We start from the raw sequence: 72,089 nt of genomic DNA on the forward strand, positions 1-72,089 counted from the left end.
GAAAATACTAACCATTTAAACACCCTCGTCTCAAACTCTCGCCCTGTTGACTTAGATTATATGATTAAATTTAAATGCCTAACTCTCGTCCTCATATTTAACCTTTAAAAATACTTTTTGAAAATGATTAGAATTTAATTAACTCTAAAAATTGTTTTCGCCCTGATTTAAAGTTAGTGTCCAATTTACACTGTCCAGTTAAAAGCTCAAACCGTCGTTCTATTGATTTTAACTTCTTTATGCTTTTTACTCTCGTACAAAAACTTTGGTGTTAACTCTGTAAATTGAGACCATAAAAAGAGTGACTATATTTTTAAATAAATTTAAACCAACTAGTTTTGATTCCTTTATTCCGCTTACTTTACATACCGATATCTAAATTAATTAGTCGGACATGCTAAACAGACCTAAACAATTATCATGCTTAAACACAGCCATATCAGACAAACAATATAGATAAACAACAGTGCAGAGCATATATAAATTAAAACAATAAATTAAAGAACCTGTAAAATTAATAGAAATCTTGATTGTTCTCTAACTCCGATGCTTGAACACTCCACCACAAACCGGTTGGATTTGTTCTTCACAATCTTCGATCAGACAGTAAAATAAAGGCGAAGGAATAAAATACTATGATCTAACGTAAGGTTAGATCCAGTAAAAACTACACAATAGTTTCCGGTGTAGAAACTAGTGTGTAAGAAAATAAATTCAATGCTTTGGAAATTAACTAGAAAAGAAAAGGAAATAAAAATTGCTAAGAAAGTAGAGTGCTGGAAAATTAAAAAGCAGGGAAAAAAAATAATGCACGGTGCCGAAAACTGGAAAATTGAGAGAGACCTCCAGGGTTCCATAATTGGTCCTATTTATATCCATCCTTAAAATAACCGTTTCTTCCAAAGTCCCTTCAATAGGTTTCCTCACGTTTCAACGAGTCAAGCGGGAGAATAGGTGAACGTGCTTCTGTTACGCGTCAAAGCCAAAAATATAGGAATGGGGGTGTGACGCTCGTCACACCATGTGTTACGCTCGTAACACTTAGCAGGGGGGCGTGACGCTCGTCACACCTTGTGTGGCGATCGTCACAGCATCACAGCGCCTCTCCTTGTAGTTGTGGGCTGGGCTTTAGTGGATTTCTTTTCATCCTCTTTTTGCACCTCATTTTCTTTCTTTTTTTCACGTATGCTTCAAATAGTGTTACCTGAAATAAATAGAAGGAAAATACCAAGTAATATCGAATAATATGAAATAAATCGAATCAAATAATAATATAATTTAATTAAATCGAGTCCAAAAATGTGATATTAATTCGTATTATCAAACTCCCCCATACTTAGACTTTTGCTTGTCCTCAAGCAAGATACAATGTATAAATCGATTTATAATATTAGCCAGATGAAATTTCAAAACACACATCAATTCGTACCAGGTTGCAAGTAAATCTTGTTTAGGAATAACCTGAGTTTAGTCTTAACATCAACAACTACCGTCACAACATCAGATAACCCCACCTTATACAAAACAGTTCGAGCCATGCCATTATAGCTAGCCTAGTTCTTTTACTCTTGTTTCACCCGTTTTCATTCTAGCGAAATCACATTAAGCCCTTTATCGTTTCGCGCACATAGTGGAGTAACCGGTTAGTGATTCTGATCCCCTTTTAGCTAGAAGCTCTGGTACATAAGTTGGATAACTTCGTTATTTAGTCCATTGCAAATTGCGGGGGATCGGACCGTAGTCCGCCCTACCAAGTTCAGCACCAGATACCTGCTGAACCAACTCATAATGGATCTTTCATATTATGCTTTTGTAGGGTCCGTAACCTTTGGATTAGATGATCTGGTAAGGATCACCTAACTTAATTAGTGCATTTCCTTATATATATAATTTTTTATGTTGTTTTGGGAATCATTCACTTATATTCATCGGCTCTCCACGTAGTCTGCTATTAAGATGGTGCCGACTTCTCGTATAAACTACTTGGGGTTACTATAAGACTAAAAGTGCAAGGAGTTGGTATAATAGGTACTTATCCCGATCTAATATGTTGAGGTTTTTAGAGCGTTGAGGTGGTAATAATTTTGTCTTAATTTCACTCAAGTTTTATAAAATGAGCAACCTTTATACTTATCGAGTGTGTTAAGTGTTAATTTTTTTTTTAATGGCTCAAGAAAATTTAGGGGAATAGATAATGCAAAATTTTCACACTAGGGACTCGACTTAAAATAAATATATTATATATTTTTTTTGTTTTTTTTTTTGTAAAAGGGAAATAACAATGAAATGGAAAATAACATACTTGAAAGAGGAATGTCGGAAGAGAAATAATCATAACGGAAACAAAGTTCCCCCCCCCCCCCCCCACACTTAAGTGAAACATTGTCCCCAATGTTTTAAAGAAAAGCGAAAAGAAAGGAAAATTAAATAAATATGCTCAATTCTGCCTGCGTCCTCTTGTTCTCGGACCCGGTGAGCGTTGACGTACTTCCAAGTCATCAAACCTGTTGAGCAAGTCAGTGAACCGCTGGTCTGTTATTGCATTCCTCGCTTCCTGTTGATGTTGCATCTGACGCATCAGTTGCATCACTTTGTTATTCTGCGCATGCATAGCATCAATAGCATCCATGATGTCATCATTAGTTGCTGGCCTTCTTCTTCGACGACGTCGGGAGGATTGACCAGTTGCATTATCGGAAGGGTTAAGCGGGGCTGACTGTTGTTCAGGACCGTGATCACCTTGCTCAATTTCCTCAAACTCGTCCGGGGGCGGGTTTGCTTGTGTAGGCTCGGTAGCTTCGGGAGCATTCAGATCGTAGATGAATCGGTCGGGGTTGGTGACATCTGTGAGGGCAATGTTGGGCAAAATAACGCTTGGGACTTCTTGGTTATTCACCATAAGATAATACCTTCCGCCTACCCTATTTTTGATTAAGCGGCTGGAGCGACAATAGCTTATATCCGTAAATAGCGGTGGCAGAAATTGTAAATTTCGAAGTCGGTCCCCTAGATTCAGACCAAGTGCTATGGTGGTTATTAATCCTCCAATCACAAAAGATTGGCGGCCTCTAGCACATAGGGTGCGGATATGGTGAAATAAGAAAGAGGCGGCGTTTACCTTTGTATTCATTTCAAAGACGCAGTGGAGGAAGAATAATTCCTTCACGTTGACTTTGCTGTTGTTGGGTCGACCAAAAATGGTGTTTTGCAGGATGCGGATAAAATACCGGATGGTTGGGTTATATATGTGTGAAGCAAGTAGTACATCCCAGTTGTTTGTTTCCACACCGGATATTTTTCTAAAGAGGTCGAAGGCGTTTATGTGCCACTGTGAGTTCGGAGGGATTCTTGGGTGGACTTGGCCTTCTACAGGGAAGTGTAGCATGGCACTCAATTGGTTCTGGGATAGTGAGTACTCGGTGTTGAACATGCGGAAATTTGCGGTACCGGTTAAGTACTCGTCTTCACCGGTTGGAGTGGTGTGTGAATAAGAACTTAAAAATTCTAAGGTGAATGATGGGTAGGTAGGTTGATTGTGTGTGCAAAGAAAGGTTAAATCAGCAAGCTGAAGCATCCATTGCACACCTTGAAGTAATCCTAATTCTTGTAAACAATTTAAATCAGGATACCTGGTAGAGACGACACCTCGTTGTTGAAACCGATCGAACTGCTCCCGTTGATAATTATTATCTTCGGATCGGAAGATAATATTTCCGAATTGTTGGTTTTCCGCCATATTGATAGGTGGGTTGAAAGAAGGAAAGATGATGAAAATGTATTTGTATAGAGTGGTTTGTTGGAATAATGTGGTTTAGGGAGAAATGGAGTGTAGGTATTTATAGGAAAAGTTTTTGGAAGTTGGAAGAGGAGTGGGTGAGAGAAAAATAAATGTGGAGGAATGTGAGTGGGATGGAGTAAAGAGGTGAATGAATGGGGAAAATAAAAAGGCGGGGGGGGGGTAACGGTCGTGTCCCCAACGGTCACCAACGTTCACCTATTCTGAAGCTGTCACGCTCGTGACGGAAGGTGTTACGGGCGTCACATGCACTTGCGTGACGACCGTGATGGCTTGTGTGACGCTCGTCACACCAGTCAGCTTGCAACGGTCACTTACGTGGGTGCTTCATAATTTGTTTTTTATTATTTTATTGTTTTTATTTTGTTTTGTTTATGTTTATTATATTTTGCTATTGTTATAGTTTTGAACTGCCATGCATGTTACTCTACTACACACCATAGTGTATATATATTTTTCTCTAATAGGCTATGTAAGTAGCATACAGTAAATATCATTATTGATAATTGTAGATATTGCATAAATCAAAATAAAATAAAATTTAACCAATAATGCAATAGCTTCATAAAATAAACATAATGTAACATTTGAAGGTAAAAGAAAACATGGAAAAACAAATACTAAGATTAAAACAATGTTAAACGAAACTATAGATTCCCTAAAACTAAAACTAATTAACTAAAAACTTCTAGCCACTTGTAGGATCTCTGGCCGGAGGAGCAAAAGAATTGACACAGTGTAGCAACTCATAAAATTGATTTGTCATACTACTCATGTATCCCAGAAATTCATGTCCCATATTAGTTAACTCTTTTCTGATGGCATCTTGTTCTGACATCAAGGCTTGAATGGCGGTGTTATAATCAGTTCCGGGCATATGATGTCTAAGATCAGGTATTGCCGATTCTGCGGTCGGGATAGGATGAGGTGGAGAGGCAACATCATGGTAACCAGTAGGTGTCTGTGGATCAGACTCAGCATAAGGAATCTGGTCGTCACAAATCTCATAGTCTTGGATGGATTCAACAGATCTAACAGGGGAAGGTATTCCATTCAGGTTGTAGAGCCAATTGTTTCGGTTATGGATACTAGTCATTGGACTAGGCATGGTGAATAGGTAGAAAGCTTGGTTATTAATTATTAGTTCAAACTCTTCAGGTCCAAGGTTTCCTATAAACATAGTGTTGAAGAGGAAAGGTATATTCATAGGCTTAATGCCACAGAAAGGGTTCAAGTCAAGCATGGTTTGGCGCAATCCAATAGCATTGGAAATCATGGTTATCAATCCTCCTATTTGAATCGGTGCACGGTCAGCTTGAATAAGGCGGTCGAAACTCGCCAACATATAGGTGGCACCATTCACTGGACGGTTCTGGGAAGCACAAAATATTATGAAGAGTTCATCACGTGATACTGTGGTAATGTTTGATTTCTTCCCAAAAAGAGTGTGTGCTAGGATCTTGTGGAAATAGCGAAAAGCTGGGTTATGTATGTTTCCAGAAAGAAACTCATGTTCCTCAGGGTCGTCATTACCCGTCAAACTTCCCCAAAAATGTTCAAGCTCTCTATATTCAAACAGGTCTTCTTGGCTCATGGTGAATGTATCAAAAGAGGTAGGGAACCCTAAAAGGTTAGTAAAGTCTTGAATGTTAAATTAATACTCCATATTGAACATCCTGAACTGAATGAAACCTCGGCTTATTCCTTTTCCATGGTTTGGTAGATAGATTAGGGAGCTAAGGAATTCTAGAGTTAGCCTCCGGTAAGTAACAAATTGTCTTCGAATAGGTGTGGTTTCCCACCCTATTTGACTCAGCAGATACATGACACTCTCTCTTAGTCCAAGGGCAGTCATTGCCCAATCATCAGCATAGAAACATGGGTGCATCTCTCTCTCTACTAGTTCTTCGAATTTTTGTCTCTGAGCTTTCCCTCTGAATTTGATACCCATACGATCAATTTGTCCCATCAGGTTAGTGTTAACTAAAGAAAAGAAAAACAAGAATTTAGTCAGGATTTGGCCAGATGTCGAAAGAAGAAAAGAAGAAAAGTTTTATAAAATAAAATAAATGAAGAAGGAATACTAAATAAAATCAAAAGAAGAATCAAAGAAAAGATAGTAAAAATTTGTGGGTTGTCTCCCATGAAGCGCTTTGTTTAATGTCGCAAGCTCGACATAAAACTAGTAAATGTTAATCTATAGATTTAGGAGACAATACGTCTAATTTCAGGACTTGCGAGTCTTCATTGTTTTCATCATAGTGATAATGTTTCAGACGTTGCCCGTTTATGATAAATGTTTCCATAGATTTCCCCTTAATTTCCACAGCTCCACTAGTGAAAACATTAGTGACTTGGAAAGGGCCTGACCATCTAGAGCGTAGTTTTCCTGGGAATAACTTAAGTCTAGAGTTAAACAATAGGACTACATCGCCTTGTTTGAAAGTTTTCCTTGATATGCGCTTATCATGCCATTTTTTTGTTCTTTCCTTGTAGATTCTGGCATTTTCGTATGCGTCTTGTCTAAGTTCTTCTAATTCGTTTATATCAAGGATTCGCTTTTCACCAGCGGCCTTATAGTTTAAATTTAAATTTTTAATAGCCCAATAGGCCTTATGTTCTAACTCTACCGGGAGGTGGCAAGATTTACCATAAATAAGCCTAAATGAGGTTGTTCCTATGGGAGTTTTGTAAGCGGTTCGATATGCCCATAGAGCTTCGGGTAATTTTGATGACCAGTCTTTCCTTGAGGTGGCGACTATTTTTTCCAATATCTGTTTAATTTCTCTGTTAGACACTTCCACTTGTCCACTGGTTTGAGGATGGTAAGGTGTCGCTACTCGATGTTTTACACCATACTTAAACAATAGTTTTTCGAGTATCCTAGATATGAAATGTGATCCACCATCACTGACTACTATTCTTGGGACACCAAATCTTGGAAAGATTATATTCTTAAAGAGTCTAGTTACTACTCGTGTGTCGTTTGTTGGAGAAGTTATAACTTCAATCCATTTTGATATGTAGTCAACCGCTACGAGTATGTACTTATTACCGAAAGAAGGTGGAAAAGGTCCCATGAAATCTATTCCCCACACGTCGAAAATCTCTACTTCCAAAATGCCCTTTTGTGGCATCTCGTCACGTCTAGATATGTTTCCTGTGCGTTGACATCTATCACATTTCTTGACAGTAGCATGCACATCCTTCCATATGTTTGGCCAATAAAGACCGGCTTGTAGGATTTTAGAGCAGGTCTTGGATGTACTTGCGTGTCCACCATAAGGAGTGGAATGACAATGTTGGATTATACTTTCTATCTCTTCTTCAGGTATACACCGACGGAAAATACCATTGGGGCCTCTTTTGAAAAGTAAAGGGTCGTCCCAATAATAATGTTTCATGTCATGGAAGAATCGTTTCTTTTGCTGGTAGGATAAATCAAGTGGAACTATTCCGGCGGCTAAATAATTGACAAAGTCGGCGTACCATGGTGTAACGCATACAGCCAAGGTGGTCTCTACTTGTTCATCAACTCTATTTTCTTCCAAATTAGCTATAAGCTTATCGTACGAGAAGTCATCATTGATCGATGTTCTTTCCGGTTCCAGATTTTCAAGTCTAGAAAGGTGATCTGCTACTACGTTTTCAGTTCCTTTTTTATCTTTGATTTCCAAATCAAATTCTTGTAACAACAAGATCCACCTTAGGAGTCTAGGTTTAACGTCCTTTTTTGTTAAGAGGTACTTAATGGCAGCGTGGTCAGTGTAAACGATTATTTTTGCTCCGACCAAGTAAGAACGAAATTTATCTAGTGCAAACACTACTGCCAAAAGTTCTTTCTCGGTCGTGGCGTAATTCATCTGTGCTTCATCTAGAGTTCTACTTGCATAATATATGACGTGAAGTTTTTTATCCTTTCGTTGTCCTAAAACAGCGCCTATGGCGTAGTCACTTGCGTCACACATTATTTCGAATGGTTCATTCCAATCCGGAGTCTGCATTATGGGCGCGGAGATCAATGCTTGTTTAAGTGTTTGAAATGCTTCTAAACATTTATTGTCGAAGATGAATTCAGCGTCTTTCATTAATAATCTGGTTAGAGGCTTAGTTATTTTAGAGAAATCTTTAATAAATCGTCGATAAAAACCGGCATGTCCTAAGAAGCTTCGTACTTCTCTCACAGTTTTCGGAGGTTGAAGGTTTTCGATTACTTCTATTTTGGCTTTGTCTACTTCAATTCCTCTATTTGATATGATGTGTCCTAAAACAATTCCTTCTTGTACCATAAAGTGACATTTTTCCCAATTAAGTACTAGGTTTACTTTTACACATCGTTCTAGAACTCTTTCTAGGTTTTCAAGACATTCTTCGAAACTTTGCCCGCATACGGAAAAGTCATCCATAAAGACTTCCATGATGTTTTCGAGAAAATCGGCGAATATTGCCATCATGCACCTTTGGAAGGTTGCAGGAGCATTGCACAAGCCAAACGGCATTCGTCGATAAGCGAAGGTACCAAAAGGACATGTGAACGTTGTCTTTTCTTGGTCATCAGGATGAATTGGTATTTGAAAGAAGCCTGAGCAACCGTCCAGATAGCAGAAATGAGAATGCTTTGCTAATCGTTCTAACATCTGGTCTATGAATGGTAAAGGAAAATGATCTTTTCGGGTTGCTTTGTTTAGTTTCCTATAGTCAATGCACATTCTCCATCCCGATTCGATTCGTTTGGTTATAGTTTCTCCTTTTTCATTTTCGATAACTGTTATACCTCCTTTCTTTGGTACTACGTGTACAGGACTAACCCATTTGCTATCGGATATAGGATATATGATACCTGCCTCTAATAACTTCCTTACCTCCTTCTTCACTACCTCACTCAGGATCGGGTTTAATCTCCTCTGATGTTCCCTAGAAGTTTTACAGTCTTCTTCTAGCATGATGCGATGCATACAAATAGAAGGACTTATCCCTTTAAGATCGGTGATGTTGTATCCTAGTGCGGTTGGATATTTTCTTAAGATATGTAGGAGTTTTTCGATTTCGAGTTTTCCTAGGTCTGCATTAACTATCACTGGTCGCTCAAGTTCTAAGTCTAGGAATTCATATCTCATATTTTTGGGAAGTGTTTTCAGGTCGAGGGTTGGTTTCTTAAGGCATTGCGTAGTATCCGGTGTTATTGCTAAACATTGGTTTAGTCTGTCTTCTACACGATAGTCAGACAATTTGTCATTTTCTATTTCTGTTTCTTTTATGCATTCGTCGATGATATCCATGAAGTAACATGTGTCATCTATTGCAGGTGCTTTCAAAAATTTGGAAAGAATGAACTCAATTTTCTCTTCTCCTACTTCGAAAGTGAGTCGCCCTCGTTTTACGTCTATGATAGCACTGGCGGTTGCTAAGAATGGTCTTCCCAGTATAATGGGTGTAACTTCATCCTCTCTTATGTCCATAATTATAAAATAGGTTGGGATGTAGAATTGACCTATGCGCACGGGAACGTTTTCAAGAATTCCTACGGGATATCTAACGGAATGATCTGCTAATTGCACAGACATTTTAGTTGGTCTTAATTCTCCCATTTCAAGTCTCTTGCATATGGACAAGGGCATAACACTGATACCGGCTCCTAAATCGCATAGAGCTTTGTCTATGACAAATTTTCCTATGTGACAGGGTATAGAGAAACTACCAGGATCTTTAAGTCTAGGAGGCATATTCTGGATTATAGCGCTACATTCAGCAGTGAGTGTAACGGTTTCGCTATCTTCAAGTTTCCTTTTATTAGAAAGAATTTCTTTTAAGAACTTAGCATATGAGGGCATCTGTGTAATAGCTTCTGTGAAAGGAGTTGTGACGTTTAATTGTTTCAGTAGGTCAACAAATTTTTTAAATTGGCCCGCGTCTTTGGTTTTAATAAGCCTTTGAGGATAAGGGATAGGTGGTTTATAAGGCGGTGGAGGTACATAAGGTTCTTTCTTTTCTACGATTTCCTTATTACTCTCTTCCTTTTCCTTAGGTTTATTTTCTTCCTCAGTTGACTTTTTAGAGTTTTGGTTTTCAATTATTGAATCAGATGGTCCTTCTACCTCTGTTCCACTTCTCAATATAATTGCATGAGCGTGGCTTTTCGGGTTAGGTTGGGGCTGTCCAGGAAATGTACCAGTTGGGGCAGCAGTAGGCGCTTGTTGTTGAGCTACTTGTGAGATTTGTGTTTCCAGCATTTTGTTATGGGTAGCCAGGGCATCTACTTTACTTGCTAGTTGTTTAATCTGTTCGTTAGTGTGTACATTCTGGTTTAAGAACTCTTTATTGGTTTGCTGTTGAGAAGCTATGAAGTTCTCCATCATGATTTCCAAGTTGGATTTCCTAGGAACGTTATTGTTAGGTGTAGATGGGGTCGACTTTTGATATCTAGGAGGTATAGCTGGGGCTTGATTGGGAGCTTGACCTGGTGCGTATAAAGCATTATTACTCTTATATGAAAAATTAGGATGGTTCTTCCAGTTTGAGTTATAGGTATGCGAGTAGGGATTTCCTTGAGCATAGTTCACTTGCTCTGCTTGGATTCCTGTTAGGAGTTGACAATCTGTAGGAGTGTGACCTTGGATTCCACAGACTTCGCAATTTTGAGTTACGGCAACCACGGTGGCTGGAGGTGATACATTTAAACTTTCAATTTTCTAGGCAAGAGCATCCACTTTTGCATTAACATGATCAAGGCTACTTATCTCGTACATGCCAGTTTTCGTTTGAGGGTTTTCTACCATTGTTCGGTCGCTTCCCCACTGATAATGATTTTGGGTCATGCTTTCGATAAGTTGATAAGCATCAGCGTAAGGTTTATCCATAAGCACACCACCTGCGGCGACGTCTATTGTTAATCTTGTGTTGTATAAGAGACCATTATAGAAGGTATGAATTACTAACCAGTCCTCTAAACCATGGTGTGGATAAAGTCTCATCATGTCTTTGTATCTTTCCCATGCTTCGAAAAGAGACTCGTTATCTTTCTGTTTAAATCCATTTATCTGGGCTCTTAACATAACTGTTTTGCTTGGAGGAAAATATCGGGCAAGAAAGACTTTCTTCAACTCATTCCATGTGGTGACTGAGTTGGAAGGAAGAGACTGAAGCCATCTTCTAGCTTTATCTCTTAACGAGAAAGGAAAGAGACGAAGTCGAATTGCCTCTGAAGTGACACCATTAGCTTTAACAGTATCAGCGTATTGGACAAATACAGATAAATGAAGGTTTGGATCCTCGGTAGGATTTCCAGAGAATTGATTCGGTTGCACTGCCTGTAACAGCGAAGGTTTAAGTTCGAAGTTGTTTGCTTCGATTGCGGGTGGAGCAATACTCGAATGCGGCTCATCTTGTGATGGAGCGGCGTAATCTCGAAGAGCACGAGCTGGTTCTGCCATCTCGGGTATCGGCAAAGGAAGAAGATTTTTGAGATCAGGAATTTCGATTGGAGGAAGATTGTTTGCGGCACGATACTCCCGAATTCGTCGTAAGACTCGGAGATATCGTTCAACGTCGTTGATTCGTAAGTAGTACGGTTCGCCTTGTGAGCGAGTGTGTGGCATACAAATAAACGAAAGACAAAAGAAAAAAAATAAAAATGCCTTAGTCTCTACAGCGTAACAGAAGAGTTACGATATCGACTAAATAAAAGTCCCCAGCAACGGCGCCAAAAACTTGATCGCGACTTTATGAGTCTATTGGGGTATTAACTGCAAGTGCACAGTCTAATCGCGTAGTAATAAAAGATATCGATCCCACAGGGACTTAATGAATTGATATACCGTTTTTCTAGGGTTACTTCGTAAAGCTAAGGCAGATGATACTTTGATGATTAGGGGAAATAGTAAGACTAAAATTGGATCTAGATTAAATATCAAATAAGCGGATATCGGTATGTAGTTCGTCGTAATTAGGGAATCAAATCTTCGTTGGTTTCTTAGTTTTAAAATAAGTCCTTTCATTAGACACTATTGATTAAAAGCCTTTTCTCAAACTCTCGCTCTGTTGAATAGACTATGATTTTACCTTAACGTACGCTCTCACTATTTAGTTAAAACTAAAATCAATTTTTGAAAACAATAGAATCTATAGAAACTCTTTTTAAGAAAATACTAACCATTTAAACACCCTCGTCTCAAACTCTCGCTCTGTTGACTTAGATTATATGATTAAACTTAAATGTTTAACTTTCGTCCTCACATTTAACCTTTAAAAATACTTTTTGAAAATGATTAGAATTTAATTAACTCTAAAAATTGTTTTCGCCCTGATTTAAAGTTAGTGTCCAATTTACACTGTCCAGTTAAAAGCTCAAACCGTCGTTCTATTGATTTTAACTTCTTTATGCTTTTTACTCTCGTACAAAAACTTTGGTGTTAACTCTGTAAATTGAGACCATAAAAAGAGTGACTATATTTTTAAATAAATTTAAACCAACTAGTTTTGATTCCTTTATTCCGTTTACTTTACATACCGATATCTAAATTAATTAGCCGAACATGCTAAACAAGCCTAAACAATTATCATGCTTAAACACAGCCATATCAGACAAACAATATAGATAAACAACAATGCAGAGCATATATAAATTAAAACAATAAATTAAAGAACCTGTAAAATTAATAGAAATCTTGATTGTTCTCTAACTCCGATGCTTGAACACTCCACCACAAACCGGTTGGATTTGTTCTTCACAATCTTCGATCAGACAGTAAAATCAAGGCGAAGGAATAAAATACTATGATCTAACGTAAGGTTAGATCCAGTAAAAACTACACAATAGTTTCCGGTGTAGAAACTAGTGTGTAAGAAAATAAATGCAATGCTTTGGAAATTAACTAGAAAAGAAAAGGAAATAAAAATTGCTAAGAAAGTAGAGTGCTGGAAAATTAAAAAGCAGGGAAAAAAAATAATGCACGGTGCCGAAAACTGGAAAATTGAGAGAGACCTCCAGGGTTCCATAATTGGTCCTATTTATATCCATCCTTAAAATAATCGTTTCTTCCAAAGTCCCTTCAATAGGTTTCCTCACGTTTCAACGAGTCAAGCGGGAGAATAGGTGAACGTGCTTCTGTTACGCGTCAAAGCCAAAAATATAGGAATGGGGGGTGACGCTCGTCACACCATGTGTTACGCTCGTAACACTTAGCAGGGGGCGTGACGCTCGTCACACCTTGTGTGACGATCGTCACAGCATCATAGCGCCTCTCCTTGTAGTTGTGGGCTGGGCTTTAGTGGATTTCTTTTCATCCTCTTTTTGCACCTCATTTTCTTTTTTTTTTTCACGTATGCTTCAAATAGTGTTACCTGAAATAAATAGAAGGAAAATACCAAGTAATATCGAATAATATGAAATAAATCGAATCAAATAATAATATAATTTAATTAAATCGAGTCCAAAAATGTGATATTATTTCATGTTATCACATTACAACTCTTGTTAAGATGTTATGAAGTTTGAAGTTATGAGATTTAATTTTCTGAATTGTGATTATTAAATGCTTGATTTGATTTGGTGATGATTCCGTTGTGATGATACCATAAGTGAAGGTGAGCAGACAATGACAGGAGTTAGGTGATATTTTGTAACCCGTGTTACAGAGCAGGAATTATTGTGATGTGCATGACACCCTATGCAGTTGTGAATTTTATTAAATTATGCGTTAAAATTGCATGCGGGGTAGAAGGGTGTTACACAAGACACTAGCCAAATACGGGGCGCCACGTGGGAAACAATCACTACTACAAATAATACATTTTATGACGAAACTTTCACCTCACCCAACAAAAAATCGAGGTGTAAACCATAGACGCGTCACATTTTAATTTATTCTTTTTTAAAATACCATATATTCCCTCAATTTAGCTGAAAATCGAGTGGTAAAGTATTTAGAGGACACCCATTTGAATCCCAACAACTATATTTTAGCATATTTTAATTTTTTAAAATATTTTTTACGACATATTACCTCGGTTTTTCTGATAAACTGAGGGATAAAGTATTTAGATGACACGTATTCGAATCTCAACAAGTACATTTTAGCATCTTTTAATTTTTTAAAATTTGTTTTTGACTTATGACCTCGATTTTGCTGAAAATCGATGGGTAAAGTATTTAGAGGACACGTCTTCTAATCTCATCAACTATATTTTATCACCTTTTCATTTTTAATTTTTTTTATGATCTATTACCTCAGTTTTGTTGAAACCTGAGGGATAAAGTAGCATATTTTTTTTTGACCAATTTGATGAAAAAATTAAGTAGTGAATCTTTATCGTCAATTTATAAATTAACAATGGTCAAGACATTGCTAAATCATCAATCCACATGAAACATTAGTGATCCGCGTGAAATCCTCACTAACTAATCAAAACGTGAATGCCACAATTATCCCTCTTGGATGCAAAGTGATGAAAATTAAACTTAACATATTGAAAACAATGATAATGAAAGTAAGAGCAGGAAAATATTTCATGGTTAGTTTTTTAACGTAATCTTTTCTCTAGTAATTCTTGTTAAAAATATTTAATGTTAGTTAGGAAAACATGAAAGTAGCTTATTAATTTTAATATCGTTGTTGGGGATAGAACTCATGACCAGTGTCATTTTCCCCTCGATTATTCAAAAACCGAGAGGTAAAGTGACATGTTTTTATATCGTCCTTTGTTACCTCATCTGTATAACCAAGATTATATCTCGTTTGCGTTCGAGGTGAAATTATTTATTGTAGTAGTGAATTACGCACTACCTACGTAAATAATCAAATGATGTAACATTTTCTATAGGTCATTGTGTTATGTGTTATGTCCAATAGAATAGTTTCTTATATAAATATCATACTTCTAAATTTTTAATGATATTTTATCAATCAAACATACTTTATTTTTTTTATTTTATTTTCTTATGTATTTTTTATGTTAATAGTTTGACTTCTTAGGTTTCTATGTTTGTAGTATTTCATGTATCTCAAAATAAAAATCTTTCTAATTAAAGAAATTTGTCTCAAAATAAAAGTTCTTTATGTTTTCAATGGAATATTAATTAATTTTTATCAACTTTATTCCTAATAAATATTGTCTACACTATTTTGAAGCTATTACATCATACTATACATTTATAAAAACCAATATTTTAATAATAATTTTGTAAAATTGTTAAATTTAATTATTCAATTTTTTTAAAATATATGTAAAACAATTTTTTTATTTTGAGACGGAAGAAGTAATTAACAAACCCATAATCCAGAAACCAAAATCTTTCTCAGCAGAAATATTTACAAAAAAATTAATTACTATTGAGAGTCATTAAATTCTACTAAACTTTGTCATTTCGACACAATTATAAATTGTTTTTCGAATATTCAAAGACGTTGCTGGAGAAATTAGATTAAAGGACACTGGTGGGGCATAAGGTGGTGATAACATAAAGATATGTGTTCTGAAAAGCAAGGAACTTGTATCATTTAACAACGGATTATGCAAGTTTGAGTCAGAGAGGTTTTTATTCTGGAGTGTCATCTCTAATTTGATTAAAGCCAATTAGCATAATTATATACCAACTAAGACTAGTTGGACAAATTACTAATTATTTATAACTAACAAAATCTACTTTTATCGACTACTTTTAAAGTACTGTTCTAGGCTATATGAGTATCTGGGAGTTTTGATGTCTAGTTGCATATGTCTTCAATCTAGTATCATTCTTCAAAATTTTATTGTTTTAAAGATTAATTTAAGAGATCAGAGGTCAGAAGTCACGTTATGGATATTGTAAAACTATCCACAACAGACTCTGATAACTTTGATGTAAATGAGGGTTGTATTAGACGTAAGGTTGTTAGAGTGAGTATTCACAACAATCATCTTTACTGTAAAAAGTATATCTCTTAAGTGGCATCTTTCTTTCTCTCATGTATTGAAAGATGTGCTCCTCAAGGTGGTTGTTGAGCCGAGGTCTATATGTGCTTGGGTTTGATTGTTACTTCTTCTTCGTTGCACTTTACAAGTGGTCAAGCCTTATAATAGGCGATATCGCAGGTCTAGGAATTAGAAAGTTTCGCAACAATATTACATTTTGGAGTGATTAACCTCATTGAGGGATGAAAATGGTCTTTCCCTAGTTAATTTATAGTATGTTAGGCATCTCTGAGCAAGATAAGTTGGGCCATGAAGAAGTTCATATTGAGGAGAAAGATGCAAAGGTGAGCTTTAACGTCAATAAATGCCTTCATAAGGTTGTAGATGGTCACTGCATAGCATTTGTGAAAGTGTTGGCGTCATATGGTATAACCCCTTATAATGTCGACCACTTTGTTCTCTGAAGCTCCTCTAGTAGATGAAGTTGATATTGTCTTCGAGTGCATTAGTTCACTCTTCAAAGGGGCTTCATGTGGTAGAGATGGTTTACGAGCTCAACATTTATTGGATGCACTGTATGGAGAAGGTTTTATTGTGTCTAGAGATCTCTTATGTGCATTAATCACTCTAGTGGTTAACCTATGGTTGGGAAGGAGATTCCAGATGAGTTTAAGAGGGTTTGTTGCCTCAGTACCTCTGAAGTCGTTATTGAAGCCTGATGGTGGGATATGACCAATTTATGTGGCTTATATTTGGAAGTAGTTTGTATCCAAGGTTACAATTAAATGGGCCAGTAAGAATGTGGAATATCTCAATGACTTCTAGTTTGGGGTCGGGGTATCGGGTGGTGCTAAGGCCATTTTGCATAGTGCCAACAAGGTATAAGGCAAGCGACATGGAGATGGCTCTTTCACTACGTTCATGGTAGATTTCACCGATGCTTTTAACTTGGTAGATCGACCAAACATTCTGCGAAAGATGAGGGTGAGATGCCCATCTATTTTCTTGTGGGTTGAGTTTCTCTATGGTCAGGCAGCAAGGTTATACCTTGAGGATGAGCATATTATGCCAGTCGCTGGAGTGCAATAAAGTGACCCGTTAGGACCACTCCTTTTTGTCCTTATGTTACATCCACTTATTCATCAAGTCAGTGACAAATGTAAGCTTCTTCTTCATGCATGGTGTCTTAAAGATGGGACAATTATATAGGATTTATAGGGGGTGGCTAAATCCCTTGACATCATTCTATATATTGGTCCAAGATTATGTCTCGAATTGAATATTCATAAAAATGAGATCTTTTGACCTTCATATGATGATAGTAAACTTTGTGCAGAGTTGTTTACTTCATGCATTAGAAGGTAGATGTTGGATATGAAGTTTCTTTGAGGGACTATTAGTCGAGATGAAAGCTTTATCGAGGGGTTGTCCATGAAGAGAGCGGTCAGAGTTGTTGAGCTAATGCATCTTCTACCACAACAAAGGAATTCTCATAGCGATTTTCTTCTACTTCGTTCTTGCATGGGTATCAACAATTTTTTTTGGCCTTAGAACATGTCAGCCTAATCATGTGGAGAAAGCAAGTATTTGGTTTGATAAAGAGTTGTGAAGGACGGTTGAAGACATCATGGTTGGTGGAGGTCCTTTTTTTGGGGACCTTCAATGGACGGTGGCTTCTTTACATATTAGAGTTATGGGATTGGGTTTGTACTCGGTAATAGAGGCTACCTCATATATGTTTGTGGCTTCTAGCGACCAATCTTGTGTGTTACATGATCATATATTGAGATATAGTAGGATATATGGTATGTACCTTGATATCGACAGAGTTTTTGATGGTCATAGTGTTGCGGTTCTAGATTTTGACCTTAGTCATTTTACTAGAAAGGATAGTGTCCCTCATAAAGCACAACATGTTTTGGAAAATGTCATTTTTAGTAAAAGTTTTCAAGACATGGATGTAAAGTTTGACATGACCACAAGATAGAAATCATTTTTTGGTTGTTTACAAGCAGCACATGCTCAAGATTTCTCTTGTTATCCATATTGACGGTCTAGGCCAACATATGTCCTCGGTAGAGTATCGTATTATTCTTAAATATCGGCTTATGATTCCCTTATTTCTTGAAGATGAGGTTTGCCCTGTTTTCCGCAAGGTGTGGTTGGATACATTTGGGGAACACATCATTCATTGCAAAGAACTTTCAGGATTCAAATATTGACACGACTTTGTTTGAGATGTCATATTTGATATCTTTAGGCGTCCTAGGATATCTGTGAAGAAAGAGGCGTCTGTGAATTTCTTGACTGACCCATAGGAGGGGAGATCGACTCTTAGGCCAGCAAATGTTTTGGTGTATGGGCGGGTAGGAGAAAAACATACATGTATATACTTGATTGGGGTTTCCCCACTAGTGGGACTGAGGACTGGAGGTTTTACTATGGAATAGACAACTCTCAAGGTCGCTTCAAACAAAGTGGTCAAGCATGAGAAAAGGTGTTCTGACAATCAACATGCTTTCATACCATTTGCCTCTAATATTTTTGGTTTTGTAGCACCAGAAACAGTGGATCTTTTACAGAGAGTTCAAAGGCTCATGCATAACAATGTTGTGTCTCTTAGAACAATAAATAAATTTTTAAGAGGATTATTTTTACTATTTATATAAACTTTTTATATATATAAAATTGTATAAAATAACAAACAACTATAATAACAACATAAAAAAAATTATTATTTAAGAGAATAATGTGGTTTGACTGAACGCACACCTTAAAAAAAATTGATAGTATGAGTGCATAACGATTAGTTTCTTAATTATATCGGGTTTACATTTCGGCCTTGTAAAACTAACAAAAAAAAAAAACTCTCTTGACAATAACAATCTACTTCTTTAATGGAAAATTCATCACAAGATACAAATAACCGTGGTGCATTGAAACAAATAATGAAAAGGATGAGCCTCATGGTGACATTTTATACAACACTTCAATGGAAATTTATAGGAGTAGAATAGGTTAATCCAGCACGCCAGTTAGAAGGAGCAACATTCCATGCAAATATAGTTTCTTTGGTTGTGTAAGAAGTAATCTTGAAAGAAAGTGTTTGGCCACCAAGTGTTGCAAATGCTTGGTAAGAAGCACCCCAATTGTGGCTCATTCTAATCCACCCTGTCCTGCTTCCTTTCACCCACATGTTGGCTATATCTCCTCCACCTCCCACATTCATCACGTACACTAATAACCAATACCCATTTCCTTGAAAAGAGAATCGAAATCCTTGTTTTCTCGCACAAGGTACTCTGAGATATCGATAAATTTTTAATCAACAAATCACATTATAAATACAATATTCATAAATAAATATCTGGTACGTAGTTCAGGTATTTATGACTATATATGAGATAAAAAATAAAAATAAAAAACATAATTAATTATTACCTGCGATACATAATAGGGATGATACCGGCCTTCCACTCTGCGATTTTCATGAAGGCAGGTTTAGACATATCAAAATGTGAACGTGGTGGGTTGCACCATCCTCCATTATCAGAGGCTTGAGACCAATTAGGAGGGCAAAGATTGGTGGCAGTGACTGTAGTGTAAGGCACGTTGGTGTTACAGAACTTCGATTGGACACATTTTATTTGATAACAAGTCCCACATGCATACCCATTATTGAACAATGTTGAACTCAATGCTGCTGTGTCTGTCCCATACCCGTTCACAAACAAATTTCCATACCCACATGCTCCTCCTTTATAAAATCATAAGAAAAATTTAGTTACCACGAAAAAACAAGTCAATTTAAAGTCAATTCATCTGATAATTGTGCATAGATATCTGATCATAGATATGCTTATTCGCCCCTGTTATATTTTATACTAAACTACTATTACAATAATCAAAAATTTATATATGATGTTAGTAGTGAATATTTTACAACTTACCCATGGTGGCGGAAGCCGTCTCGTCGCCGTAAAATGTGGCATTAGCAAAAGTCCATGGACTTGGTTGAAATGTGGCTGATACTACTACTGGTTTTGCGATAATTGTGAGCATCAATGTAATTGTAATTGTATTCAACAAGCTACAATATTGATGAATTGCAGCCATTGTTGAGGTTATGGATAGATTAATGAATGCAATTAATTGGATGTGCTCATTCATGTATTCTTATATATAACTTCCAATTAATGTAGGACGTCACTAATTGGAAGAACTAGCCTACGTGATTTCCACTATTGTGTCTCTATCTTTCCAAGTCAACAATATTACTGATGTTGTTTGTTTATTTTTATGTTGTTGTCTTGAAACAATATTGTTAGCCAATGATGTGGTAACACAGACAATGATCCGGGAATATTATATCATTCCTGTATTGATTATACAAGGAGAAAAAAAAGAGTCGTGTTCTTATCAGAACAATAAAGTCGTGCCAACATGTTTCTAAAAATAAACTTTGTTTAGTCAAGAAAAGACTTCGTCCCCCCTATAATCATGCCATATATCAGTATGTGCATGTTGTTAAATGAGTAGTAACATTTCAAAATGAATTGGATATTCAAAAAGTGCATAGAAGCCCATGAAATTGAACTTACATTAAGGAGATGAGACTTTGTAAGTGTAACCCCGACACCTCCCTCTACCCCCAACAAAACTCAAAATATCAAATTATATTTTTCTGTGCAAAACTATTTTGTACATAACAATCAAATTAGGAGTAACGTAAAAAAAAATCATGGTAGCTAATCCGGTGCAGAACAAAAGATTGATGACATGTTTATATGAAGTTCTGCTTATATGCTAATGCATATCTTTGGTACGGTAGAGTGGAGGAGTGCCTACAAAATTAACACTCCAACATCCAATTCAGTAAAGTTAAAGATACGTAATTTACAATGAATGAAAACATATATGTCATCTAAGAATTGATCTGACGTGGAATACAAAAGATCGTCAAATTGAATTCAATTATTGATGAAGAACGAGTAGTCTGAATCCACCATTGTTCTAGTTTTGCCATCTATCTATTCATCGATCTCCTATAAAGATATTTTTAATTAAGCTTATGATGTTTGGCCAATCTTGATAGATCATTTTTTCTTGTTGGATCGTTTAGTCGGCCTTAAACAATAGTTGTTTTCATATTCCTCTATCGAAACCCCAATTGGGTGGATAACCATGCATTCAAAAACATATATATCAATAGTGTGATCATTCTTACCACAATATGTGTAAACTTTTTCTTTGAAAAAGTTCCCTCGACCTCTTCCTCCTTGATAAACATCATGTCCTCAACCTCTTCCAAAGCCACGAGTTTCCTCCATTACTCTCAAATGCATTAGCCAATCACTTTCTTCATTCTTAACATTTGACAATGCATTTACATCATAATTATCTTTCTTTTCTTCTTTAAAATCATCTAAAGAACTTTATTGATGGTTGAAAAAGGCATCTCAACATTACTTAGATCTAACATTTTGATATTGTTCATTCGATCCCACAAAAAATTATATGGTTTTGTCTTCATTCTTGAACAATATTGTGTTGTGCATAGTTACACAAACACAAACATTTGAACATGTACACTGCGACATTTGTATGAATTGATCAAGTTCTTCCTACATAACCGACATCTCAGTTCAATACTCAGAAACTCTTAAAGCTCCTTGTTTGAAATTGGAAATGTCTTGGTACAAATTTGCAACACGAACTTTGTCCCCTAGTAAATACCTTTCTTTGATATCATTCAACACGTCCATAACATTTGCAATGTAAACTGCACTTTCTGCTTCATGAAACTATTGGACATATGACTCCACACATAAGAGGGGGTGAATTTTGGGGTTTAGATAAAGGATAGTTTGAAAACATATTATTATCATTTTTAGAGTTTAAAAATATTTTGATAAAAACGTTTTAGAAATAGCAGCGGAAAATAAAGAGTTAATGGTAAGAGAAATAATACCAAAGAATTATACAGTTTCGGCCAAGAAGACCTAATCATGTCCCCAAAATTTGATCTTAAGAGTATCCAGTAATACTTAAAAGTTTTTAGTAGGTTAAAATCTTGAACCCCCTTATACTAGAAAAAATGAAGTTTCAAACTAACGTCCAACCAAACAAGTTTCAAATTAAAGTAATTAATCTTCCTTCCTAACACAAACATAAAGCGGTTAGTCCCCAAGCTAAATCGAGATTTTATACAGACTTATCTTGAATCAAACTGGAGTTTTGAACTGACTAACCTCTGAGCCGAGCCGAAGTTTTGAACAAGATAACCATGAATAAAGTTGAGATTTTAAACTTGAATGATCTCAAACCGAATCAGGGTTTTGAATAGGTTGACCACTAACTAAGTTAAGATTTTAAATCGGGATGATCTCGAACCGAAGTAAGCTTTTACAATGGTTGAGCTTACGAACCGAACAGATGACTTAGAAACTAAATCCTGAAACAAATCTTTTAATGAGTTTAGCTTTGAACCCAAACAAACACTCCCTTGAGGATACATTATTCAACCAAGAGAAAATCACTCCTTGGTGAATTTACAATAACACCATTTTCCAGAATACAAAATCTCACTTAAAAACAATGACTTTCTCGAAGCGCAGTAACTAAATTATAGTAAGGCAAAGTAAAAAATATATTTAGAGAGTGAGCAGTGAGATAGAAAGCTCATATTTATGGATGTGAAAATTGAAGGGGGGAGGGGAGGCATTTATTTATAGGGTAGAGGTGGACACACGAAAGGAAATATCCATTGGTCAAAATAAATGTTCTAATTGATTGGGAGTCCTAAATAATCGTTTGCAAATGCTCAAAATGAAAAGAATGGATACAAAGATGTTGCCTTTCATTAAGACATTGTCACAATCATTTATGGACAACGTTTGCGCCTACCAAATCGATTAGGTATATGTTCCAATTGATTGGACAATTCAAAACTTTGTTCAAAGTATTCAGGCAATTCCTAATTCAACTGGCTATGCTCCAAAATTCTTTTGGGTTGTTTACTTTGAGAAATAAAGGTTGTAAATGTGTGTGTGTGTGCACGTGTGTGCCTGTGTGAGTGTGCTTGTGCGTCTGTGTGTGTGCGCGCGTGATTTATCCTTACTGCTTTACGAGAATGCCCTTGTGTTTTTACAAAACATAGTTCACTCAGACATGGCTTTGTGTTTTTACAAAACATAGTTCACTCAGACATGGCTGAGAAAGCTTTTACATTTCCTTTCTTTCACAATTTGAAGCTTCAATACTTGTCGAATACACCAATTATATAAGGACTTGCTTGAGTCTTCTTAGGGATGAGGCTTGAGATATATTCAAGCTTAAATGTCATCATCAGAGGATGTTTGTAGTGTTTATCAAATCTTAATTCATCTGTTTGCATCTTTGACACCTTGTCATTCTTGCTTGGCTTTATGTTTTAAGTTTTATCAAAGGTTACATCTACACAAGTGAAACCAAGTTTTCATCATCAAATCACATTATCAAAAGCAAGCTATCATTGTCATATTTAGCTTTGATTACCTGTAAACCATGGTTCCACAGAGGCTTCATAAAATCGATTAACCATGAGTGAACAAGATTGTTGCACCTTTTACATGCAACAAAACTAAGATCATCTTATTTTAGAATTAGAAACGATCCACTCACAAATCAAAAAAAACTTGGTTGCAAGAACATGTTTCCTCCACTTCGCCCATTCATGGCAATTTCCACCTCCTTCCAATTAAGATGTAACACACAGTTGTTGGATTTTCCGATGGATGAATGTAATATGGATCTAGTGCAACATCTGGATTTGAAGAAGAATTCGTGTCATTGTTGTTTGAATTATTGTTGTTGTTATTTCTCGTCGTTCAAGAGATACAAAGCAGAGTTAGATGTAACCAAACTCTATGATACCATAAAAACAAATCTATTAATCATGATCAAGCTTGAGAAGAATGAATGGATGAGTGAAGAATTGAATTTCTCATTTGTTAGAATTGGCACATTACACGCTTATATATCAGGTTAGATGGAATAGTTAGTTAGTTTAATCAAAACAGAAATAACTAACTATCTAACAAACTCCAACTAACTAATAGAAATGGGTGACTTGCTAAGCAAGTTACACAATGGGAAGGGATGACTTGCTGAGTAAGTTACATAAAAATGATTCATACTATTGTTTAAAAAAAACGAACAAATATCCAAGATACTAATCCACAATATTCGTTTTGATTTATCAAGACTTGTGGCAGGGGCCATGAACTATTATCCTATGAAAAAGTTGTAATAATATGTCTTAAGCTTTTAATTTCATGTGATTTGTTAGGTCACAAAAAGGTTAGAAATTCACGTTACATCATATATATTATTCTCAAACTTTATAGAAGTTTGAAAATGTATCCGTTCAAAAGATACTTTCGAACACACACTATACAATATTGTCTATATAGCTTCACCCATCAAAAGAAAAAAGAAGTATATCTGAAAAATAAAAGCAGAACAAAACATATCCAAAAGTTAACTTTCAGAGCAATTTGTGGGATCATACATCCATGTCATGGAACATACCTAAATAAATTGTTGATCTACACATACATAATTGTCATGGGATACCGGAAAGGAAACTCATGTTTTTTTCTTTCAATTTATCGGTTTGTTTCATGCTTTTTTCTTTCAATTTATCGGTTTGCTTATTTGATTTAAACTGCTTCAACCAAAACATGTGTTCCTTCTAAATTTGCCAAATAGGGAGAGTTAAACTTAAAAGATAAAGAAATTGAAGAGCACACGAACATGTGACTTATTCAAAGAACAAATGTGAAATCTTAAGAAAACACATGAATTATCATTATTATCAATTCTATGTGATATTAATATTCTCCTTCTCATGTTTTATTCAACTTTAATTTGGTCCTTCAAAATGCACCCAACTTCAACTTCCGTATATGGTGTGTCCGGATCTTATTTTCCAAACACATTTGAGTTTTCTTATGTGAGGTCAGCTGAACAAAAGTGTAATGGATGCATCTAAAAGATAACATCCAGCCAAGAACATTTTTAAATTTTTATAAAATTTATTAGAAATACATAAGGTGTAATTAGCAATTCCTAAGGTGAACATTCACATGAGGAAGTATTTGGAAATTCTGGCCCTGGCCCCTGGAATTCTATACTAGCTCTGGCCTAATTGTCAATTAGCTTTCATAATTTGAATATACTCAATTTTCCTTATTCTATTGGCATTCCTGCAATTCAAAAGCGTGTAACCAAACTCCTTACACACATTATTTAGGTTAGACTCATTGATGCTGTTAAGCACCCTCATAACCTTTCCAGTAAACAATGCAGTGTATGCTATACAGAGTCCATATTACTTACAAGTAGAATAGTGACACATTCAAACTATTGAGATCACACACATTATGTGTGACAGTGACAACATGACGCATAATTAGGAACGTTTCTCTTGGATAAATTTGTCACTTTAACAGTAACACCTATTGATGAGCTCCCATTGCATGAACAATGAATATAGTTCCAGGAATACCTGTATGCATAGCATAACATGAGTATTGCTATATGCACCTATGTTCAAAAGACACGGTTACCTTTTTTCAAAATGACAGAATCTTTTATAAAATTCATTCACTTAATACATTTATAACTAGATAGAAACAAAGATCAAATAGTATATTGCAACATATGCAAAATATATACTACGCTTCAATAGATTTGACAGTGATACTAGAGTAAGCTAGGAATATACCTCCACTTAGGTGTTACTTATTTACTTCCTTCTGGCAATGTAATCAATCTTGTAGTTGAATCATACACCATTTCAGTTGCACAGCTGATTCAGATGTTAATTTCCGTCGTTAAATTGTTGTTATACCATAAGTTAAATTAGCTTAAGGATAAAATATGAATCATAAGAAACTGTAATGGTTATTTACTCCGGTGTAGTAGTTTCCGTACTTACTCAGAGCATTTGACTTTGTTGTTGGAACCACCACTTGAAATTGACAGTATAGTCCCAAAGAAGGAGGTATTTTCAGTTCCACAGTTTGGACACGGACCCTTTAAAAGTTAAAAAATCAGTATATGTAGCAGTTAAATATAATCTACAAACTAGTATTAAAAAATTCTTACCTTTAAAATCACAAAATCTTTAATAATGGCTCTTGTTAGTGATAGAGCTAGATATACAATGAGAGGAACAGCCGCAAACCAAGTGAAGATGAAACTAAACGGCTCCGGCAGCTGCACTCAACAATCCATAATAATGCATGTTATAGTAGCAAGAAGTGTAATATCTACTTCAAAATAATTGTATGAGTTTTGCGAATCTGTGGATTGGTATCATGTAACTTTGTACTTTATGATAAAATACATGCACTGTTTTTCTTTCATTAAATGATAATCCATTTGCACTTTGCTCTCTATAGTTTACCCTGCAGAAGATCTTTTTTCCAACTACAAGATATGCAAAATCCAAAGGTGTAGAAGATAAACTGCTTCTTGAGATTTAAGAGGCAATAGAATATGTGAAAGAAAAGGACCTTAAAAATGCAACTACTTTCAGATGCTATACAAGTAAGCGATTTGCAGGTACGAGTTCGAAATTCTAGGTACAAGAACAAATGAGAACGTACCTCTAGCAAGTAAGTGATTTCAAATCCAGTCAGATCATCAAGGAAGAAGAACCTAACAGATCACAAAAAGAAAATAAAAAATTAAAGGCAAAAAAGTAAAGACCTAACTGCAAATATTAATATCAAATAAACAAAAATGCAATTAAATCCATCATTTGGGATGAAACCTTTTAAAAAGGATAAATGATAAAAAGTGAATACTTATATATATGAAGATTATAAAATATGTAGCAGGTACATTATGACATCAGGTAGTAGGAAACCATAGATGCGGGAAGACACGGAAGCGACTTACAATCCTAATGCAATCACGGTGGCTGGGACGTTCAGCAGGAACATCTTTAAATAGTCAACAGACAGGTCACTGTAAACCTATAAAAAGAATGTAATAAGTATAGAACAAAGATTAAACACAGAAGATGCAGACGTTGAAGTACTCGTAAATCCCAAATGATAGGGTAAATTCCTAAAATTGAATTCTAGCACATAAAAAAGCATTGGATTTGACATGTAATGATCCTCCTATATTTCATGTCATTACTTGTGATATAACTGATCTTAGTAGCTTAGCTTTTATCCCAATTCAAAACAGATCTCTTATTAATGAAACAAGAAAAACTACCCCTGTATTCATTATTTAACACTCCAAGAATGATTTAATAAAAAAAAACTACTCTATATAACTACAACTAACTACCAAAACTGAAATATGAGAGTACACTACATATCAACACTTACCTTTTTACTTCGAAGACTGCACCTTGGACCCTCAACAACAATTTCACTACCTTCCATCTGGAAAACAACTACTAGATTAGTAAATTAATGCCAGAAAGAGAAAGACGTAGAACTAACAAAACAATTACAACTGCATTCCCAACTTTTTACCACCAATATGCCAGAACTGATACAATGATGAATTCACCCCACAAAACACAAAAGACTTTTCATGAATGAAATGAAAATCCACAAATAGCAAACCTTTAGCCTCATTTTCAAGTCATCATACTCTTTGTCATTCAAAATTGGATTTCCAGACACATAAGCCATAGAAGCTTCAAGAAATTTTTGTTCATCCGAACCTGCACAACAGTAATTCAACAAAGACTTGAAATAAACAGACTTACATACTAACACTAATTCATCATTCATATGCATAACAACAGAACAAAGTTACACCATACTTAGCATAACAACACTGCTTCCTTCCCACGTGAGTTCTTCCTTGAGATTATCAAATTCTTCGTTCGACATAGTAGCCTTTCCCTCATAATAGAACGACTGAAATAAAACAAAACAAAAAAACACAAATTTAATCCACATATCCAAAACTTGTGTAGGACAGCATCAAACTTGAGGCTGTTTGGATTTACCTATATGAATTCATTGGTTCTTCAAAATAGGAAACAACTTATTTCTTATGTAAATACATTTTAATACTATTTTATCTTTAGCTATGGAAATGCTTTTATAAATAAGCACTTATCTGATCGAAATTAAGGGTGGGAATAGTTCAGGCCAATTAAGGGGGTCTACGACCTAGTCTACATAACTCCATGCCAGATTAGCTTTCTTTTTTAAAAGAGAAAAGGCCTAGGTTTTTTTATAATCCTATTTAACTAAGTCATTAACTATTTGGCCTAGTCTACATAACCCCCATGCCTTATGAACTAAGTCATTAACTATTTTCATAAGCTCTCTCTAACAAATACTATCACACAACTTATACTACTAGATAAAGTCGAGTAAGTCGTTGCATTGCAAACAAACATTTATTCTCATTGGTTTTTTAATTTGTTAGCCGATTTTAATATCAATTAAATTGTTTATTTACATATGTTCAAATAAAATAGACTTTACGCGTGTTAATAGGCTAATCACACTTTCGAAAATGTCATACTCAAGAATGAAGTGCTATAGGTAAGACTTAGGCAGGCTTAACTCACTCAGTATATTCTCACCTCTAATATAAGCATTTAATTAAGGTGTTTATTCAAACGTTAATGAAAAAAACAAAAAATAAACTAATTCGGTGGCATATATATACTTGAAGCGCTTGAAGAAATTCTTGCTCGAGTTCCCCAACGGATTTCTTCTCTTTTTTATCTATGCTACAATAAGGAAGAACATTACTATCAACAGCTTCTCCTTCAAATTCTTCAACCTTCCCTGAAAGAAAAAGAATAAGCAATAAGCAAAAAGAGGATGCGTTGTTAGAAGATGTAAAAAAAAGAAGTTAATATTGAAGTGAGACCTGGTTGATCTGCGGTGGCTTTAGGTGAAAGTAGGAAAAGTCTCCGGCGAAGGCATAAGTGACGGGAATTGAAGTGAATGAGGTGAGGACGAGAAAGAGAAGAAGAGATTGGAACGAAAGGTGTAGGGGAAGGTGAAGAACATGGACGAGGGGGTGTCAATGTGAAGGCTACTTTGGTTGCGGTGAACATGGTGGTGGTGAGTGGTGGAAGTGTAATAGAGGAAATTTCAGTTGTGGTTGTTAAATTTGGAGTGTTAAAAAAAAGGGGAAAATCGGAGAGAAGAAGTTGGGAGATAAGGTAAAGAAAATGTGTGGAGGGAAACGCAACGGCTTATTTTCATTTCGTCGTGTTTGTTGCTTACGTGTCTGTGATGACTTGTTCGGAAAAAATGTGATGCGGGCTTTAGATGTGTGTATGCTGGTGGTTTGTTGCGTTGGCATTACGCTTGATATGGCTGTGTGTCACGTAGGCAAGTGGGTCCCACAGAAAATAAAATATTGTGTCAATATTGTTGTCTATTGTTTTTTATTTTACAACTTTGTTTTAATTGCAGTTTTGATTTTTTTTTTTAATTCATTTTTAAGTTTTGTCTTTTTAGATTTTATATTATCAATTGTAGTTTATATATATATATATATATATATATATATATATATATATATATATATATATATATATATATAATGAATCAAGTGATTTTTCGATATAAATTTTTTTTTTCATTTGTGTCACATCAATCACATAATATTTTGATATTTTAGATGTTTGAGAACTAAATTATGTTAAATTTTGTGATTTTTTGTTTGTTTGTAGGTTCTAATTCTTAGCACATAATCTTTTAATACATAATTCTTTGTTGTCACAAAAATGTGAAAAAACTTATAATTTTTTTAATTGGTATGAGGAAGAAATGATCATGCATAAAAGTGTATCTACAATGAAAATGAATAAAAATGATGATGAAGTATTTGAGATTTTATTCTTATATTTTAATGGGTTATTATTTTGGAACTTTTGTTTGTTTTCTTTGTTTTAGTGGCAAAGTAAAGTTGTAATTAAAAATTTATTTTTATTTTTATGTTTTCTTGTTATTTAAAATGTTGTGTATGGATATTTAATTATGTTAAGTAAGAGAGTTTCTTAAATACACCACGTGAAAATATTAAAATACCTTTAAATTTTGGAAATACATCTTTGGACACACCTAATACCTACACAACTCATTCATTTCTTAGGCACACATCAATTTTATTATTTAAATTATTCCGAAAATGCATTTTGGAAACTCACATAAACATTTTCAAACACCAATTATATAATCTATAAGTAACTTCAAATATTTATTGTTGAGTGTCTTGTTTTTTTATAAATCCCTCGTCTTTGTTCTTTAAGGATTCAAGTAATATTCTGTTTGATGCATTTTTTATCACATTTAGTTACCTCCATCTAACCTACGATATTGTAGTGGAGTATTCGTTACCTTTAGATTTATTGACTAAATCAAAAGTAAATCATAAAATTCGAGTTGCCGCCGCACTTCTATTTATCCAAAGGAAAGGTTAGAAAGCGAACAAAAACCGAGAAGTTTTATCAAATCAAAAACTAATAAAAATGTCAGAGATCTGGGTAAGGGGGTTGGTTATGCAATGGGAAGGTTTTAAGCACCCAAAACATCCTTAGTACTCTAAGGGAGCCCTTTTTGCAAATGTTGTATGGTAGGTTGGTATTTGTGAAAATATTTGTGCAAACATGATTGGGGAGATAAGAAAAGAATATACAAATTATTTATAATTTTGCTGTTTGAATGGATAAACCCATTGCCTACGTACCATCACAAAGATAGGATCAAAACCTCGTAGTTCGGGGTAAACATCTCAAAAGATTGGTGAATTGATTTGATCAAAGGCCTTAAGGTCTTTTGTTATCAAAGGGAGAAAACTCAACCTAAACCAGCAATCCACCATGTGAGGAGAGCTTCAACATACTAGTGAAGGATCCACCCTATAATAAGTATGGAAGACTTATAGTCCAATCACTAAGGATGAGGTGAGGTTTACATCAACCACTATGATAACTCAAACCTATGGCTAATGTTTATGAAAAAGGTTTTAACAAAGGTGATCATTGAAACCACAAAAGCAAATTGAGTGAGTTGTATTTACAAATTAGAAGTATTCACAAAAATGAAGTCAAAGTTGACTTAAAATTCAATTCAAAATAAGTATTAATGAAAAGAGTTTGAAAAATCAAAAGCATATGGCCTGAGTTTCTAATTTTGAAAACAATGTCAATGTTTGCACAAAATGAGTTTGACTTGGGTTAGAGTGGAGAGAAGAAAAGAAGGGTTAGCCTTAAACATACAAAGATGAGAGAAGAGAATAAAACCCTTGGAGTTCCTTTCTTGAGATCATAAAGATGACCCAAGAGCTCCTTTCCTTTGGACTTAGCAAGCAACAAGCAATTAACTCAAACAATCAAGCAAATGTTCAATCAAACTCCTAGGATCTTCCAATTGGGCTTTGTCTCTCTTATCTTGGATGTTCATGACAATGGTCCTTCTAACTAGATCAAGTTTGGAATCCCTATCACACAAGAACAAACAATCAAAAGGTTCACAATGCAATAGAAAGAATGGACAAGAGTGAGTTTAGAATAGGGGTTCTTTTAAGGTTAACTTCAAGATATAAACATTCTAAAGGCATGAGGCCTAGTTGTTCTTCAACAAATTTAGCATTCTAAAGGCATGAGGCTTAGTTGCTCTTGAACTCCATTAAGCATAGGTAAGGTCCTAATTCTAAGTCCTTTCTCCTTTTTGCATTGGGTTCACACAAACAAAGACAAAACAAGCACAATGCAATAGTATATTTACACAATAATGTGCTCAAGTGAGCAAAAGGAAAATGGCACAAACATAAACATGAGCTCAAATGAGAAAAGGGAAAAGAAAATATGAATAAATGAGCAAGAAATTAAATTGTATTAAAGTAAATTGCAAGAATTAAATGCTTGAATTAAAAGTTAGTCATTAGTAGTTAGTGTTAGTGTGCCATAAGGCAATTTAGCGCTATGTTAAGCAATCGTAAGTGGACTAATGTAGTAGTCACACCTATCTGAGGCCGGTCAATAAAACTATAGGCAAATAAACACAAGTTAGAGATCATGACTAGTAAGCCAAGCTCCTACAACTTGTCATGCCAAAAGAAAAGAAGAATGACCTTGTATGGATTTCAGGTTCTTTGCTTGATCAAGAAGCAACCTATCTTGGACACAAAGCAATTCACTTGATCTTTGATCAAGTTGAATTTGATTTGGATCAAAGAAGGTTAAGCCTTTCATATGTCAATGCTAACCACAAATCATTAACTCATTGGTCAAAAGAAAAAGAAGAAGATGAAGATGGAAATGAAATGAACCAAAATGAGAAATCAAATGACATAACCAAAACACATTGATCAAACATGAATGGAATCAACATCAATCAATGGTAAACAGAAGTGAAATAAAGATTAGAAGTCAAGAAAGGTCAAACATATTTTTGGTATTTTTTGGAATTAAAATAATGCATAAAATAAAATGGACAAATAAATGTCAAACTTCAAATCCATTTCAAATCAACTTGGATAAGTCCAATTGGATCATCATAAGTCTTACATGGTCAAACAAGGTTTGACAAATTTTCTCAGCATTTTTTGAAAACAGAAACTAATTTTAAACAATTAAAAATGAAGAAAAATAATATAATTGGACTAAAATCTCAAATAAATCTCAAATCAATTAAGAAATTGATGAGAATATTTTTCATAGGCTTATCATCATCCAAAGATGTTAAGAAAATATTTTTGGCATTTTTGAATATCAAATGGTATTTTAAATGAATTAAAAATAATCAGAAATGAAATAATTCATAAAAAATATTAAATGGAATCACAAAAATAATTAAAAATCATTTTATGAAACCAGAATTTAAGAGATTTTTTTTGCAATTGGTCCCATATTTTTGTGATTCCAAATAAAAAAGTTATGAATTTTTGAAAATAAAAAGAATTAAAGAAAATAAAACAAAAATTAAGAAATTAGAAAAATCAGGAGGCGTTGGATCCACATTCATTAATTGATGTGGCCAATCCTAAGGTTCTCAGGCGCACGCTCATCATACACCTTGGTCAAACGCGTGGTATGCAACATTAAAAAAAGTCATAACAATGTAAGGCCATGATTAGATCTGGTAATCATCATCCAACGACCATGGTTCAAACGGGTGGGGACGGTAGTGGAAACCACCGTCTTCTCCGGTGAGAAGGCACAGTCCGACCACCAGTTGCAGGTTTTGCAACCTCAACTAAAACACGCGATCCATACACCAAATTAAAGCTGGGGTGATGTACATCACCCCTGTGACCTTAGTTTTCACTCAAGATCTTTATGGAGGAAGAAATCTGAGGTTGAAAAACTAGGTGTTCAATCTGAAGTTCAACAATTCACAAAATTAAAGCCACCATTGGCTTGCCTCTCACATGGGGACTTCAGAAAACCATGCCAACACAAGCAATGCACAATATATAGGGAGATTTGAAGCAAAACAGTTATGGTGTAAACCTTTGAAGTGCAACGTTTATGAGCACAATCCAACCAATCCTTTGCTTGCAGCTTGATCCTGATGCTTGGTATGAGAGCTAGGCTTATGAATTAGTATTGAAATTCAACTGATGTTGTTGAAAATCAAACTTGAAAATGAAAAGTGAAAACTCAAATTCCTTTGGTGAGAGGTTGGGAAATGAATTTAGAAGGGATTCAGGCGCCTTCAGGTTGAGATTTGAGTGAGGCAAACATTCTATTTATAGCCATAGTTGCAAGGAAAGTGTGAGCAAACTCGTGTGCATGAACTTGGGTCCTCCATGCATGGGCCTGTACAGGCGCATGTGAGGCCCAAAACCAATTGCAAATGAATGCTGAACATCAACCAAGTTGAATTGGACGTGCAGATTGCATGGTATTGGATTGTGCATGAAGATTTAACATGAAATGCATAAATGGTCATAAAATTTCTTCTCTTCGAAAGTCCCATTTGGAAAATCCAATCATAGGCATGTGAGTAATGGTTGGAAAGGTCTTGACATAAGGAACAAAAGTTATGTTTAACAAAAATCCATTTGGCGTTTAAAAATTTGTGAAAACTAGCCATGAAGTTCAAGGTACAAAACATGTATTTGAAAAATTTGCCAAAAATGACCAACTTCAAGCCCTTCTGTTTCAATGATGAAAGCCTTAAATGGAAAACCCTTACAGGTCAAAGTTGTAGATCCTTTCAATACAATAAATTTGGACTTAAATTTTGCATCATTTGGATTTTTAATGAGAAAGTTATGGGCACTTGAAGTTGGACTTTTTCAAGATTCAATGGCTTTGGTCCAAAGTGACCTATAATGTTTTGTATTATCACATGTGTTTATTTTAGGATTATCAAATTTTGTCCAACATAACAATTGAAGTAGACATCTTAAAATTTCCAATGCACTCGGTATAACCTCAAAATCATAAAAAAATGAATGAGTTAGGTCCTTGGGAAGTTGACCTAAAATTAGGGTTTCAGTCAAAATGGCCTATAATGTTTTGAAATGAATGATGACCCTCTAAGTTTCAAATGACATTTTGATGAACATTAAATTTGTTCATATGGTTCTTAAGAACATTTTTGATCTTGGGGTCATCATCATTTGACAAACACATCAAAAGTTAGGTCTTAGTGGATTCCAAAATAGCCAGATGAATTGACTGGTCAACTTCTCAAGTCCAAACTTGAAATCTTGATGAATGAATGATTGAGGACACTAAAATAGGCTCATATATTCATAAAATGATGAATGAAAGAACTTCCCTTGATTTTATTTGATCATAGATTGAGGTTTCTTCATGAGCAAGGCATAGTCAATGCACAGTTGAATTAGGGTTTCCTTGGGAAACAAGCCTTAAGCCCTTTGATTTATCTTGATCAAATTGACAAATTGAGATACTTGGGAGACATATATGATGATTGAGAGCTTTGGGAACCATTTTCATGCTTGCTTTCATCTTCATCTGGCCACTTCAATGGGCATAGGGGCCTCCTAGGAGCCTTGGATCACATGACTGCTTGAGCTTCAAAACAAAAGAGCTTAGTGACATATTTTTGTGCTTTTGGTTAGTAAACAAAATGAGAAAATCAATAATATATAATTCAATCATGCTTGGTGGTCTCAAACCAACTCACACAAGTCCCAACCCTAGGGTAAAGGAGCCAAGATGCTATGATCTTTGAGGCAAATGCAAATGAGAAATGATATGATGACATGAGGGATCTTAGGGTCAAAATTAGGGTCTTACAGATATCATCCACAAAATATTGTCCAAACAACCTCTTTTATTGACAATTATCCCATTCACATTTGGTACTAAATATTTCAGTTTGCCTTTTCTTGTGAGTTTCGAATGTAACGGTTTCTTATTTTTATTATAATAAGTATTAATAATAAAAAAACCAATTTATTATGGTCCATAGTTTTAGGATTTTGTTTCTGAAAAGGGTATGATTTGTTTTGGTTTTAATGTAAATTGATATGGTCATTTAATTGGGTGGTAATGAGTTTTAATGGCTTTAAATTCTTGATGATAGAATAAAGCCTATAAATAGGTTTTGGTCCCCAAAGCTTTCTCTCATCAGAAAAGAAATACACCATCTATATTGAGAGAGAAAGAGCTTGGAAGAATCAAAGGCAGTGCACTCACAATACTGCAACAATGGTTGGAGGTAAAACCTCTAATTCTATTTCCGCATTTTGTTTTATTGATCTTGTTGTTCTTTTGTTATCAGGAACGTAGGATCAATATATATATATATATATATATATATATATATATATATATATATATATATATATATATATATATATATATATATATATATATATATATATATATATATATATATATATATATATATATATATATATATATATATATATATATATATATATATATATATATATATATATTGAACTCATGTCCTAATCCATGGCATTCATGAATGTTACCGCTGGGCTGCTTTGTTAAACATGTATTTTGATTCTGTTCATACCCATATGATTTCATTTTTACTGATTATTATGCCTTATTATTTAATCTTTGAATTAAATTTCTGCAAAAAATTAAAATTGATTTATAATGTCATTATTTTGTTAAGCAATTCTATAAGAGATCTTATTTATTTATTTTTGTTCTCTCATATAATTGAGTTACTATGTCTAGTGATCGTTGTAATTTTGATTAATTTGGATTAACCACAGCATCCTTAAATTAATTGAGATTATTTTTTTAAAGTTTTGAGATCACATAAATTATTAGACATAAAATTGTAGTTAATTATACGTGGTATAATGAATTTTATCCTACAGGAATTTTTATTATATTTGTATGATTAATTGGGATAAAATGTCAAAATATTTTCATAACTTGCCCACAGGAATTATGAATTGGTACATAATTTGATAGTTTTATCATAAAGTATTAATTTTGGATAGAAAAACAAAATTATATCATGCACGTAAAGTGTGAGGTTTGAAAAATCTATCGCAATTTTTTTATAAATCTTATTACATTAAAATTTAGCCCACGGATAATTTTTATGTTGCAAGATTTATTTTATGGTATCTTTATATTGATAATACATACAATTTGGATAATATTTATGCCTCAAATTTTGACATCAATTTTGTTTATCCTTTTAGCTTCTCAACCTGCTAATTTTTCTGATATCTGATGTGATATTCCCGAGCTCAGAGGAGATAACTATAAGGTGTGGAAGGAAAGAATTCTCCTCCATCTAGGATGGATGGACATAGATTATGCTATTAGGAAAGACGAACCACCTGCAATTACAGATGAAAGTACTCCAGTTGCAATCACACTATATGAGCGGTGGGAGAGATCCAACCGGCTCAGTGTGATGTTCATTAAGACTAAGGTCACAGGTGGAATACGTGGTTCTATCGATCAGCATGAGAATGTCTGTGATTTGCTGAAAGCCATTGACGATTAGTTCGTCACTTCTGAAAAGGCTTTGGCAAGCACATTAATTATGAAATTTTCCTCCTACCGACTCACCAGTGTGAAAGGTGTGCGTGAGCACATAATGAAAATGTGTGGCATTTCAGCTTAACTTAAGAAACTTGAGGTTGATATGTCTGACTCCTTCCTGGTGCACTATATTCTGAACTCTCTCCCGTCTGAGTATGGGCCTTTCAAGATCTCCTACAATACACATAAAGACAAATGGTCAATCAATGAATTAATGACCATGTGTGTTCATGAAGAAGAAAGGCTTGTAATGGAACAGAGTGAATGTGCATTGCTGACAAGCACTCGCGGGAAGAACAGAGCTTTCAAAACTGACAAGTCAGAAGCCAATCAGAAAGGGAAATTCAAAATACCACCGCAAAGTGATATCAAGAAAGAAGCAAAGTGTTACTTCTGTAAAAAGGGAGGACACATGAAGAAGGAATGTCCTGGATTCAAAGAATGTCTTGAGAAGAAAGGTAATTTATTCTCATTTGTTTGTTATGAATCTAATATGACCGATGTTAATATTAACATCTGGTGGATTGATTCTGGATCAACAATCCATATAACAAATTCCTTACAAGGTATGCAAAACCTAAGGAAGCCAATGGGAAGTGAGCGAATTGTCCTATCAGGAAGCAGGATGGGCTCACATGTGGAAGCTATTGGAACTTACAATTTAATTTTGAATAATAGTTTTGTTTTAAAATTAGAAAGGACCTTTTATGTACCAAGTTTCTCACGAAACTTGATTTCAGTTTCTAGACTTGTACCTTTTGGATATTCCTTTAATTTTAAAGACACCTTGTTTGAATTATTTTATTAATTCGGAATGTGTTGGGAATGGTATATTGTCTGATGGTCTTTATCGTATTAATTTACGAATCGAATCCAGTTATAGTTCAATGCATGTTCAAACTGGCACTAAGTGGTGTAATATTAATGAGAATTCTTCTATGTTATGGAATCGGAGATTAGGATATATCTCCATAGAGAGAATTAAAAGGTTAGTAAAAGATGGGGTACTTAATACTCTAGATTTTGCTGACTTTGAAACTTGTGTTGGCTGCATTAAGGGAAAGCAAACCAACATGTCTAAGAAAGGTGCCAATAGAACTTCAAGTATATTAGAAATAATTCATACAGACATATGTTGTCCTAATATGGATGCACATGGTCAGAAATATTTCATCACTTTCATAGATGATTACTCACGATATATGAATATTTATTTACTTAACAATAAATATGAAGCACTGGATGCCTTCAAAGTCTTTAAGGCTGAAGTTGAGAACCAGTGTGGAAAACAAATAAAGATAGTGAGATCAGATCGGGGTGGTGAATACTATGGTAGATACACTAAGAGTGGACAAGCACCTGGTCCATTTGCTAAGTTTCTTCAAGAACATGGGATTGTTACCCAATACACCATGCCCGGTTCTCCGAACCAAAATGGTGTTGCAGAAAGAAGAAACCGAACATTATTGAACATGGTGCTGAGTATGCTTAGCAACTCTAATCTTCCTAAATCATTGTGGAATGAAGCACTAAAGACGACTGTGTATATTCTAAATCGGGTTCCATCCAAGGTTGTCCCAAAGACACCATTTGAGTTATTTAAAGGATGGAAGCCGAGTTTACGACATATGCGCGTTTGGGGATGCCCGTCTGAGGTGAGGATTTATAACCCATAAGAAAAGAAACTAGATCCGAGGACCATTAGTGGGTATTTCATTGGATATGCCGAAAGGTCTAAAGGTTATAGATTTTATTGTCCATCTCATACAACTAGGATTGTGGAGTCAAGAAATGCAAAGTTTCTTGAAAATCATTTGACTAGTGGGAGCGATCAAATAAAAAATTCAATTTCTATGCATGATCATATAGAGTATGAACCTTCCACTCCAAGTAATAGATTGGTTACTATTTACAACATCCCTCAAGTTCAAATGGATGTTGATCAACCAATCATCGAGACTCCACAAGCTACTAATGATCCAGTAAATCAAGTTGGTCATCAAGATGATGAACAATTAGTTGAACAACAAGATCCACAAGAAAATGTTGATCAAACATTAAGAAGATCTACTAGGACAAGAAAATTAGCCATTCCTAATGATTACATTGTGTATCTACAAGAATCTGACTATAATGTTGGAGCTGAGAATGATCCTGAGAGCTTTAGACAAGCCATGAGTTGCAAAGAGTCAAATTTGTGGTATGATACCATGAATGATGAAATGAATTCCATGAAAAACAACGACATATGGGATCTTGTAGAGTTACCTAATGGGGCAAATGCCATTGGTTGTAAATGGGTCTTTAAAACCAAGAAAGATTCATTAGGCAACATTGAGAGATACAAGGACAAACTCGTTGCTAAGGGATTTACTCAAAAGGAGGGAATCGATTACACTGATACTTTTTCTCCTGTATCTAAGAAAGATTCTCTTTGTGTCATCTTGGCATTAGTTGCACATTTTGACCTTAAGTTGCATCAAATGGATGTGAAAACAACCTTTCTTAATGGTGATTTAGAGGAGGAGGTTTATATGAAACAACCTGAAGGTTTCTCTTCTAATAGTGGTGAGCATTTCGTTTGTAAGCTTAAGAGATCCATATATGGTTTAAAACAAGCCTCTCGTCAATGGTATCTTAAATTCTATGAAACAATATCTTCATTTGGGTTTATTGAAAACCCCATGGATCAATGCATATACCAGAAGGTCAGTGGGAGTAAAATTTGTTTTCTCATTTTGTATGTGGATGACATACTACTTGCAACCAATGATAAAGGTTTTCTACATGAGGTGAAATAATTCCTCTCTAAAAACTTTGATATGAAGGATATGGGTGAGGCATCTTATGCCATTGGCATTCACAGAGATAGACTTCGAGGAATTTTGGGTCTATCACAAGAAACCTACATCAATAAAGTTTTAGAGAGATTTAGAATGAAAGATTGTTCACCAAGTGTTGCACCCATTGTCAAGGGCGATAGATTTAATTTGAATCAATGCCCTAAGAATGATTTTGAGCGGGAACAAATGAAGAACATTCCATATGCTTCTGTTGTTGGAAGTCTTATGTATGCTCAAGTATGCACAAGGCCCGACATTGCATTTGCTGTTGGAATCTTAGGAAGATATCAGAGTGATCCAGGTATGGATCACTGGAAAGCTGCAAAGAAGGTGTTGAGATATCTTAAAGGAACAAAAGATTACATGCTAATGTATAGGCAGACAGACAATCTTGATGTGATCGGCTATTCAGACTCCGACTTTGCTGGTTGTGTTGATTCTCGCAAATCAACATCAGGATATATTTTTATGATGGCTGATGGAGCTATTTCATGGAGAAGTACTAAGCAAACCTTGGTTTCTACTTCTACTATGGAAGCCGAGTTTGTCTCCTGTTTTGAGGCTACTTCTCATGGTGTATGGCTTAAGAGTTTTATTTCTGGGCTTAGAATCATGGATTCTATTTCTAAACCTCTAAAGATTTTTTGCGATAATTCAACAGTTGTCTTTATGGCTAAGAACAATAAAAGTGGAAGTCGAAGCAAGCACATCAGCATAAAGTATTTAGCCATTAGAGAAAGAATTAAAGATAAAATAGTAGTTATTAATCACATTAGTACTGATTTAATGATCGTTGATCCTTTGACTAAGGGCATGCCACCAATAAAATTTAAGTATTATGTAGAGAACATGGGACTTGGGTCATCCTTATGATTGTATACATACAATTTATTACTAAAACTCTTATATTGTGATGTTTTCTCATTTTCATGCGCACATTAGTTTGAGAAAATATGTTACATCTGGACCAAGAGTAAACATTGGTTTATTCATCAAGTTAGTTACCATATTACAGATACGTACTTGAAAATAGACATGTTGTAATACATAGATGAGACTACTCGCTTTAAGAGGGACTATCTCTATGATTCTCATATTTATTTCTTGAGTAAGTTTTCCATGACTCATTTATGCCAATAATCAGTTTTATGGACCAAGTGGGAGAATGTAATGGTTTCTTATTTTTATTATAATAAGTATTAATAATAAAAAACCAATTTAATATGGTCCATAGTTTTAGGATTTTGGTTCTGAAAAGGGTATGATTTATTTTGGTTTTAATGTAAATTGATATGACCATTTAATTGGGTGGTAATGAGTTTTAATGGCTTTAAATTCTTGATGGTAGAATCAAGCCTATAAATAGTATTTGGTCCTCAAAGCTTTCTCTCATCAGAAAAGAAATACACCATCTATATTGAGAGAGCAAGAGCTTGGAAGAATCAAAGGCAGTGCACTCACAACACTGCAACAATGGCTGAAGGTAAAACCTCTAATTCTATTTCCGCATTTTGTTTTATTGATCTTGTTGTTCTTTTGTTATCAAGAACATATGATATATATATATATATATATATATATATATCTAACATCGAAAACATTTTCGGAGACATTCTAGAAATGCATTTTTTAACTAAATTAAGTTATAAAATTGGGGTGTGGCCCAAAAACGAATGAATTGTGTGCATCTGAGGTGCGTCCGGAGATGCATCTTCGAAATTTGAGGAGCATTTTCGGTTTTCTATAGAGTGTTTTTTCACCTCATAAGATGGGATAAGAAATTCCCGTTAAGCAATAGAATAAACCCAAATTTAAATATAATTTGAAACTAGTTTACTAGATAGTGTTGATAAAATTAGTTATTTTAGCCTAATATTATTATCAAAAGATATTATAAGTATGATATATGAGCTTGCACAAATTGATGCATAAAATTATATGGTGTATTCATATGCATAAAATTATATAGTGTATTCATATAGCGTATTAGTATAATGCACAGGCTGTTATAGAGCGTAGACTGATACATTGTTATTTTTGTAGGGATTTCATAAAAATGTTTGATTTTTATGTATTGTTATATTGTTATTTCTGCATTCTGGTATGTTGCATATATTAAACGCCCATAGTGTTTAAACATATTGTCAATTATCAATTTATAAAAAACCTGACTGCATTATAATATTCTTATTGTTGAACAACATTCACTCACAAAAGAAGCATTTAAAACTAACATAAATTAAATTTGAATGGAAACTTTGGTCAAGTATCTCCCTCCTTCCAAAAATGCTAAAATGAGAAACGAGGTAACTTCATTTAGGCAAGGAGAGGATGAATCCATATTTGATACTTGGGAAAGATTTAAGGAACTGCTTAGACAATGTCTCTACCATGGGATACCAATCTGTATTCAACTTGAAATTTTTTACAATGGATTGGTGCCTTCCTCAAGGAATATGTTAGATGCCTTAAGTGGCGGAGCTCTTTTGTCTAAATCTTATGAAGAAGGTTATAAGTTGATTGAGAGTATCACAGCCAACACCTATCAATGGCCTGTCACTAGGGAATTAGCTAATTCAAATCAAAAGAGACCTATTGGTATTCATGAAGTCACTGAGACTATAACTTTTACTGCTCAGGTGGCTCAAATCCATAAGATGAGGAAGAACCCGATGACTCCTTAAGTGACAAAGCCTAGACCTATTAAGGTGGTTACTGACACATCAGAGGTTGCATGTGTCTATTGTGAAGGTGCTCATTTATTTAAAGAATGCTTAGCAAATCCAATTTTTGTAAACTATGTTGGCAACAACAAGTATAACAACCCCTACAGCAACACTTATAATTCTGATTTGCGCAATCACCACAATTTCTCATGGAGTAATTAATAAAAATCAACTAAAGCCTCAAGCAACTAAAGCACCACAAATTTCTCATGGTTATTCTGCACCTAACTATGATGTGATAAATCAAAGGAATGACTAGCTGAAAAACATTTTAAAATCCTTCATCCAAGAGATCAAAAATTAATTTTAAGCACAAGGAATAAGCATCAAGATCTAGAGAACCAAGTGGGACAGATTTCCACTGCACTTAGTTCAAGATATCTAGGTGCTCCCCCAAGCTCTACTGAAGCTCCAACACTAACATCTGTAGTTAAAGTTGTTGAAACTTGTCAGATCATTAAGCTTAGAAGTAGAAAGGAATGTGGAGCATTCACACCAAGAAACAATCAGTCAAGTGAAAAACTGTCAGTTCAGGACAATTCACAAGATGAAGTAAAGTCCACTAAGGAGCCTTCCTCAGAAGGACATAATGAAGAAAATGTTGACAAAAATGCTACTGAAATAACCTCCAATTCAGAAAAACAACTAGAAGTCGTGTCATCGTCATATTTTTAGAGACTTCTCTTAATCCTGAACAATTTTTAGCAATATTTAAAGATATTTGCATTATATCATTCGTCATATTTGAAAACCATTTAAATACTACATTCTCATATTCTATGAAACAATATATATATATATATATATATATATATATATATATATATATATTGTTTCATAGTCATATTTTTAGAAAAACAACTAGAAGTCGTGTCATCGTCATATTTTTAGAGACTTCTCTTAATCCTGAACAATTTTTAACAATATTTAAAGATATTTGCATTATATCATTCGTCATATTTGAAAACCATTTAAATACTACATTCTCATATTCTATGAAACAATATATATATATATATATATATATATATATATATATATATATATATATATATATATATATATATATATATATATATATATGACTAGGAAATTAAGTTTCATCAAATTTCTTAATATGAGCCAAATAAGACGATTTCAAAAGTAATATATAAGACTTGGTTTACAACATTTTTTTTACTATGTTATTCCCAAGTCTCACTCTCTAATTTTATCATTTATAATATTATTTCTTTAGGTTTATCATACAACCAGTACAACATTTGAATCTCTACCACACTTATTTTATTTTATTTTATTTTTGATATTTTTTTATTACCTAACATTTTGTCATGTACAATGTTGCACAAATTATAACACAAAACAAATTATTTAGATTTATTAATTAACAAATAAATTTAATAACCTTAGTACATTTTTATCAATTAAATAATTTCTTATCCCAAAAAATTAAAGATCTTCTAAGTTTAGTATTTATTTAATTTTTCTTTATTTTTTAGTCATACAAAATTTTACCGAGTGTTGTTTTAATTCATGTTTTAATAATATGTAATTTTTATTATTCTCTTGGAGGCATGTTTAAAAAACTATAAAAAAATCTTTAAAAAATTAGTTAAAAATTTGACTTGTATATTTTAATTTTTGTTTGAAATATTTATATGTAATTAATGATATGTTAAAAAATTCTAAATTTTGGTTTTATAATGTTCTAAATATATACGCAAAATAAATATTTTAATTTTTTTTTTTAAATTAAGGATAGTTATACAAATTTGATTTTAGTAGTTACTAAAACACTATGCAATTTTGTTTGTAGAGATCTAAAAAACAATAAAAATGACTAAACATAAAAGTCCTTATTTATAAGACGAAAAACATATTCAACTCTTGTTTATATCTAAAAGTAAATAAGTTTTTTGTTTAAAACTTATAGCAATCAAATTTAAGGCAAACATAATTCCCTTTAGACGAATATGAGATAGTCGAATACAAGACACGTAAGTCGTTTTCATGCCACAAGGATTCACAAAAGTCATGAGAATGTCAAAATCCTTTAAAGTTAAGTACAACATGGTAACTTGAAGTTTTACTCAGGTTTTATGTTTATAGTTCTACTATATGAAGTAATTATTTACACGAAGACACGTTATAATAGAAAGATCAATGTGTGAATATTAGAAAAGAATATGTTGGGAAAGAGGAGAAAATTAGCCAAATGTGGGGCCCCACGTACTCTCCATATTAGGAGGAGTCATACATTAACTACAAAAATAACTGAGCAAGACCAAATTTTGTGAGTCATAATATTTTGGTTAATGAAACCAGTGTTTCTTATAAATATTACACTTAAACATTTTATTTAATACATTCAATCAAATAAAGAGGCTTATTTTTTAATCTCATCTCTGTATTTTTTTACTTTTCACTTTACTTATGCATTTCTAAGTTTATTATCTCATAAAAATTCTAATGGTGGACTTAAAATTATTTTGAGGAGCCAATAGTAGAGGAACATAGTTCTTCCTCAGCTAATCACTTGGAGAATAAAAGGAATCAAAATCAAGAGCTATTAGATGATCACTCGACTAGCTTTCAAGTTTGGAAACAAATTATGCATGCTTGGTGGAATACTACGTCCAATACCACTAACAAATTCACTTCCTCGAGTCATTACTATGTTTGATGCATAAAATTCCATTCTTGTAGAATTCTTAATAGTACCAACCAACCAACCACTTCAACATCAGATGTGTGAGGGTCTCTCAGACCAATATTCATCTACAAACTCTAAGAATACCAATATCTTTGGCCCATCCATGTGATACGAGAAATGATTTGGTTGATTCACCTAAATAATTAGTGGTTATGACTGCATCCTTTATTAGATAATAAATTGACGTGGGATACATGAATGGCTCGAGAAGTGGTTGACTAAGCTTGGAATTCTTTCAATAAAACTCGATGTTTGTGTTAAAATTGTACAATAAATCTTTATCAAATTCAATCAAGATGTTTTTGCCAACATTTTTTTTTGGAAAAACATATAGAGGTTATGTTTAATGGAATCCAAAGCTACCTGGTCAGAGATGACTTTCTATTGATCACATGTTCAACTTGAATATCAACTACCTAAAAAGTACAACTACATTATCTTTTAAGGAAAAACTAACTAGATCTAAAACTCAATAGTTCTCGTAAGTCCATTATTTATTCTTGATTACTTATGGCTAAGTTATAATAATATGATACACCATAGCTAAATGAGTTCTCCATTTATAAAATGAGACATATAAGTCTTGGTAAACGGGAAACTATTTCCAAGGAAAATATGTCTACAATCTTACCGAATACAATATATTATCCAAATCATCATGGTGATCATAGTGTCACAAACCTAGAACTTATTCATCAAGGTAGCTCTAATTGTTAGGCTCCCTCATATTTACTTGTCTTATATTTTCACGTCAGTGTATTTAAACACTTAGGCTTAGATCATAATGGAATTATAGTTATTCTAAAAGGATTTAAGTTAGTTATTCTTAAGATTATAGCAAGATTATACAGGAAATTATTAGAGTTTTTTTTAAGAGTTTGAGCGAGACGAGTTTGAGGTTTCTAGTAGGAAACCTAATGAGAAATTAGTTCTCACCCCCAAATTGTTTATTTATATTTCTCAGAAAAGAAAACACAAGATTGACAAGAATGAACAATTGATCGCTAAAGATCATAGATAGATAGATAAATCCTATGTTCCATAAAAGAATAAAACATATATAGATTGATTGCCATGTTGTTAGGGATAGTTCAGGGAGAAATTTTGCATTTGCTTCCAATCTCATCCCAGAACCAAGTGGCAAATATTCTGATATTTTTTTTTTCATTCAGGACCTTTCAACAATCTACAAAACAAGCTTGAAATGGTTGACCTCTATTCCATTCCAAATTGAGAAGAGATGTTATGCATGAAGATGAGAGGAAGTTACTTGTGTACTAAGCTAACTCATTTCATTGTAACAAGAGTTGGTTAGTAGTAGTAACTAACTCATCACACCATATATATATATATATATATATATATATATATATATATATATATATATATATATATATATATATATATATATATATATATATATATATATATATATATATAAAATTCCTTTTTCATTGAATTCTTTCTTTCTTCTTCTATAATGGTGTTTACGTTTTGAGCTTTCACATTTATTTAAAACGCTTTGTGGCACCATATAAAATTAACCCAAAGTTTTAATTCTCTTAACAAATAATTAAATATGAAAAAGTAAGGTGATATCAAATGATTAAATGTTGGTAATTTACCCAATAAAACTCCAAGTTAATGGAGTTGTCACATTTTTCATTCTATTAATGTTATTAGCTAGTAGGGCAATTTCTGACCATTATGCTTGTTTTCTTGTAGTGCAAGTAGTTGGTCGGTTACATTATTGTCCTATGCAAATTTGGCTACGATAGGGCTCGTGACAGTGTGTTTAGCAGAGACCCATTTCAGAGATCCTTGAGCAAATTCTCCTGTCTTATTACCATTTTCTAAACGGTTGAATGTCACTGAATATGTTTCTTTCTGATTGGCTTCTGAAAAGTAAAGCTTTTCTGGCTGGACTTTTACATCAACCCCTTTTGGCGCCGTTACTACGGCTACATACGATGAGTAGGCTTCACCGACATTTGTCACTGTCCTTGTGAATGTCTGTGAGGAGCCAAGCACAACAGAAAATGAGGGGTAGTTAAGCTCTCCTTCAGGAATGTTTGATGTTGCAGTGCAGTTAACTGTTCTGTGTGCAATGATTCCGACTTCCTTATCACTGTATCCTAAACCACACAGATAAGGTATATAATCATCAGGTTGGATATCATATACTAATCCGGGATCATCTGCTCTCGACGGATTCACGTGCCCCGAACCTGTGGCAAAGAAATTTTCTGGCTGAAGTGTTTCGTCAACAATAGGTTTGTTTTCTAAGTTCAACGTGTCTGCAGAAGTCATTATGGCAGATTTTATGGCAGCTGGTGACCAATCAGGATGAGAGCTTTTGAGCAAAGCAGCAATGCCACTAAGATGTGGACATGACATTGATGTTCCGGACATAATGTTGAAATTGACATTTGAATCGGTGCTGTTATTCAAGGGAAAGGGCCAAGCAGCTAGGATGCTCACGCCAGGTCCGATAATATCTGGTTTCAATATAGCAGGACTCGGCAAGTTGGGACCTCTTGAGGAGAAGGATGCAACTGCTGGCGATAAGGGGTTTCCGATAACCGTTCCCTTAAACGAAATGGTTGCTGTAGGTGTTGAAGTTGAATTTATATATGCTTTGATCTTAAGTCCAGCAGCATAGCTGACATGTGTTGCTGGTAGGATATGTGAATCAGCTGAGAGACTAAAACCATTGATTTCATCATTCATGAGAATCATGGCGGCACCTCCTACTCTTTTTACTTCCTGTCCTTTGGCAATTCTTCCTATTCCCCCTCCCCTTTCACACAAAACAACCTTTCCTCTGAAATCAATGTCGTTCAAGGATCCATTACCACAAAGTGCATTCGTTCCTGCAAATGCTAAGGGCAACAATGTTGGAGAGAAATAGGAGGGCTGGAAAACAGATTCGCCTTCGAATTCTTCTCCATTTCCAAGCACTGTTGTTGCTACAATGCTTCTGTCAATAGTGCTTGCTCCAACTGTGAGGATCCATGGAGCTCCATTAACCAAGGAGCCATCAGAAGGCCCAAAGTTTCCTGCTGAACAACTTACAAAGATTCCCTTCTGAATTGCTGCAAAAGAGCCTATGGCAATTGTATCATTGAAAAATGGAGGAGGTTCATCTAGAACAAGCGATATGGATATTACATCGACACCATCCTCCACAGCTGCGTCTAATGCCGCTAGTATATCACTCTCGGGGCAGTCTTCTCCAAAGCACACTTTGTAAATGGCTAGGTGAGCATGAGGAGCCATCCCTGCTGCTGTGCCTTTGGCATTTCCTAGTACTTCTGCATCGTCCACAAAAGCACCTGCCGCTGTACTTGCCGTATGAGTACCATGTCCATCCTCATCAATTGGTGCTTCAGCTTTCTCTACTTTCATTGCCGTACCTGCATTATTGAAGGATCTTGCTCCAATTAGCTTATTGTTACAAGCTGTGCCATTAAGTTCGCATCTCCCTTTCCATTTCGACGGTGGTGGTGATATTCCTGCATCACTAAATGAAGGATGACCAGGTGTGATTCCTGAATCCAGAACACCAATAATAACTCCCTTTCCAAAATTTGAATCTTTCCATAATCCGATATTTTGCTGCAACCCCAAGAAATCTGTAGTATGCGTGGTTTGACGACGTAGTGTCCTTTCGGGATGAGCTGAAATAAAGCCGTTTTTCTGTTCCACAGCTCTCAACTCTTCTTGAGTGAGCCTTGCAGCAAAGCCACTCAACACATTTCGGTATGAATATATCATTCGCGGTTGTTCATTAGAGCTCATAACAGTTGGTGGCATGAACGAATGGTGCCAACTTTCTAAATCTTGTCCTGATTGAGTAAATATCTTGCCTTCTGGTTGATTCACATGAACAATGTATATATTTGAACTGCTTTTCTCTGTGCTCCCAGTGGTAAGGAGAAGTTCACTTCCTTGAGTAAAATGAACATGGAAACTCAACACCAAAGTGAGAGTAATGAAAAGGATATAATTCATGTTCAAGAGGAACTTTACTTTCCGCTTGATGAAAGAATGAAAGAGTTGTGGTCATAATATATTCACAATGATTAATCCTTGGCCGGCATGGTTATATTAGTATATGTTATTCTTAAGTCGACATGGTTATATTATTTGTTACGTTAGTATTTGTTTTTAGAAGGTTTTTGCTGTCTTGCGGTACCTACCATTTTCTGTTTAGCTTAATTAGTTAGAAGATTGCTTTATGGAATCATGCATACGGATATGTCTTTTGAGCTCCATATGTCCTTTGAGCTTTATTTCCTTTAGACTGTATCTTCGGCTAAGTTGTCCTAATTGAAATTTTTCTAGTAGCTCAGACACCTTTCACAAAGACATAAAAGATAGAGCCGGCACAATCAATCCATCCTTCTAATTAAAAAATGGGTCCAAATTTTAAAAAAAAAATTGTAATAATTAAAAATGACATATTAAAAATATAATTGTATATTAATAAAAAATAAATTTAATTATAGTTATTTTAATTTTTGGTCAATTAGTGAATTTTTATCATAGTATTTTTTTAATTTATTGAACTATATTTATAATGAAAAAAAATTATGTTTATTAATATTGATAAATAAAAAATTGAACTTTTCAAATTTTGGAGTCTGTGTTGTAGAACTTGTTGCTCTTCACTGTCTAAACCTGGAAACTTATTTAAATCTAAAAATGAGTTGAATTGAGTCATACTTAATTTGGCTGAATACAAATTATATTGTGTTCTGCATGAGAACAAGATGAAATGTCATTGAGCTCAATTGAGTGTTGAGTTGTGGCAGAGATTTGATTTTGATGATGTGGATGGAGCTAACCTAGAAGGTTATCATGACAACGTTCAAGTTAGTGTATGAAGTGAATAGTGAAATTTCAAATGGGAAAGTGCGTACTTGTAAGTGGTGCGACAATCCTGCTTTTATAGAGGAGTTTGTTAATAACTTAAATTCAAAAAAAGGGTGTGGAATATGGATGACCGTAAGATGAATCTAACGGTATGTGTTGGAGTATGCAGAGTCATATGTAATGAACTAGGATGCTTTCTTTGTGTGTGTTTGGTATGCTCTATCCTTCTTTGATATTAGGCTTTGAGTTCTATTAGGCCCTGACGGTCGATGCAAAATATTTACTCTCGAGTCCTTGTCTTTTTGTTGTAAAATGTAAGGGGTTTAAAATATCTATCTTGCATGTTGGTGAGAGGATAAGGACTGGCATGTATCTCCTACTCTCATTGGTCGCCCCATGATTTCCCTAGGGCGTTATAGTGTCAATTCAATAGTCATAAAGAAATCTCAACCGTTGATAATAGGGAATGATTATGTGTTCTCAAACTATTCGAGGAAGTTTTGTTGGGTCTCTGAAAGGACTTTGTTTCCCTTATGGACTTATCTATTGATGCTTATGATAAGTTCTTCTCTCTTTCTCTTATGAACTCTAGGTATTCTATGGGTGTGTAGTTTGGTCGGATAACTAGGAAAGTTCTAGATGTATATTCGGTCCTTTGCATGCTAAATTCCATACTCATACTTTCGAGTATTGGCATTTGAGTTTGTTCTTCTTTCATCTTTGTTCCTTTTTAGGGTTTCCTGACATTTCCAATTCACATGTCCAGTTTTTTTATTCTTGCACCACGGTTGCGTCTTCTGTGTCAACTAGGAGAGTTGGTAAGGACATATCGCGAGTTTGAGTAAGTTCAGACATATCATATGTTGCATCTTTCTTTCCCGCGACAACGTTTTCACCCAAACAATGCCTAACACAGGTTCGTCTAAAAACTGTGGTATCCTCCCTTCGAATGAGGATTAGGGCTTGTGGCCAATTTAATAGGTGTGTTATCTCATTCAATGAGTGTCTATTCTCCTTGGTTTGTTATCGTCTTCTTTTTTAATGAGTTTGAAATCAGTGTCTTAAACAATTTATTGATTTCTCTTTCACAACCACATCTTGTGAGTTTAGCCTTTGTCAAGGTGTTTCAACACTAGTGTGAATACAAATGAAGCAAATTGACTTTGACATTGTTATTTCACTTTTTCGGGGTGCAAAATGGCTCTAAGTCCGCCGACGGCTCCGACATAATTTCTCTATGACAATATGTTAAATACTTTCATACTTATTCTAATAGTGTAAAAAACTTCAAGGACTTATTTTTATTTGTGCCCCCCCTCACCCAAGAAGCTCATTCAAAAATTTGTAACTTGAATCTGGATGGTCCTTCTTATTTCACAAATATTTTTCTTAAGTATTGAACTCAGAGTCATTTCATTACTAGAGTCGGGATGTATCGTTAAAAGGACAAAGATTTGTCATAGAAAGATTGATACCTAAAAAGCCAATTAGTAACCTTTTACCAGGAGCTTGGTGTTCGCACGTGGTTTTCGCGCGAACAATTTATACCCTCCTATTAAAGGTTTACTTGCAGGATCAGATACAAACTCCTAGACTAAGTGTTAAGTTTATGAGATATTTTGTTTAAATGTTTGGATTAAGAAAACGGTAGACATGAAATGCTTGTAAAATGTGAAATTAAAATAGATGAACGAAAGACAAGGTAAACCGTAAATGGAAAATCAGATAAAAGGACTTGGTAATTTAAATTGCTTAAAGGTAAATGTGGACGCAAACATACATTTTTATAGGAACTCTTTTCTCTAAACGCTTGATACTTTGAGTGTTTTCCCTCTACAATGTTACAAATGCGACCTCTAAAACTAGAAATCAAATCTACTTAAATAGTAATGAGAAATAACTGCTACATTATCGTTGGCCATCTACAATGTGCCACGCGTCTAAACCTGCAGCCCCGCGTCTTTTGCAACTTCCCCCATGTTATGCTCAACTGATTATTTTTGCTTGTTTGGGATCGACTTCGACTGCCTCATCCCTCATCGACCTCCTTTCGACATGGCATATGTCCTTCTTGTATGCCGAACCCCTTTGACCATGTTCACTCTTATCGAAGATTCATTTTATGATTCCATACTTCTTGTTTCGATTTTCCTCTTTTGCATAGTCGAAATTTGCTAGCCAACAAATTCCCCCCTAAAAGGTTAGTTTCGACTGAGAAACTTGGCGTTTTGTCCTAGGTCATGGATTTTCAACCACCTTTACTAACTGTCCCTCTACCGGTGAATCGAAACAGTTGTCATCAATATCGATTGACTCTTGGTTATCATTGTATTTGCTTATAAATACCACTCTTCCATATTTTTGGTGTCTTCCTTCTTCTCTATTTGCGCATATTTTTCTACAACTTTTAGAACATATATACTTTCCTCATTTCCCTTATTTCTTTCGTTGCAATGGCCTCTTCTGCTAACGTTATGGATGCAGTCACCTACAACACTGGTAACAACCCCATCGCTTTCAAACTTACTGAAGAAAAAAGTTTAAAACCCTTCCCTCAACCAGCATCTATTGACGAAGCTGTAGTAGAGATTTGGCAACGTCAAATGCTCATTCCCTTTATTGTTGCTGATAAACTCCTCATTTTCCACGGGCCATATCCGGATACAAAAAATCACCCAAAAACGTTCAATCATACTTTCCTTGCTTTACTCCAGCTGTCCCATCGACCTTTAAGAAGAATGGTTCTATCGACCTGAAGTTCATGGACCCAAAGGCCATGGTTTTTAGGTCGATTCCTACTCCTAGTAACAAAAAGTATGTGGCTTGGCTCAACAAAGTCCAAAACAAACGCCAGGAACAATGGAAAATGGCTGGCATCTTCGACGTCATCCAAATTTCGAGGAACGCCCATCGAATCAAACCTTGTATGCTATTTGCTTCGATGTACTTCTGGGAAGGTTCAACTAACACCTTCCAACTCCCTTGTGGCATGTTTATGCCTACCCTTTTCGATATGGCAGCCATCACTGGTCTCTCACCTCTAGGTGAAGCCTTCGACCCAACTCTTCCTGCGGAAAACACTTTTGCTTTCAATCTTGTAAGTTTTCAGAATTACATTGAAGGTCACTATGATCAGGACTCCACTGAAGTGTCCAACGAGGAACACATTGTTTTCCTAACTCTCTGGATCTCATATTATTTGTTTTGTCCTGGCTCTCTGCAGATAACTAAGAGCTACATAAGCCCGGCAATCCAAATTCATGAAGGTCGCCAGGTTTCTTTGGGCAAGCTTCTGCTAGCATCTCTCTAAGGCTCGCGACACTGAAGCTAAAGCTTCCCCACTCTACTTCTAAGGCCTTAAATTTGTCTGGCCCCATTTGGTTGCTACAACACTGGCTAAATGCCACTTTCGAGTATCAATTGGGTTATCTTGTGTCGGAGCGTATGATGCGTTTCACCCAAGATCGACCTATAGAAGGCGTAAGACTTACCTTGATGACCTGTCAGGAGACCCCTAACAAACATCTTTTCATGAAGTACATTAATATGTTCATTGAGGACACCTCTTTAATTCTAGGCATGACCCCTTTTTTTGGAACGAAACTTTGGTCCGACATGGTTCAAAAACCCTTTTCCTGGTGACTCTCCACAATCTGCAGCGCCGTCGAACGCTGTGTGAAGGGCATTTTTGACTCCCACGATGTTGTTCTTTAGGATAGAGACTAGGTCAAAGGGGTATGGATTTATGAACTATCAACCCAACTTGGTGGCTCGACAATTTGGCCTGAGATAGATGTTGCCAAAATCTTTGGTGTGTCATTCAACTGATATTGTGTGGGTTGGTCGACAACTGAAATTTGAAGGTCACAAAGCTTGCCTCAAATTTCACAAATCGACTTAGCACCTTAAGATACCCGTTTTCAAATTTCAACAATCCTTCATAACCACCAAGGACATCGGCAAGTGGTGGTATGAATACCAAAGAAAGTATTTCCCCAATGCACTCTTCCTCCAAAATTTGATCGACACTTTTTCTGCCCTTGCTGGCAAAACACCGGCTTCACAGTCGAATCCTGACGCTCCCATCAAGAACATCCAAATTATTGATGTCAATAAGGCCCAACCAAAGAAGGTAACTACTTCTCCCTTGCATTTCCTTTCTTTAAGAAGAAAAGCCCATTAACCTTCTCTGTATTTATTTTCTAGGGTCGAAAATGGGCTCTAGTTGTTGTGCCAGCCCCAAACAAACCCCCCTAAAAAACAAAAAGCATATGCAACTCTGAAGCACTCTATTCTAGGCACATGTGTGATGCTGACAACCTCGAAGCACTCTAATAGGCATTTCGCCATTGCAAAATACATCAGCAGATTTTCTTTATTGCACTTATATTCTCGTGTGATATGTTTGATCACTAGCTCAAAATAACCCTTTATCTCTACCTTCTTGACTCCTAAATCCCTCAAGATTTTGAGGCCAGTGATTAGGGCTTCGTATTCTGCTTCATTATTGGAATATTTTCCGTCGACTTTACATTTGAACTTCGTCGGAATGCCTTGTGGGGGATAATATTAAGATCCTAACACCTGTTCCATTTTTGTGACTTGACCCGTCGAAGTATAACCTCCATGGGTTTGTGTCGACCATGTTTAGTGATGGTTCAACTATTGTGTGGTCTACAATAAAGTCTGCCACTATTTGGCCTTTCATAGCCCTCAAAAGCATGTATGTTAAAGAAAATTCAGTTAATGCTAGTGCTCATTTCCCAATTTGACTATGTAGAACGAGTTTAGACAACATATGTTTAATAACATCAAAATGAGATGAAACATAAACATAAATTGGTTTTATATATTTCTTTAATTTCATACATGAGAATTACAAGCATAGGCACAGTTTTTCAATCATATTATACCTAGTTTCAACATCTATTAAAATCCGACTGAGGTAATAGATGGGTCTTTCGACACCACTGTCATCCTCTTGTGCTAACATACTTCCTATGGTCGCATCCGATGCATTAATATATAACCTCATATTCTTATTCATACTAGATGCCAATAAAATGAGAGGCTTTGTGAGGCACTCTTTGATAGCGTTGAAAGCCTCATGTTGCTCTCGTTCCTAGTGAAAATCAATTTCCTTCTTGATCTTGAGCAATGGCGAGAAAACCTTTGTCTTTCCACTTAGATTTGATATAAATATTCTCAAGAAGTTTATCTTCCCTAACAAAGACTGGAGCTGCTTCTTTGTCAAAGGAGGCTTGAGATCCAAAATTGATTTTGTTTTGTTTTGGTTGATCTCGATGCCTTTTTTGTACACCACGAAACCCAAGAAGTCTTCTGCATGTACACCAAAAGCACATTTTAATGGATTCATTTTTAATCCATATTTTCCTATCCTCTCAAATGGGCGTCGAGGATGGTCCAAATGACCATTTTTAGATGAAGACTTTATCACAGTATCATCAATGTATACCTGCATAATTTTTTCAATAAAATCATAGAATATGGCATTCATGGCTCTTTTATAGGTTGCTCCGACGTTTCTTAAACCAAACGGCATTACAACCATTCGTATGTTCCCAAAGCTCATGGGCATCCAAATGCAGTCTCGGGAACATCATCTTCTGCTATGAGAATCTGATTATACCCGGAATAATCATTGAGTATACTCAAGTATTCGAAACCTGCGACTGAATCGACTAGCATTTCAGCCACTGGCATCGAATACTCATCTTTTGGAGTTGCATTGTTTAAGTCTCTAAAATCTATACAGACTCCAAGTGTTCCCTTTTTCTTAATAACAAGTACTATGTTGGCTAACCATTCGACGTACCTTGCAGTTCTTATGAACCCACTTTTGATCAGTCTCTCGATCTCCTACTTAATCTTCCATGTGATTTCTGGAGCAAACTGTTGAGAATGCTGATTAAATGTCCGCTTTCATGGCTAAATAGGCAATCGATATTCTACTACGCTTCGATTTAGTCCAGACATTTCACCATAGTCCCAGGCAAAAGAACTTAATTGAATTCAGGGGTTACAAACAACACCTTCATTTGTTTGCACCATTTTTCGTAATTCTTCGCATAAAAAATGGACATGTTTGAAGAGATTCTTTCATTCGAAACATAATTCATGTTGCACACCAGGTGTTCGGTGGATCGAATCATACTCTTGATAACAAATGTTAGAATTTGGAACTACAAAGTTAATAAAAATGGAGTAATTGAGTGTGGAGAGGGAGAGAGGGAGCGAGAGAGAATTAGAGAGATTAATTGAGGGTGAAAATATGCTCATACAACATTCGCATTTTCTATAGAATGATACCTCAAAGGTTGGTTGATTGGGACAAAAACTATTCAAAAATAACAGATAATTGAAATTTCTCTGCCCGTAACTGGTTACTAAAATGCATTAATCGATTACAGCTATTTCAACGATTAATTTCCACCAAAGTAGTAACCGATTACCAAAATGTAATAACCATTTACACATGTTTCAAATCTCAAAAATACTGCATCCTATAATCAGTTACCAAAACGCAGTAACCAATTACAGCACTTGAATTATTAATTTTTTATATTAGATTCTACATAACAAACTCATAACAGAAATCTAATATAGGAAAGGAAAAGGCAATTTGGCACAAAGTGACCCAAGCCTTATTCCTGATAAGTTGTCACATTTTTTCTTTCTATTGATGTATATTAGCTAGTAGGGCAACTTTGTGACCATTATACTTTGTTTTCTTGTGGTGCAAGTTGTTGTTGGTTGGTTACATTACTCTTCTATGCAAATTTGGCCAAGATAGGGCTCGTGACAGTGTATTTAGCAGAGACCCATTTCAGAGATCCTTGAGCAAATTCTCCTGTCTTATTACCATTTTCCAAACGGTTGAATGTCACTGAATATGTTTCCTTCTGGTTCGCTTTTGAAAAGTAAAGCTTTTCTGGCTGGACTTTTACATCAACCCCTTTTGGCGCTGTTACTACAGCTACATAAGATGAGTCGGCCTCGCCAACATTTGTCACTGTCCTTGTCAGTGTCTCTGAGGAGCCAAGCACAACAGAAAATGAGGGGTAGTTAAGATCTCCTTCAGTAATGCTTGATCTTTCAGCGCAGTTAATTGTTCTGTGTGCAATGATTCCGACTTCCCTATCACTGTATCCTAAACCACACAAATAAGGTATATAATCATCAGGTTGGATATCATATACTAAACCGGGATCATCTGCTCTCGACGGATTCACGTGCCCCGAGCCTGTGGCAAAGATATTTGCTGGCTGAAGTGTTTCGTCAACAATAGGTTTGTTCTCTAAGTTCAATGTGTCTGCAGAAGTCATTATGGCAGATTTTATGGCAGCTGGTGACCAATCAGGATGAGAGCTTTTGAGCAACGCAGCAATGCCACTAAGATGTGGACATGACATTGATGTTCCGGACATAATGTTGAAGTTGAGGTTTGAAATGGTGCTGTTATCCAAGGGAAACGGCCAGGCGGCTAGGATGTTCACGCCTGGTCCGATAATATCTGGTTTCAATATACCAGGACTCGGCAAGTTGGGGCCTCTTGAAGAAAATGATGCAACGGCTGGTGATAAAGAGTTTCCGATAATCGTTCCCTTAAACGAAATGGTTGCTGTAGGTGCTAAAGTTGAATTTATATATGCTTTGATCTTAAGTCCAGCAGCATAGCTGACATGTGTTGCTGGTAGGGTATGTACATCAGCTGAGAGACTAAAACCATTGATTTCATCATTCATGAGAATCATGGCGGCGCCTCCTACTCTTTTTACTTCCTGTCCTTTGGCAATTCTTCCTATTCCCCCTCCCCTCTCACACAAAACAACCTTTCCTTTGAAATCAATGTCATTCAAGGATCCATTACCACAAAGTGCATTCGTTCCTGCAAATGCTAAGAGCAACAATGTTCGAGAGAAATCAGAAGGCTGGAAAACAGATTCACCCTCGAATTCTTCTCCATTTCCAAGCACTGTTGTTGCTACAATGCTTCTGTCGATAGTGCTTGCTCCAACTGTGAGGATCCATGGAGCTCCATTAACCAAGGAGCCATCTGAAGGGCCAAAGTTTCCTGCTGAACAACTTACAAAGATTCCCTTCTGAATTGCTGCAAAAGCGCCTATGGCGGTGCTATCGTTGAAAAATGGAGGAGGTTCGTTAAGACCAAGCGATATGGATATTACATCCACACCATCCTCCACAGCTGCGTCTAATGCCGCTAGTATATCACTCTCGGGACAGTCTTCTCCAAAGCACACTTTGTAAATTGCTAGGTGAGCATGAGGAGCCATCCCTGCTGCTGTGCCTTTGGCATTTCCTAGTACTTCTGCATCATCCACAAAAGCACCTGCCGCTGTACTTGCCGTGTGAGTACCATGTCCATCCTCATCAATTGGTGCTTCACCTTTCTGTCCTTTCCTTGACATAGCTGCATTGTTGAAGGACCTTGCTCCAATTAGCTTGTTGTTGCAAGCTGTGCCATTAAGTTCGCATCTCCCTTTCCATTTCGCTGGTGGCGGTGATATTCCTGCATCACTAAATGAAGGATGATCAGGGGTGATTCCTGAATCCAGAACACCAATAATAACTCCCTTTCCAAAATTTGAATCTTTCCATAATCCGATATTTTGCTGCAACCCCAAGAAATGTGAAGTATGCGTGGTTTGACGACGAAGTGTCCTTTCGGGATGAGCTGAAATAAAGCCGTTTTTCTGTTCCACAGCTCTCAACTCTTCTTGGGTGAGTCTTGCAGCAAAGCCACTCAGCACATTTCGGTATGAATATATCATTCGCGGTTGTTTCTCGGAGCTCATAACCGTAGGTGGCATGAATGAATGGTGCCAACTTTCTAAATCTTGTTCTGATTGAGTAAATATCTTACCCTCTGGTTCATTCACATGGACAATGTATATTTTTGAACTGCTTTTCTCTGTGCTCCCAGTGGTAAGGGACAGTTCACTTCCTTGAGTAAAATGAATATGAAAACATAACACAAAAGTGAGAGCAACGAAAAGGATATAATCCATGTTCAAGAGGAATTTTACTTTCTGCTTGATGGAAGAATGAAAGAGGTGTGCTCTAAATACATTCACAATGATGACATATACTTGGCCGGCATGGTGATATTATATGTTATATTGTGTAAGTTGTGATTATGATTATATTATCCTTAAGTCGGCAACAATGATTAGTATTTGTTTTTAGAAAGCTTTTTCTGTCTTGCGGTACTTACCATTTTCTGTTTAGCATAATTAGTTGGAAGATTGTTTTATGGAGTCATGCATGGATATGTCCTTGAGCTTTATTCTGAATTTTTTTACCATTATGCCATCTTGCAAAACAAATTTCCAATATAGACTACATTTCATCACTATATACCAAACTGTCATATTTCTAAATAAATATATAACAACACGAAGAACCTCCCCCCATTCAATGGACGGACCCTCTTATTTTTCCAAAGCTTCTAGTCATTAGAAGTTTTGTGAGACACAATGTTCATCGTGGATGGGTGCGAGTTAAAAATTATAAGAATGTTAGGAAAATAATGTTTGGATCAAATGATATCAGTTTGATTGTTGTAATTGATTATAAATGTTGTGGTTAACTATTTTTATTTGTTTTGATATTTGTTGTATGTGTTGTTTTTTAAGACTTGTCGTTCGTTTTGTGTTATCTGAATTATTGTTATTTATATTTGTTACTTAATTAGTAATGGTTCAAATAATTGAGAAGCTTGATGGCAATCTGAAAATGATATTAGATAACAAACTAAAAAATTAATTATTACTAGTTCCAACATTAGGACACTGAGTTCAGTTGTGACCAGGAAGACGACATGTGAAACGTTTTCTCTCTAACTTATCAACTGTGTCCATTTCTGCTCTAATACGTGTGTTCACTTGGCGGCCTTTCTTGTTCCTCCGTATTTTTGGATTATGACAAATTTGATCTCTTTCATAAATGGGCCAATATTCATCGTATAGTAGCACTGGAAAGCTTATGATGTAAATCCCAAATAGGTTTGCGACCTTGTAAACGTTGGATAAAAGAGCATAGGCGTCTTGGCGCATCATAGAACATGCAGCGATAACATGTGAACAAGGAACATGATATACCTTAAATTTTCCGCAATCACACCAACCATTTATTAGATTGATCTTGTAATGTCCCATAGGCTTCCCCTCACTGTGGTCCATTGTCTCCTTCACACTGAAAGTGTTTTGGTTATAGTAAAAAATTCTTACCTGATGCATGTTGGATTTTGTTGTTTCTTCTTTCATTACCTTAATGCAATTGCAATTGTCTGTAAATGTTTGTCCAGATTTCAACACTGCACTCCAATGTGCACCCCTTTCAACAAATAGTGATCCCATTCTATAGTATGTTTCACTTACCAATGTTGTAATAGACAGATTATGAGTGTCTTTAAAGATTGAGTTCATTGACTCGACGAGATTCGTTGTCATGTGACCTCAACGCTGACCCCCGTCAAATGCCCTCTTCCATTTTTCTACTGAAATATTTTCTACCCACCTTAAAGCATCACCATTATCCATGCCAATTTTATTCTAGTAATATTGAAATGTTGGTTGGTTTAAAGCATACCCTATATGTTAAAAAATGGGGTTAATGTTATAATATATAATTGACTAAGATATAATGTTAGGAAATAGATAGATACTTACTCATGTTAATGACTTTTTTTTCTGAGGTTTATGTCCTTGATTTCTCTCATGAAATTTTGTGCAATGTGTCTGACATAGTAGACATGCACAAATAATGGATTATGTCAACCATTATCTGGATTATTGTACGCACTTTCAATCGATGCATGCCTGTTTGAAATCAAACATAGGTCAGGTTGAGGAGCAACATGCCTTCTTAAGTTCTGTAGAAAAAAACCCCAAACTCCAGTCGTCTCACCTTCCACAAGGGCAAAAGCAATTGGGAAAATATTATTGTTGTCATCTTGTGCTACCTCCATAAGTAATGTCCCTTTGTACTTACCATATAACCATGTTCCATCAATTTGAAGTATAGGCTTGCAATATGCAAAGCCTCTAATGCATGGTTGGAATGCCCATAATAGCCGGTGGAAGATGTGTTTCCCTTCAACAATAGTGTTGTCATCTATATATATATATATGGGTAGTGTTTACATTTCTACCATTGTACGAGGAACAAATTTTTTAAGTTCTAACAAGTAATGTGTGAGTTCTTTGTATGAATTCTCTCAGTTACCATATACATGTTCAATTTCTTTATTCCTTGCAATCCATGTTTTCCTATATTACTGAGTGAATTTGTATTCATAAACAATTTTACTGATACAAACGTTTACCTTGATTGAAGGATCCTTGTCTACAAAAGGCATTAAATGTTGACACATCAGGTGAGAACTAAGTTTTCGATGATCGTGATTAAAGATAGTTGTTGAACAACTATGTGGGGGGTTCATAATGCATATATCCCATAAGTCATTTATTTTTCTATAGGACGTCAATAGGCGAAACTTGCACATAGCGATTTTACAACATATTAGATATCTCTTATTATCATAATCTTTCACCTTAAAATCCACACAGTGTTTCATGTGGTATTTATTTATGGCAAGCACAAAGTCAACTTTATTTTTAAATTGGTTACCCACATCTATGTCACCCTCAATCTGAAGACGAGGAATGCATGACCATTCAAAGGATGGGTGATATGCACTTAAGCATAGGTTTGTCATGTGGGGAGGTGGACAAAATACATTCACAACTGGAATGTGTTGTTCATCATCGACAACTGCTTCTAGTTCAACATGGTCGCCTTTTTCATATAAAGTACTATAATAATTATCAACTTGTGCCTCATTTTCTTCATCATCATATTCTTCATCATCTTCATTTGTAATTGTTATTGGCGATTCGACTTCTGGTGCATTGATTATCTATGACACCTGAGATTGTTGACATTGTTGAAATTTTATGTATAAATTAATGTAATCAAACCCAGAAAATTCATGATTCATAATCATTGTTTCAACATCATCGTCGTCTCGGACCTTCAATGGAACATATTTCTCATGGTTATTCCCAAAATTAACATCATTTCGATAAATAATTTATGAAACATATCCAAATTGAATCTTTGTTTGTAACATATCTCTCAAGTAATCAAAATTACCATTTCGACTTAACTTGAAACGACAAATTTAGGTATTACTCCTAATTTTTTAAAATTTAGTTATACAAATGTCTTCCTCTAAATTTACTTATTTAAATACCTTCTTTTTTTTATTATGATGAAAGAAGCTTTAGACCTCGTGCACATTCGTACGTCCCAGTCGACGAAATGATCCGTCCATTTTTTATACAAGCAGGATTTGGGCATGTTATCAACATAATCTCATACAACATTGATAGAAAATTTATCTCGCCTTATGCAGAAGATGGAGACTGGAAACACAAATGTTTCATCTTCCAATCGGTGAATGCACGGTCATACTAGAGGATGTACACATGTTGTTAGGTTTACGTGTAAACGCTTTCGCAGTAAATGGAAAAAATATGGTCTATTCTAAAGCTCAAGAATTGTTAGGTATAGAATTGTCAGACACAGATAGAAAATGCCAATTTATTAAGATGAAATGACTCATGGAGCACTACGACATTATTCACTTAAACGATAATTCCCCCATCAAAACAATACTTAGGAAGACTAGAGTTTATATTTTATTGCTTTTTGCTAGTTTATTTGTTTCTGATACTAATGGTAACACTATACATATTCAGTATTTACCATTATTATAGGAATTTACTAAAATAGTTAAATATAGTTGGGGAGCTGCAAATTTAGCGCAACTATACAAAAACCTGTGTAAATGACACATGGCACAAAGAGATGACTCGTATCTTCTGAGTTTGCTCAGTTGTCCTACTTGAAATTTTTCTAGTAGTCTGACACCTGGCACAAAGAGATGACTAGTGTCTAGGCTTGTAAATGAATCGAGTTAAGTCGAACTTGGTTCAACTCAGATCGATAAACATTAGACCGGTTCGAAACTCGACTCGAGTTCGTCACAAACTTCTTTCTAACTCAAATTCAATTTAATTAAAGTTTGCGAACAACTCGGTTTGATTCGTTAGTTCGAACTCAATTCGACTAGATATTTTGAATCTAATAGACCAAATAAATTAATTTAAAAAAACTAAAATTTTAACTTTATGCCATATAGTTTATATTTGGCCTAATGATTAAAAAATATGAAGAAATATATTTTTCGAGTGCATGTTGATTGGATGGCATGTATGCTTAGAGATAAGTTGAAAGCTCTCAAATTTCTTAAGGTATGGAATAAGGATGTTTTTGGTAATATGGAGTTTAAGATTAAGAAATATGTGGACAAGATCCAGATGTGGGCGGAAAATATTGACATATAGGCCTCTTCTAGATGGGGTTACCTTTACGTGTATCTCACCCGCCATTGAGGAGTTGCTTTCTGTCAAATTCGTTCCCGTTGAGGTGGATGGAGTGATTGGAGGGATAAATGGAAGTAAAATATAGAGTATAAACGACATCAATTTCTCTATTTATAAATTTTTTGGATGATCTAAAGGTCTAGGTCTATGTGATGTTCGACTAGTTTTTTGATAACATGATTCTTCCAAAAAGTCGAACATCCTTCTTTGTTACCCCTCATCATGAAAGGTGATTCTTCTTTGGACATGGGAGGCTTTATGCCTATATCCCTAATTGATTCCTTGTAAAAGTTAATGGGCAAAGTTGTTGTGGCTAGGTTGGTAGGAGTCATGGACTTTTTCATCTCCCCGAAGCAATTCGAGTTCATTAAGGGTGGATAATTGGTGTGGATGGGGTGGTGCCTATAACACCCCATTTAATTATTCGCTTATTTAATTACTTAGTTGATGGGATTGCGTAATATATTTAAATAATTATTTTTGTGGTATATGACATGTTTGGTCGGTGACGACATTTGTGATTTTTTGTGTTAATTAATTAGAAAGTGGAGAAAATATGAAGAATTGAGCCAGTTTTGTGAATTGAGAGAGTTTAGTGGTGAGTGGAGGAGAGTTGAACTATAACGAACAAAAAGTGTACTTAGGAGAAATTAAATAAAATAGTATATATTCTAAAAATGATAGAAAGTTAGGTTTTGGGGGAACTATTCTATCAATACGTGAAAACAAAGGAGTTTAAGAGAAGGGCATTGGAAGGGAGAGCTATGGCTTGAGAGAGTAGATCCTTAGAAGTTTGCTTTGCTGAATTTTGTTGGAATTATAAGGTAATGAGTGGGGATTATTCATATATGGATGCTTAATTAATGAAATGGTAGAGAGTTTTTTCTTAACCTCCAATAGGATTTTCTCTCTTTTGTTGAGTGTGTTGTTTGATGAATCATATGATTTCAATTCTGTGTTATGCCATGATTAATTGCAAATTCGTGTACTTTAATTGAGGTGATTGTTTTCATATGCTAATTGTTCATAAACATGAGTTTTAACATGAAATTGGGGTTTTTAAGGAATAAATAAATTTTGAGTTTTGTGATCAAATCCATGGAATAACATGTTATATTAATAGGGATTGCTAATGTGTGATAATCATGTGGATGATAATTTTGGACCGTTTGGAAGTGTTTGGAGTTGATTTGAGAGGGTTTGGAGGTTTTGCAAGTGTAGAACGTGATTCTGCTTCTGTTAGCAAGGTGATGGGCATCACCCGTATGACGCCCTGGGTGCCATACGCTGTGAAGCGCTGATGGGCGACAGGTGTATGAGGAGAGACTGTCATGGTCTCCAGGAAAACATGGTCTTGTCGGTCATCACATGTGTGATGTGTTGAGGGATGGGGAGGATGACGGGTGTCACCCCGATGACCGGCAACCCGTCATCGTGTCAGAGAGCGTATTGTGACCTACTGAGTTGGGTTTTGGGGGTGGTTTTGTCGGGAGGTCGGTGATTGGCAGTTGTTTTGTGTATTTTGATGAATATGAGTTAATTAATTAAATCATATAATTAGTTAATTATTGTTAAGTGAATGTATACATAAATGTGTGTTATGCATAATCGTGAATATGTGTGATAAACATGCAAGTATGATATGGTGTTGATTATTGTGCATACTTGTTGATGAGTTGTTGAGAAGCGTAGTTCGGGGTTTGAATTACTATTGATGATTTGAACATATTTATCTATAGTCATAATGGGGTTATATTGCATCTTTTGTTGCTGAGTGATTATGTATAGTCAGAGTGGGCTTGTACTACATTTTTATATGTCATACATCATGTGTGAAATTGTTGTGTAAGAGGCGTATTCGCTAGTTTAAAGTGGGGACTAGTGACTGTCTCAAGCCTTGAGTGAGGGATTAAAGCTTAGAGTTAAGACTCGGGGTTCACAGAGATTGAGACTCGGTTCGTATGAAGAACCAAATGTTAAGTCGGTACCACATGCATGTAGAGTTGAGTTGTGACTCTGGTTTAGAGTGGGGACCATGACGAGCATGAGTCGAGTCATTGTTGCATTATATTACATGATGGTGAGATGTTTTTCTAATGATGAATACTCTTGCATGATTGTGTATGAATGATTGTGAGGTGGGTGAGATGTGAATACACGATGCTGGTATGCTTTCTGATTATGTGGATGATTTTGTAGATATGTGAATATATCCTCAATATTTTTGCACCATTTTTTATTTGAATGTATTCTCACCCCCCTTTTATGTTGTTGCGTTTGTGCTCCTCTAGAGTACAGATAATCAGGTACCTGAGTAGGAGCTTCAGGTTGAGGACGGTGTTGCGCCTCTTTAGTTGCTTGTCATTCGAGTCTATAGTTGGAGTCTCTATGATACGTAACACAATGGGATCATCATGTCCTAGATTTGTTTATGTTGCGTATATTTTTGTTAGATTTTATTTTGCGATGAACCATCTTTCAAACTAATAATGTTGTTAAGGCTTTTAATGCCAAAAGTTATACAATTTTCCACTGATTATCAAATGATTTGTTTCTTTATTATGTGGTTCAAAATAATTTTATGGTTGTGAGTAGCATCATGCTTGGTGAATATTTATTTTTTATACATATTTTATTATTTAATTCTCGACTTGGGAAGTAGGGTGTTACCGTTCCATTGAATGAAGTGGTTGATTTGGCTAGTGCCTATAAGTATGAATGCTTAGTGTTTAAAGTGTATTTTGAGAAGGCACAATAAGTTGGTGACTTCTAGAGTATATTTTGATTAGGTTTGGGTTTGATTGGAGATGGAATGCTTGGATCAGAGCTTGTGTCTTCTCGGGTAGCCTCTCTATTTTGGTTAATTGTTGCATGGTGAAGGAGATTAATATATAGAGGGACTTCTGATGGATTTAATCCTAGGAGAGTTGGCACGTGGTATTCCTTTGTAAAGGTTGTGTCTAAGAGACTTGCTTCTTGAAGGAATAGATTTATGAGTCTCGACATGAGGGTTATCTTGCTGAATTCGGCTCTAAACTCTTTCATGAAGATGCCAGTTTCAGCCATGAATAACTTAGTTAGGATACAAAGGCGGTTTATCTAGGAGGATCGACATGGGGTTAATATTACTTGGGTTAAGTGGGTGGATGTGTTCAAACCCAAAGGTAGGTATGTTTAAGGGTCAAGGATTTAAGGCTCATTAATTTTCCTATGTTAAGTAAGTGGAGGTGGAGGGTGCTTAAGGATAGGGCTTCTCTATGGAAGGATATCATTATCTCCAGATATGGATTCCAAGTGGGTGGTCATTTATAAAGTGGTAAGGAGAGAGTCAACATACTGCTTCCTCTTGGTGGATAGGGGTTTCTCTCATGGGTTCTACATCTGATCATCCATCGAATTGGTTCGCCTCTTCCGGCTCCAGGTTAATAGAGGATGGTGTGAGCGCTAGGTTATGGAATGGTGTTTGAGTGGGTTTAAATTTGAGGTATGTATCTTTTGATATATTGTTACTTATTTCTAAAAATGAATCTTGTGGTGGGGTTGATGGGTGCATGAGTTGTTAGGTAGATATGCCTTTACCTATTCTACGTTCGGTTTTACGGGTGTTTGACGTTTTTTCAGGGTCATAATAAGGGTAAGAAGACTCATTTATGCTTGCTTTCGATCTAGCATTCAGTTGTCTGGATAATTGAGAAAAGGCATTGTCAAATAATTTTTTGTAGGGAAAGTTTGTTGGTTAATCATTGGGTTAATTCAGTTATTGGTTTGATTTGAAACTGAGTTCATTTTCACGCTATGGTTTTTGCCTTCTCCTAGCTAAACTAGGAGCATGGTCCATTTTAGTGCCTTCGATTTTAAGGGTATGTTGCAAGGCCAATTGTACTTCTTTGTTTTCTTCGGGTGTTCGAGCTTACCTCCCCTTAGCTATCTCTTTATGATTGTGTGTTACGTTTGTTCCAGTATTGGATTGTTTGTGTTTGGGTGTTAATGTCCATTGTTGTCCTTTTTAGAGCATTAATTATGCATCTTATTTGTACTTGATGTTTATGAGAATGACATTTTTATACGAGAATAAAAGGAATGAATATCCACCATTAGATTAAAATAAATAGTAACAATTGAAATTTAGCTTGATCCATGTGCTCCTGAGTGTCCAATTTTTATTGAAATCGTTCCATTTCCAATTCCTACTATTCATACTGTAGCGGTAAATTCATTACCATCAAGCTACGGATAAACTTGACATCAATAAAACCAGAGTTTCCACCGCACTTTTATTGTTTCCAAAGGAAAAGGGGAAAGTACGAACAAAACCAAAGATAAGAAGTTTTCAAATCAAAACTAATAAAATGCCAGAGATTACACGAAAGGGGGTTGGTTACACAGAGGGAAGGTGTTAGCACCCAAAGTGTCCTAGGTACTCCTAGGGAGCCCTTTTATGTGTGCATATGTGTTTGGTATAAAAGATGTTTGAGAAAAGTATAGTGTGGGTATGAGAAAAGAATTCATTGATTATATTTTTGTGTTTGACAAGACCTTCGGTCTTGTGCCTACGTACCAACATAAAAATGAGGGATCAAAACCTCGTAGTTCGTGATAAAAATTTCAAAGTTGGTGAATTGATTTTAACAAAAGTTTAATAAGAAAGGCACAAAGGGCCAAAAGTTTGAATGAAGTCGTTAGTTCTTTTTGTCTTTTTAAAATTTGAAGTCAATATGGTTAAGTTTATTTACAAACTTGATTTAAGAAAAGGGTTTGAAAATTAAATGGCATAAGGCCAAAGTTTCTAATCATTAAAACAAAGTCTAAGTTTGAAATCACAAGCAAATAAAGTTTTGAAAAGGGGGAGAGATTTTGAAATTTAAGAAGTGGGAAGAGATGAAGAGACTATCCTAAGCACAAATTTAAAAGTTAAGAGTTGAAAAGATCTGACCAATGGGGTGCAATCCAACAGACAAGAATGTCATATAGAAACCCATTTTCCTTTGGACTTTAATCAAGCAATCATCAATAAGAAGTGAACAATATCAGACATCATGAAGCTCAAGGCATCAAATAAAGATAGCCACATCCAAGCAAGCAATTCCCATAGCTAGCAGTCTTCTTTGTCTTATCATGTATCAGGTGAAATATTCCTTGATCAACTCAAAGCAAAGCATCAAACACAAAATCAAAATAACAATTAAGCACAAAGACAGAGTAGCAGATGAATTCAAGCTAATCCCAAGGTTTGCACCAGATGGAGGCTCAGTTCACAATAACTAGGTCTCAAAATGTTGGCATTGGCTAAGTCCTTTTTTCACAGATAATGTTGCCTAATTCTAAGTCCAAGAGTTCAGATCAAGATCAACAGTCCACCATATGTTTTTTTAGGGTTTTTGTTGTTATTAAGTATTTTTAGGGTCCTAAGACCATAAACAACACCAAAACACACAAATAAATATACACAATCACAAGATATGACTCAAATGAGCAAAGTAAAAATGACATAAACATAAACAAGTTAAATGAAATATAAATGGTAATGAATGATAAATGACTGAAATTTAAATTGCATAAAGTAAATGACTTGAAAGTAAAGCAATATTAACAAGAATTAGTCAAATGTTAGTCAAGCGTTAGTGGTGATTTTTAATTGTTTAAGTCATTCTTTGGAGAACACTCAACCATTGATTCATAAGTATGAATCCTTAAACCAAGACATCTTCCTTGAGAAGGGCTCCAACTTGGATAATTCAACAAGTATGCCACTAGCTATCATGAAAGGAAAAAAGGTCAAGTATCCATACAATACCATGAAGAATAGGAGACTTACAATCTCACTTACTAGAATATTATGCCATTAGGGTCAAATTTAGCTCTATGTTAAGCTATCGTAATTGGACTTATGTAGAAGTCACAACTATCTGAGGTCAGGCAATAAAAATTTAGGTGTTAATGCATGTTAGAGAGTTGGTATGAAGAACCAAACTCCTAAAACATACCACACACTAAAATAAAAGATTAAGAGGTAGGGACCTATCTCAGTCATACTTGTATTGGTTCATCTGACACAGGGTCATTGATGAACCAATTAGCCTTAAAACATTAGAGATTTCATTGGTCAAATGAGGGAATGGGAAATAATAGGGATGAAGATGAAGAGGGGGGAGATAGAAACACAAATTGGTCATGGGATTAGTTTCATCAAATCAAAACCATCCATTCATTTTGGGAGATGAAATGTACATTTAATCAATCTCCTAAATCCAATGGTTTTGATCTAACAAAAGTCAAATCAACCTTGACCAAGGCCCAAACAGAAAGTCAAACATCACAAGACCATAAAAATGGCTCAACAATATTTTTGGAATGTAATAAAGAGTAACTTTTCTCTTGGAATCATTTTCATATGACAAAAATTGTAAGAGATATGGTCTAGGGAACACCAGTTTTGTCCAGTTGACTTTCTCTGGTCAACCACCATGAACCAACTTGGTAGCTTGATATTCTCTTGACTTTTGAGACTCATGGAGGGTCATATATGTGTAAGATGGTGTAATATGAAGTATCCCTTGAACTATTTGATCAAATGTTGAAGAAGCTTGTTGAGGAAGTCACACAAGATACCCAGGTGAATTAGGGTTTCCAAGGCAAACAAGCTTCAAAATCTTGATGATTTCTTGGTCAAAATGACATGTGAAGATCATGGGGATCCATATATGATGTCTAGAGTCATTGTGAACCATCTCTTGGTTGAACTCCTTGCATTGAGGATCTCAAACCCTAGATATGAGCTTGATAGAGCACAGGTGAGCATACACACTTCCTACAAAAGAAACAAAGTTATACATAGACATATTTTTGGTATTTTGGTTAGTAAATAATGAAAAACAAAGTATGATACAATCAAAAGTGCTTGGTGACCTCTTCCAATGCAATCCCAATGAATGAGGGGTAAGTAAAATGCCAAGGTGTGATCCCAATGCTAATGTATATGATGAGATAATATGAGGGATCTTAGGGTCAAAATTGGGGTCTTACAGCTGCCCCTATTTAAGGACATTCTGACTGAGGATGTGAAGGTTAAAACCTTCGTATCGACTCAGTAGAATGGACTTAAATAACAACAATAGAAACAAATTTTGGTCCCTAAGAGACCTTACGATGCATATGATATGAATGTTAAAAATAATCTCTGTGGGGAAAATGTTGTCACAAAGGAAAAGAATCCGAAGAGACTAAAAGTCCACATGAGCATAATGCATTCCATAAGGAAAACTCACTGGGGAGACAGAGACTCTGGGGATAAAAAGTTGTGCCTAGGCCAAGCTATGACTTAAAACTGCTGGAGACGTGAGGCAATTCCATGAAAATAAATCAATGGAAGGACCCGATTGGGGATAAAGGAGAAACTGCGGGGGAAATGGGTAGATCAAAACAAAACTGAAATACCTGAACCAAACTCAACTGGGGAAGAATAATCTTCAACACATGAGTATCAGAAATATATTATCTATTACCGGTTACTGGGTAGGAAGATAACATAATCTGTCAGAGAGGCATCCGTTGCCGGTTATGGTAAACATATCAAGGATGACTCGCTGAGGAAATGGAGGTATGTTCATTACCGGTCACTGGGTAGGAAACATCTTGCTGGGGAAAATATCAAATAGGAATTACAACTACCGGTTATTGGGCAGAAGACCAAAGAGAGAATATTCGTCACTAGTTAAAGTGAACATATCAAGGATAGACTCAAAGGGAAGAATATCTGTCATCGGTTAAGATGAACATATCAAGGATAGACTGTCGGGGAAAAGTAGGAATTATATATATCAGTTACTGGATAGAATACCAAAGAGAGAATATTTGTCACCGGTTAGGATGAACATATCAAGGATAGACTCGGAGGGGAAAACAGGATTTACAACTACCTTTTTATTGGGTAGAAAACCAAAAAGAGGAGAAAACCTGTCATCGGTTAGGATGAACATATCAAGGATTAACTCTCTAGGGAATGAACTGGGAATTACAACTACCTTTTTACTGGGTAGAAAACCACAAAGAGGAGAATATACGTCATCGGTTAAGATAAACATATCAAAGATAGACTCAAGGGAAGAATATCTGTCATCGGTTAGGATGAACATATCAAGGATAGACTACCTGGGGAATCATAAAACGAATCCACTGGGGAAATTTAAGAGGAAGTATATTACTATTATCGGGTATTGGGTAAAAGTAAGGTACTCGCAAACCGAAAATAGTATTACCAGTCACTGGGTAATAAACTTTCGAGGGGCAAAAGCATCTATCTAGGTAAGAGCTAGAAAGAAACGGCCAAACAAAGACTCGACCCGATGAGGATATAACTCAGGGGGAGTGGTTTCATCCAGACAATTAACTAGGGAGGAAGCTGAAATAATAATCACCCACGAGGAAATAAGTCAGTGGGGAATGAGAAAGGTTAAATTCTTTCTGCTTAAGGGGTTGACACTCTACAACTGAGGGAGGACAAACGCATCAAACCTGTATGGAGAAATAATATCACCATAGTAGAGGATCAGAAAATAAGGAATCAAATGAAATAACAATGCATAATGAAATATCTGAATGTATATGTATATATGATCGATGATTATCCTGACAAAACAATCACAAAGGATACAAATGTCATTGATCTGAATCATCGTTACAACACTCGGCTAATCTCGACAAAATGGAAGCATCAACTGGAGAAAAAGCTAGGG

General features: G+C 35.3%; 3 protein-coding genes and 2 non-coding genes across 5 annotated transcripts; 1 reads left to right on the forward strand and 4 right to left on the reverse strand.

Annotated features, from left to right (window-relative positions):
- Positions 1 to 10,741: 10,741 nt before the first annotated feature.
- On the forward strand, positions 10,742 to 10,848 carry LOC127077045 (small nucleolar RNA R71). The gene has a single exon (XR_007787032.1). It is a non-coding gene; the product is annotated as a small nucleolar RNA R71 (small nucleolar RNA).
- A 7,629-nt stretch (positions 10,849 to 18,477) lies between these two features.
- LOC127135289 (expansin-A18) lies at positions 18,478 to 19,849 on the reverse strand. Its single transcript, XM_051062036.1, has 3 exons — positions 19,636 to 19,849; positions 19,127 to 19,442; positions 18,478 to 18,987 (listed from the first exon to the last, which is right to left on the reverse strand). Exons 1-3 carry the CDS (start codon positions 19,799 to 19,801, stop codon positions 18,675 to 18,677), a joined length of 795 nt encoding a protein of 264 aa, XP_050917993.1. The 5' UTR covers positions 19,802 to 19,849; the 3' UTR covers positions 18,478 to 18,674.
- A 5,054-nt stretch (positions 19,850 to 24,903) lies between these two features.
- LOC127074097 (PGR5-like protein 1B, chloroplastic) lies at positions 24,904 to 28,967 on the reverse strand. The gene is made up of 11 exons (XM_051015380.1): positions 28,595 to 28,967; positions 28,388 to 28,509; positions 27,525 to 27,621; positions 27,322 to 27,422; positions 27,079 to 27,135; positions 26,636 to 26,712; positions 26,341 to 26,392; positions 25,838 to 25,948; positions 25,668 to 25,765; positions 25,455 to 25,538; positions 24,904 to 25,235 (listed from the first exon to the last, which is right to left on the reverse strand). Exons 1-10 carry the CDS (start codon positions 28,782 to 28,784, stop codon positions 25,472 to 25,474), a joined length of 972 nt encoding a protein of 323 aa, XP_050871337.1. The 5' UTR covers positions 28,785 to 28,967; the 3' UTR covers positions 24,904 to 25,235; positions 25,455 to 25,471.
- Positions 28,968 to 41,838: 12,871 nt separating this feature from the next.
- LOC127077533 (small nucleolar RNA R71) lies at positions 41,839 to 41,945 on the reverse strand. The gene has a single exon (XR_007787331.1). It is a non-coding gene; the product is annotated as a small nucleolar RNA R71 (small nucleolar RNA).
- Positions 41,946 to 46,564: 4,619 nt separating this feature from the next.
- Positions 46,565 to 58,966, reverse strand: LOC127074098 (subtilisin-like protease 4). Its single transcript, XM_051015381.1, has 2 exons — positions 58,236 to 58,966; positions 46,565 to 48,321 (listed from the first exon to the last, which is right to left on the reverse strand). Exons 1-2 carry the CDS (start codon positions 58,912 to 58,914, stop codon positions 46,742 to 46,744), a joined length of 2,259 nt encoding a protein of 752 aa, XP_050871338.1. The 5' UTR covers positions 58,915 to 58,966; the 3' UTR covers positions 46,565 to 46,741.
- Between the last annotated feature and the right edge of the window lie 13,123 nt (positions 58,967 to 72,089).

The sequence above is a fragment of the Lathyrus oleraceus genome, chromosome 4 (genome assembly GCF_024323335.1).
Source record: "Lathyrus oleraceus cultivar Zhongwan6 chromosome 4, CAAS_Psat_ZW6_1.0, whole genome shotgun sequence".
Lineage (NCBI taxonomy): Eukaryota > Viridiplantae > Streptophyta > Magnoliopsida > Fabales > Fabaceae > Lathyrus > Lathyrus oleraceus.

What these genes read in the sequence shown, in the direction of transcription:
- LOC127074097 (XM_051015380.1), bottom strand. Translation starts at nt 28,784, where the DNA reads ATGTTCACCGCAACCAAAGTAGCCTTCACATTGACACCCCCTCGTCCA. An exon ending in AGCCACCGCAGATCAACCAG is followed by an intron (nt 28,510 to 28,594) that starts GTCTCACTTCAA and finishes TTTTTCTTTCAG; the next exon opens with GGAAGGTTGAAGAATTTGAA. An exon ending in AACAAAGTCAAATGCTCTGA is followed by an intron (nt 25,539 to 25,667) that starts GTAAGTACGGAA and finishes CATCTGAATCAG; the next exon opens with CTGTGCAACTGAAATGGTGT.
- LOC127074098 (XM_051015381.1), bottom strand. Translation starts at nt 58,914, where the DNA reads ATGGATTATATCCTTTTCGTTGCTCTCACTTTTGTGTTATGTTTTCAT. An exon ending in CACGGCAAGTACAGCGGCAG is followed by an intron (nt 48,322 to 58,235) that starts GTGCTTTTGTGG and finishes GTACAGCGGCAG; the next exon opens with GTGCTTTTGTGGACGATGCA.
- LOC127135289 (XM_051062036.1), bottom strand. Translation starts at nt 19,801, where the DNA reads ATGGCTGCAATTCATCAATATTGTAGCTTGTTGAATACAATTACAATT. An exon ending in GACGGCTTCCGCCACCATGG is followed by an intron (nt 19,443 to 19,635) that starts GTAAGTTGTAAA and finishes GATTTTATAAAG; the next exon opens with GAGGAGCATGTGGGTATGGA. An exon ending in ATCCCTATTATGTATCGCAG is followed by an intron (nt 18,988 to 19,126) that starts GTAATAATTAAT and finishes TCGATATCTCAG; the next exon opens with AGTACCTTGTGCGAGAAAAC.